General features: G+C 39.0%; 3 protein-coding genes across 6 annotated transcripts in view; 1 reads left to right on the top strand and 2 right to left on the bottom strand.

The window, feature by feature from the left end:
• Nucleotides 1-248, bottom strand: part of dab2 (DAB adaptor protein 2) — a 16,816-nt gene extending 16,568 nt beyond the window's left edge. The window contains exon 1 of one of the 4 annotated variants that reach the window (XM_017697995.2): nt 1-248. This exon is cut by the window's left edge and continues 104 nt beyond it. The gene's annotated coding sequence lies outside the window, so the exon portion shown is untranslated. The other 3 variants (XM_017698013.2, XM_017698022.2, XM_017698032.2) reach the window with 3 other exon arrangements.
• Nucleotides 249-12,982: 12,734 nt separating this feature from the next.
• c9 (complement component 9) lies at nt 12,983-26,568 on the top strand. Its single transcript, XM_017697980.2, has 11 exons — nt 12,983-13,140; nt 13,605-13,713; nt 13,971-14,121; nt 16,965-17,109; nt 18,718-18,856; nt 19,213-19,548; nt 20,045-20,285; nt 20,727-20,870; nt 21,523-21,701; nt 23,221-23,449; nt 26,329-26,568. The coding sequence occupies exons 1-11, from the start codon at nt 13,046-13,048 to the stop codon at nt 26,484-26,486; spliced, it is 1,926 nt and encodes a 641-aa protein (XP_017553469.1). The 5' UTR covers nt 12,983-13,045; the 3' UTR covers nt 26,487-26,568.
• Nucleotides 26,569-46,584: 20,016 nt separating this feature from the next.
• On the bottom strand, nt 46,585-49,210 carry gas1b (growth arrest-specific 1b). The gene has a single exon (XM_017697043.2). It carries the CDS (start codon nt 48,655-48,657, stop codon nt 47,749-47,751), a length of 909 nt encoding a protein of 302 aa, XP_017552532.1. The 5' UTR covers nt 48,658-49,210; the 3' UTR covers nt 46,585-47,748.
• Nucleotides 49,211-72,089: the final 22,879 nt, after the last annotated feature.

Here is a 72,089-nt window from a genome sequence, read left to right as displayed (position 1 = left end):
GGGTCAAACCCAAACTCAGGACCTTGTGCAGGTCAGGACGTCTTGCCTGGCTGCCCCACAGTGAGCGCCCCCCACACAGCACAGCTTTCAACACTCGGGCGCCTCCCACTGGTGCCGCGCGCAGCCCGTTGGGCTGTCCGCGTTTTTGCCTCTGAAGTGTCTTGTCCTTAACTTTAGCTTATAACGCGCGCACACACTCACTCATTCATTCACTCATTCACTCATTCAATCATTCACCCAATCACCCGGACACTTATTCTCTCTCCCTCACACACTCATTCACTCGGTCGTTTCCACACTGTCACTCACTCATTCACCCAACCACCCTGTCACTCACTCACTCTCTCTCTCTTTCTCGCTCATTCATTCACTCACTCACTCACTCACTCACTCACTCGCTCGCTCGCTCTCTCTCTCTCTCTCTCTCTCTCTCTCTCACTCTCTCTCTCTTTCTCGCTCATTCACTCACTCACTCGCTCGCTCGCTCTCTCTCTCTCTCTCTCTCTCTCTCTCTCTCTCTCTCTCTCTCACTCTCTCTCTCTTTCTCGCTCATTCATTCACTCACTCACTCACTCACTCACTCGCTCGCTCGCTCTCTCTCTCTCTCTCTCTCTCTCTCTCTCTCTCTCTCTCTCTTTCTCGCTCATTCATTCATTCACTCTCTCTCTCTCTCTCTCTCTCTCTCTCTCTCTCTCTCTCTCTCTCTCTCACTCATTTACTCACTCGCTCACTCATTCACTAGCTCATTCACTAAGTTGTTCACCTATTTGCTCACTTTGTCAATCACTCACTCCCTCACTAATACACTGACTTATTAATTTTTATTATTAATTATTATTAATATTAATTTTTCACCTGTATAATCATGCACTCACTCTCACTGACATTCACTGGCTTACTCACATTCTCACTCATTTATTCACCCATTCACTCAATCAATCACTCTATTAACACTCCCTCACTAGCTCAATCACATTTAGTTGCCTACATTTCACACACTTGTTAACTAGGCTACTACATGATTACTTTGCCTGGAATTTAATAAAAGTGTTGATACTTCAATTAAATAATGAACAACAATGGAAGCTCTTAGCAAATCCAGCATCTATCAGCATAACTAGTTATTCAGATGCTATTCTATCCTTTTTTGGTGGAAGAAACCGACATGTTAAAAATGTTTCTTTTAACCCTCTATGGTACCATGTTGCCTCCAGGCAACATAGACTTCTATACTATATTGAAAGAAAATCAGCAGAGGTGGATGAAGTACACAAATCATGTACTTGAGTTAAAGTAGAGATACCCAAGGTAAAATATTACTCCAGTAAAGGTAGAAGTCCTTACTCTAGACCTCAACTTGAGTAAAAGTATAAACGTATTTGCCTTCAAATGTACTTAAGTATCAAAAGTACTAAAAGATGAATTATGGCTCTGATGTCCTGTTACCATTTTTATAACAAGACTCGCTTCATGATCTCATTTTAGGTGAAAATCCTCCAGTGTCCCTTGGTAAACCAGTCTTTTAATAGAATGTCAATAATTAGTGATGCTGTTGTCTGTTAAAATGATCGTAAGCACAAAACACTGAAGGTAAACAGTTTTCATCAGGTAGAACCGAGTGGCTCTGAAATCACCTTTACAAACAAGCAAAGTTTCAGCTTAAGATTACTTTGTAAATTAGTTACAAGTTGAATAAAAACTTGCTTTAAACGCAAGTTCACAGATAAGTTTTCCTTTACTGTATTGATCTGTAGTTCTCTGTCCATAAACATAAACTAACCGAAACTAATTTACTATGAAATTAAAGTGTTTGTATGAATTCAGAAAAAAAGAAACATGCCAGTCACAACTGCATATACAGTGGGGAAAAAAAGTATTTAGTCAGCCGCTGATTGTGCAAGTTCTCCCACTTAAAAAGATGAGAGAGGCCTGTAATTAACATAATAGGTAGACCTCAACTATGAGAGACAAAATGAAGAAAAAAAATTCAGAAAATCACATTGTCTGATTTTTAAAGAATTTATTTGCAAATAATGGTAGAAAATAAATATTTGCTCACCTACAAACAAGCAAGATTTCTGGCTGTCACAGACCTGTAACTTCTTCTTTAAGAGGCTCCTCTGTCCTCCACTCATTACCTGTATTAATGGCACCTGTTTGACCTTGTTATCTGTATAAAAGACACCTGCCCACAACCTCACAGTCACACTCCAAACTTCACTATGGTGAAGGCCAAAGAGCTGTTGAAGGACACCAGAAGCAAGAGTGTAGATCTGCACCAGGAAAGGCTGAATCTGCAATAGGCAAGCAGCTTGGTGTGAAGAAATCTACTGTGGGAGCCACTGCTAATCTCCCTCAATCAGTGGCTCCACGCAAGATCTCAGCCCATGGGGTCACAATGATCACAAGAACATTGAGCAAAAATCCCAGAACCACACAGGGGGACTTAGTGAATGACCTGCAGAAAGCTGGGACCAATGTTACAAAGGCTACTGTCAGTAACACACTACGCCGCCAGGGACTCAGATCTTGCAGTACCAGACGTGTCCCCCTGCTTAAGCCAGTACATATCCGGGTGCATCTGAAGTTTGCTAGAGAGCATTTGGATGTTCCGGAAGAGTACTGGGAGAATGTCATATGGTCAGATGAAACCGAAGTAGAACTGTTTGGTACAAACACAGCTCATCGTGTTTGGAGGAGAGTGAATGCTGAGTTGCATCCAAAGAACACCATACCAACTGTGAAGCATGGGGGTGGCAACATCATGTTTTGGGGCTGCTTCTCTGCTAAGGGACCAGGACGACTGGTCCGTGTACATGAAAGAATGAATGGGGCCATGTATTGTGAGATTTTGAGTGCAAACCTCCTTCCATCAGCAAGGGCATTGAAGATGAAATGTGGCTGGGTCTTTCAGCATGACAATGATCCCAAGCACACTGCCAGGGCAACAAAGGAGTGGCTTCGAAAGAAGCATTTCAAGGTCCTGGAGTGGCCTAGCCAGTCTCCAGATCTCAGCACCATAGAACTCCTTTGGAGGGAGTTGAAATTCCGTGTTGCCCGCCGACAGCCCCAAAACATCACTGCTCTAGAGGACATCTGCATGGAGGAATGGGCCAACATACCAGCAACGGTGTGTGCCAACCTTGTAAAGACTTACAGAAAACGTTTGACCTGTCATTGCTAACAAAGGATATATAACAAAGTATTGAGATGAACTTTTGTTATTGACCAAATGTTTATTTTCCACCATTATTTGCAAATAAATTCTTTTAAAAATCAGTGATTTTTCTGAAATAGTTGAGGTCTACCTATGATGTACTTTTAAATACTTTTCCCCACTGTATGTACATATTTTTATATTGTGGTCTATTTACACAGTTAGGTTGGTTCCGTCATTTAGGTAGATGTATGTGCTCCCAAATTTTTATGCTGCTGCGCTGATGTTGAACCGTGTGCTGCACTGGGTCGGTATGATGCTTTGCGCTTCTTTTGTTTTGACATGTTACATTTATATACACACAAAAACCAAAAGGATTGACAGATTTCTCAAAATGTAGTGGAGTAAGAAGTAAGATATATGACTTTGAAATGTAGTGGAGTGAAAGTTAAGTACTCAAGTAAAGTACAGATACACAAAAAAACTACTTAAGTACAGTAATTACATTTACTTAGTTACTGTCCACCACTGAAAATCAGACATCCCTTAAACTTCTAATTCCACCTTAAGAGCTGGATGCCCCACTATTTAACCAATGAAAATGCAAAATTTTGGTCACATGCTCCACATGTGGCCATTTTGCTTCACATGGCACCATATTTTCAAGCACAAAAAGTTACTTTTTTACCAATATCTGTCCAGTTTGCCTTCAAGAAAAATCTGACTAACCCTCATTGGTAAGTAAAGATGCATTTTCAAGCATTTTACATTATATTTAATCATGTATATCTCAATAAATTGCAAAAAACTACCCTGATGCAACATTGTACCATAATGAAATCACATAAGGCCAGACCATGTATAATGGGTTAGGATGCAAGTACATTACATTTGTAAGGGATGGAGGTTGAATTATCCACATGTTTTCCAGGAATAAGATTTTCTATTGCATATATAAGAATATGTAATTCACATACTCTATATTAATGCAGGAGATGAATCCACAAGTATTCTATGGAAAGCCAAAAAGACAGGTGGCAGTGCCAGTTGATGGCAGTGAGGATGAGGTGTCATATAGTGATGAGGAAGATGAGGTCATAGTGGCAACTCTGCAGAGAGAGAGTGAAAGTGAGGATGATGAGGATGAAAATGGAGGTACTGCAGTACTAGGAAATGAACAGGAAGAAGCTGATGATGGTGAAGATGGAGGTATAGTAGCAGGCTTGATTACTGTAGGATGAAAGTGAAGTTAGTTAGAAAATAAAGAAATAAATATTTTCCATATTCTCACAATATATATTTTTCCAGCTCAATACATACGAACAAGAAATCTACAAAGGAGAACATGTAGGACCATCCTTCCAGTACCACAATGGAAAGGGAGACTATCAAAGGCAACTGATGTGAAACATCCTGCAGAACACTTCAGAAGCCTTCTCACAAACAGCTGCATCAAAAACATAGTGGAGCAGTCCAATCTCTATGCCATTCACTGTGATCCCAGCAAACCAGTTGAGGTCACCGCTGAGGAAATTGAGCAGTTCATTAGCATTTGTTTTTACATGTCAATTTTTGGGTTTCCAGGAACCAGAATGTACTGGCAGTCTGCAACAAGGGTTGACTGTGTTGCAGATACCATGGCCTTGTATCGTTGGGAGGCCATCAAGCGGAACCTTCACTTTTCTGACAACTCAAAACAAGCTGCTGTCGGAGACCCAGGTTATGACATGCTGTATAAGGTGCGTCCACTTCTGACATCGCTCTTGGAGAATTTTCAAACAATCCCAATGGATGAAAATCTCTGCGTGGATGAACAAATTGGCCCATTCAAGGGAAAAAAACAAATGAAGCAGTACAACCCCAAGAAACAGAAGCACTGGGGTTATAAAATCTTTGTTCTTTACAGTAGTGGCATAGTCTACAACTTTGAAGTGTATACTGGGAAAATCTCCCCCTGTAAGGGCCTACCTGACTTAGGAGCTAGTGGCAATATAGTGCTATCCCTGTCCCGCATCATCCCAGACAACATCTCTCATAAGATTTTCTTTGACAACTGGTTCACCAGTGTTGACCTCCAGATGCTTATGGAGAAAAGGAAAATCCACTGCGTGGGCACAGTCAAAATGAATCGTCTGACTGGATGCAGGTTTTCTGAAGATGCAGACATGAAAAAGAGAGGGAGAGGAACTTTTGAAGAAAAGGAAACACTGCTTAATGGGGTTCCTCTCAGGGCAGTGAAGTGGTATGACAACCGATCAGTAACTCTCCTTTCCACCTTTGCTTCAGCAAATCCAGCTGCCACTACAATGAGATGGGACAAGAAAAAGAAGACCACAGTCCAGGTGAAATGTCCAAGGATTGTCACCACATACAACAGAGGGATGGGAGGGGTTGATCTTCTTGACTCACTCATTGCCCTCTATCGAACAAAGATAAGATCCAAAAAGTGGTACCACAGGATTGTGTTCCACGTGCTGGATCTAACCGTGGTTGAACCCTTGCTTCTTTACTGGAGAGACTGTAGAGTCTGGGGTATCCCCAAAAAGGATGTGAGCAGCTTGGCAAAATTCAAAGCTGAGATTGCAAGCTGTCTCTGCATGGAGTAAAATGTCACCTTGAAGAGAAGGGGGAGACCATCACTGGACGAACAAGCTGAAAAGAGGCCAAAACCACCTGCAGAAGCACAACCAGCAGCACCGGTGCATTTTGATCAGACAGGCCACTGGTCTGTTTGGGTGGAACAAAAAGGAAGATGCAAATACCCAGATTGTTCAGGAATTGTAAAAGTGCTGTACTCAAAATGTGCTATCTACCTGTGTTTCTGTGTTGAAAGAAATTGCTTCCTCAAGTTTCACAAACAGTGAGGTACCAAACAGAGGAAAGAGAGGTGCTGTTTATATGGGTGATTGTGTGTCTGTGCAGATACTTTTGTGTGTGTGTATGGACATGCTTGTGAATGTGAGCAGGCAGTGGTGCTACTTACTGTTGTAAACAGTAAACAGCAGTCACTAAAATGATTTAATTATAGTAATATTTTATGAATTGATAATATGATCAACTTTTAAATATTTTTGTTCCTTAGCAGTACAGTGTTGCCTGAGAGCAATGGCTGAAGACAATATCTGATTTATTGTGCAATGTGTAATTTGTTATGCTTAAAAAATGAATAAATCTGTTTGTGTTTAGTTAAATAAACATATGTTTTGAAAAAATATGCTTAATTCTTTTGTATGAAAACATCAAATGTTTAATTTTGGCAGTTATGATACAATGTTGCTTTCAGGCAACAAACCTTTAAAAAATAAATAAATTTTAGAATAATGAAAATGTTTACTGATTTTGTTAAAATGTCCTATTTTGAGCAAGAAAAACAATAAAAAAAAATTTTACCACTTCTATCATAATATGTACCATACAATGTTGCATGATTTCCATTCTTTGTTAAACCACCAACTCTGATTAAGCAAATCACTCCACTTCAGGGTATGTGATTCACATGACATGCATACGCATAACTCAAGAAAAAAACACACATGCTCCCAGAAAGTGCCTTTTGAAGCTGGAATAAAATAGTGGGTGGAAAAACTCATTCCCATCTGTGTATCTATCCATCCTTCCTATCCATCCTTCCTGTCCTGTTTCTGCTGATTTGCTGATGTAGCTTCCATAGTCATCAGAGGATGGATCAGTTAGAATCAGCTTGGGAAAAAGAATGGAATGAAGAGAGATATGTAGACAGGATAAATCAAGATAATGATGGTTATGGGAGTATATTAAATATAATGTAAAACTACACACACACACACACACACACACACACACACACACACACACACACACACACATAAACCTTTTTTTTAAATCACCATTTAAAGAATGAGCCATTGAAGCAAACCAAATGTAGTTGTTGGCACTGTTCTAGTGAGACTGATTTTATTTTGTTTCTGTTTTATTCATTTTTTTCTATATTTTATTTGTAATTATAATTATAATAATTATTGTCTTAATTTGATCATTTTTTTTACTTTTCATATTCAGCTGTTGGTTGGTTTACATTTTTATTTGCTGTTTGTGATATTTAAATTCTAAAATACACTATGCATGTAAAGCTGAGCGACTCATTAAAAAAAGGCTGTGGAAAACGCCTTAATGTCGTATAAAAACATGCCCTCCCTCTTACAACACCATGGGTTGTGGACATGCAACTTCTCAGTGAGTCACTGCAGATCAGTTCCAGAGAACAAGATTTCCACACTCACTCTTGGCATATATATATATATATATATATATATATATATATATATATATATATATATATATAAACAGGATCTAGGAAGACTGCCTTCTCAAGAAGAGGATTCATCACACACAGTTCAAAGGCCAGCATTTATGATGGAATGTGGGTGCATTAGTGCAAATGGCATGGGTAAAATGCACATCTAGCTCCATAGAGCTCAAGTGTGAAACTGATGTGTCTGCCTTCCAGACCTCTCGCCCATTAAAAACATTTTATATCATGAAATGAAAAAATGACAGATGACACCCTGAACTGCTGAGCAGCTGGAATCATATCAAGCAAGAATAGGAAAACATTTCACTTTCAAAACTACAGCAGTCTGTCTCCTCAGTTCACAGACACTTACAGAGTGTTGTTAAAGGAAGAGGTGATGCAACACATTGGTAAACATGCCCCCATCCCAACTATTTTGGAACATGTTCTTGCCATCAAATTCAAAATGGTCCATCAACCAAGATATTCAGCCAAGTGTATAATGCGCACCAACAGAGTAGAAATGGTTAGTGAGTAGACACAGTATTTAAAAACTCAAACAGCACTGCTGTGTATAACTTACTTGTAGCAGTGCTAACACACACACTAACACACCATCACCATAACACACACGTCACTGTCACTGCAGTGCTGAGAATGATCCACTACCCAAATAATACCTGTTCTGTGGTGGTCCTGTGGGTGGTCCTGACTGTTAAAGAACAGGGAAAAGGGGGGCTAACAAAGTATACAGAGAAACAGATAGACTACAGTCTGTAATTGTAGAACTACAAAGTGCACCTATATAGTAAGTGAAGCAGATAAAATGGACAATGAATGAAGAAAGAAGAAGGAGGTTTTAATTAAATGGCCAGTCACAGTGTATGTGACCCCCATTTGGTACAATTTTATTAGTGCCACCCAGCTTATCATGTCAGTGTCACTTTTGACCCAGATAATAATAGATCAACATCAGTCCTTGTCAGAAACTGTCATTGATTCATTGAGTAGAGTGTGGTTTACAAATTGTGAATCACAGTAGATACAAATTTTGTCAAAACTACTATGTAAATCCATGGCATTAACTGAGATAGTAATAAGAAAAAATATAAACAAAATCATAATTTTAGGGCACTGTCTATTGGCTAGGGTCTGTCTGGAATGCTAACCCCTAAATGTAAACCTGTTGTAACGGAGAGCGAGGAGGCGGACGTATGTGTGGAGACAAGCGAGATTTATTAAGATTTTTAAGATTATTAAGATTTAGGGGTGCAGACATGACAGACAAACCAGAATCCAACAAAACAAGCAGAGCAGAACAAACGGAACATCCAAAGCAGCAGATAACAGTTCAGACAAAGACCAGCACTAGACTAATGAAAACACAGGGTTTAAATACAAGAGGGCTAATGAGGGTTTACAAGACACAGGTGGAAACACAGTTGAGAATAATCAGGGGAGGAGTCATCAAAACAATGGGCCGGACTAGGAAACCAAAACAAATGTACATGGAAGATCAAAACACAACATGCATACATGGACACGACTGGGAGGGGAGAATCGTGACATCTGTGAAAATAGTAAAATTTTTTTACTTTTTTCCGTGTTGTTTTTTAAAATCTATTTTTGGTGTATTTTATTGTGAGGCTAGAATGTTCCATTATAAATTTAAATTGGAAGGTTTACATTTATTTAAAAAAAAAATTTAAATACTGTCCCACGTTTTCATGTCACTGCTGAAACACAGTGTATTCCATAGGCACTTACTTTAGTCTCATATTAGCATTTTAGAGCATGGAATAAGACTGTATCCTTGTCCCTCGTGGCCACATGGTAAGCTGTTAGATCCCATTGTTTTGAAGTAAACATGCCCCAGGTGTCTGAAAATCAATGTGTAACCTTAAGAATTACCACTACTGCAATGCATATTTCCTGAAACATTTTTGTTTTAATGAAATTATTATTACTTGATGTGTGTACAGCTGTATGAAGCTGTGTTTTGCTAGTCAAGCATGGTATTGCATTTTTGAGTCATGCTCAAAATGAACTAAAACTGTGACTATCAAAATATCAAAACAGTCAGTACACAAACATTTGGTAAAAGTGTTAATATTGTATTGGTAATGACAAAATTGAATGATCATTAATTTTGATAAAATAAAAAAAGAGTAACGCAAAGGAGCATTGAAAGCAAAAAGATTTTAGTCTGAAGACCAAGACCTTAAACCAATTTGGTAGAATGATCCTTATATAGAATTGATTAAAGATTTATATGAATGCTTAAATGGTTCTATAAATGGTTGTTCTCCATGATCACTGATGAACTGTTGAGTCAAGAAACTTGGACATGAGTCAACTTTAGACTTGGAAAAAAGAGAAGTTGACTCAGACTTCTTCACTAATGACATGGTAATTGAATTGACAATCCTGTATACAATCTGTTAAAATGTATCTTTACTATGAAAACTCTTTGAGCTAAGCTCAGCTCTTACGTTATGGGGAAAGGTTAGACCGTTTTTAAAAAGTGAAATTTAAATGTCAAGAATTTGGACTTAATATTCGATTTGATGCAACTTTGGGACTCACTTGAGACTTGTGACCGTCTAAAAGAATTGACCTCATACAATAAATAAATTACTCTCTGACCTGTTATAGATGGTTATTTATAAACCCTTAAAAAAGCTCTATATTACACTAAAAAGTGTTTTGCTATTAAGTAATAGAACCATTTTTAGTAAAACATAATACCCTTTTCCAAGAGTTTAGAGAACAACCTGAAAAACAGGAAGTTTCTCTTAAGAAGAGAACCGGACCTCATGCCCCTTCACATTTCCTGAGAGGGCCAAAGGGAAGTAACTCAAAGCAGGGAGGAGTGGAGAAAAATGCTGAAAATTGGTGTCCTCAGCACATGGCATTGGTATAAATGACAGGATCTGTGTTCATATCCCTCAGCTAGAGCAGACCCGTCCTCTTCTCTGACCCCACTTACAGCCATTGTCACAGCTATGTTGTTCTGAGCCGTAGCTGACCTGTGCTTGAATGGGTGTGCTGACCTTGCCGAAAAGGAGTGCAGGGTTTTGCTAGTGAGGTCAGCATGTTTGAGAAGGAAAAGCTAGGCCAGGAGAAAAAGACAGAAGTTGGGAAATATGAGAGTCTATACTTTGCATATTTCACCATTACAGACACTTCCATAATTATTTGAGCCCTATGTAGATATCTATAAAAAAAAAGATGATTAAAAATGTTTTTGAGGTCAATAAGCACAATGAAAAGATGAGAATAATCTAATCTTTAATTGAAGTTAATTTAGTCTAAAAAAAACAAGAACCCAAGTCAATAAATACATTTCAAATAACCCTTAAGGTCAAATATGTTGGCATGATGAGTGTTGTAATACTCAAGTGGTCTTGTTCTTGTCTCAGGATCAATATAATTTGGACTCAAGTATCCCAAGTCCTGTCTCAGTCTTGGGGTAAATGTGGAAATTGTTCTTGAGACCATCCAAGTTCAGTGCCTCTGTTTTTAAATTCTATTGCTACTGAATATCAACTGTACATTGAGGCCAGATCAGAATGTTTTATTATTAATGTTATTATTATTGTTATTATTATTATTATTATTATTAGTAGTAGTAGTAGTAGTAGTAGTAGTAGTAGTAGTATAATCATAGTCACTTCTTAAAAGAGAAGAAGGGACAAAGAATAAACTTTATATATATATTAAAAAAATACTTTTTCTGGTGTTGTTCTTGAACTGTGACTTGGACTTGACACTTGGGTCTCAGACATGACAACTACAAATTGTTGCTCTCATATCACTTACACAAAGACAATTAAGCACATTGACATTCACAGTTGATATCATACATACATCTTTGCCTGCTTCTTGTTAGAAGACTGTGAGTTCCACAAGTGTCTGTTAGTCATGACATCAGAGTCCATTTCTCCCTTTCATGTTTGTACATACTGCTGAAATTATTTTCCTGTACTATTACCAAAAATGCTTTTTATAGCACCAAAAGGATATTACCACTTGTGAAAATGTATTATTTCTGTTTTTTTAGGTTCTTTAAACAACCACATATAATAGGTTCCTGATAGTGGAGAAGTACCATTTGAGCATTCCAATGTTTTCTTGAGTTGCTTTGATTCTATACATAGCCATTGCCTTCACTGCAGAACTCTTGTTGAACTCCTTTTAAAAAGGAGAAATCCACTCCGGCCATTTGTTTCAGCTGTAGATTACAGTGGAAACATTTAAACACTCTCTTGCAAAACCATTCATAACGCAAGACAAGACATCCAAGATGGATAATACAAGTCTTGCTGACTTCTGTTACCCATCTGTTCTTTTAAAAAAAAAACCTGTTCTTCTTTTGTGTCCAAAGCTTATTGTGTTTTTGCACTGTAGCTGTGAGGTCAAGCATCGGAAGTGTATAGCCACCTGTTAGCAACATTCGCATCCCATGCTCAAATCGCCACATACTTACCCCACAGCACATTGTATGACATACTTTTAACTCATTTGTAAACAGGGTCAAGGCACACATGTACAATGCTAATGGGTGGCTACAAGCATCCATTAATGGTTAGCTACATTACTTTTGCAGCTCCAGCGTAAACTCAACAAACTTTCAACATCAAACTTTGACAAAAGTTTGACTAAGGGGTAAGTTATGCAAATTTGTTTTTTATTCATTTCTTTATGAATTCTCAACTTCAAACCCTCAGCCTTCTTCACCTCTGTCTTCAACTGCCCAGTCTTCCTTCATAATGACTCTTGTATCTTTCATTCAATAGGCTCCTTGCATCTGCAACTAATGCAGTATCAGAGAGACACGTAATTTACTCAAACTGTGCTGACACCTCTTGCACAAGTGATGCATAACAAGTTTACTAGAAATTAATTCTGTAATCGAACTACTTCCTCCAAAATGTACTGTTGCAATAGCATAAACTTTGGGAACACACATAAACACACTTACACAACCACACGTATTGGGCAACCAAAAAGTTAAATGCCTTTTGGACTTTTGTCAGTTTGTTTGTAGTATTGCACCAAGGCAGAGCATTCAAACAAATGTAATGTTTGCATTTGTGTTTTCCCGAAAGTCCAGCAGGGAAACAGCTGGGAAATTCCAGACACTTCAAGAGACTTGATCCATTTTATTCTCTCTTGCAAACACTTTCTTTTAGCTCTCATCTTTATAATCAATTAATATTATTGACATGATCATATTTTATAATCATTTATGGGTAGCACATTCTGTGAACTTTTTTATTTCTTTTTTATTACAGTCTTTCCTAGTCTTTCCTAGCACATCGGGCCTCAAAGCCAAATTATTGGGCTAAATTACTGGATTTCTTAAACGACTTAAGCTTTTGAATGAACTGAGTACTGAGACTATTACTCCAAAATTCAGACATTAATCTAAATTGTGTTTCTTAGTTCTAAATTAGTCATATGTTGTTTATTAGTAGCCATGTAACTGCTTATCAGTAAGATTGCACACATTTGATGCAGTAACTCTGGTAAATTATTAACACAGAGTCCTGATACTAAAAGGCTCATACACACAAACGGACGCTAATCATCCAGTTGCAGTCCTGACCATCCAGATGAGTCTCAAAATGAAGACATTAGCCATTCTTTTTCTAGTTTGCTTCCTGCGTCAAGCTGTCGGAATGAGTGTGGGGGATTTCAGAGATTTCATGTATGTATGCTTTCTCTTATCTAATTTAATAAAAATAAATATAAACATTAAGGATGTAAATCTCAAATCTCAGAATGATTTGATTCAATTACTTAATTCAATTTAATGCATCCTAAAATGTCCAACATTTAGTTTCATATAGGCTATTTTAGTACAATTCAGAATTTTTTCTATATAAACTATATAACATAAAAATACATTCATATGTTAGTAGTGTAAAACAGACAACGAAAGCCAATACACCATTTTTTTTCATTTCCAGGTTTGAAAATAGCCAAGAATTTTAGCTTGGCTGAAAAAATGAGCACATAGTGAGCAATGAGTATTACGGTTGATTGACATTCCAAAGTCAGAATACAGAATGACAAATTGGGGAGGTTCTCTGCAGATCTACTTAGTCTGATAGGAGCTGTAAATAAAAATAATTGAAATCATTATATTAATGAAATTGGTCTCACTCTAAGGCAACAGTCCAGCAGGAAGATCCGAGAGGTCAGTGCTCCAGCACCCATCGACTGTAAAATGACTGCCTGGTCCCAGTGGGCACCCTGTGACCCTTGCACTAAAACCAAGGTAAAGTAGCCCCCCAACCAGTGTGATCATTTATTAAATGAAAATGAATGCGTAATATGGGTTATATGGGTTACAGTGTAATATTGTTTGTCACACATACTGTGAATTAGAATGTATTATTTATCAGAATTCATTATGTCATTAAGTCATTATTCTACAAGCTGCATTATAATAGTATAAAAACTTGAAATCATCAGCAGATGCATTAGGAAACACTAACACATTTGTGTATGTGTGTGTTTTTGTACACGGTGCAGTATCGTTCAAGGGGCATCGAGGTGTTTGGGCAGTTTGGAGGTCAAAGGTGTATTGAGTCTATTGGAGAAAAAATACCCTGTGTAACAACGACTGAATGTGTGGAGGATCCTCCACCTGTCTGCACAAGTTCTCAGTTCCAGTGTGAATCAGGTCATTGATGAAAAAACATTTCTCATTTTCTTGGATAATGTAATTGTAGATAACTATTATCATGGTCTCATCTGAATCCAGTCCCTCTGTTGTCAACTATCCAAACTCTAAAAGTCTTGGACACCAGAACAGCAACCTTACTGGACCCCCTGTGTACAGCCCCAGTGCTCTGGAAGTACTCAGGAGTCGGTGCATGACTCCAGAGTGCCACCCAGTGCGCTAGAAAGCATTGCTGATGCAGCATCTGACTCCACTACTGGCAGCCAAGGATGTGGCCACTTCTGCTGTCGTATACAGACTCATCAGTTTTCTCGAGAGCAATGAGTGTCACTGTGGAATTGAGTGCTGGTCCATTGGTGTCCTCTGGCACACTTAATGACATTTGTCTGGGTCTTCCATGGCACTGGGCAGTGCCTGAGCTCATCAATGGTCTCCTGAGTTTTAGGTGGCACTGTGGAGTCAGGTTTTGGCCCACCAGTGCTCTCTGAAGTACAGCTCTCTGAATGCAGGGATACCAGAAGGGCCACTGGCAAAGAGTCCAGAAAAGCTTCCTGTTACCCAAACTCGAATTCAATCCATTACTCAGAACTATAAATTACCACCAATGCTGGATAAACCTCCCACTGTCTCTCATTTTTATAGACAAAGAAATTGTTTATCATTTTTATATGTTATGTTCAAATTTCTATAAGAATAAACATTTTGCATTGCAATGTTTGCATGTTTACCTAATCAGCTCACTGAGGCCAGTTAGTTCAATACGATCAACCTGCTGAAGGCTACAGCATACTATTCCTCCTCTTCTGCTGTTACTAGCCATCCGAGTGGTGAGTCAAAGTGGCCCAGGGCATGCTAAAAAAAATGACGTTTTGGAGACATACAGTGTTAGAAACCAATAAGCAAGTCCATTTGAGGTTACTTACATAACTCTCAGTTATGTAAGTGAGGTATCCTAAGATATGAGCTTTGATTAATTGTTAGCTACATTAATCTTGCAGCTCCCGTGCAAAACTAAAGAAACACAGTGGACACCAAAGTTATCTTGGCCAATCAACTACATTTGGCATAAAATTGTTCGTTTTTCATTTTTCAAGTTATTTATTTACAACCCCAATTCCAATGAAGTTGGGACGTTGTGTAAAACAGAAATAAAAACAGAATACGGTGATTTGCAAATCCTTTTCAACCTATATTCAATTGAATACTCTACAAAGACATGATATTTAATGTTCAAATGGATAAACTTTACTGTTTTTTTGCAAATATTCATTTTGAATTTTATGCCTGCAACACATTCCAAAGAAGTTGGGACAGGAGCATGTTTACCACTGTGTTACATCACCTTTCCTTTTAACAACACTCAATAAGCGTTTGGGAACTAAGGAAACTAATTGTTGAAGCTTTGTTGGTTGAATTCTTTCCCATTCTTGATTGATGTACAGCTTCTGTTGCTCAACAGTCTGGACTCTCCATTGTTGTATTTTGTGCTTCATAATGTGCCACACATTTTCAATGGGAGACAGGTCTGGACTGCAGGCAGGCCAGTCTAGTACCCGCACTCTTTTACTATGAAGCTACGCTGTTGTAACACATGCAGAATGTGGCTTGGCATTGTCTTGCTGAAATAAGCAGGACGTCCCTGAAAAAGACGTTGCTTGGATGGCAGCATATGTTGCTCCAAAACCTGTATGTACCTTTCAGCATTAATGGTGCCTTCACAGATGTGCAAGTTACCCATGCCATGGGCACTAACACACCCCCATACCATCAGAGATGCTTTTGAACTTTGCGCTGATAACAATCCAGACAGTTCTTTTCTTCTTTGGCCCGGAGGACACGACGTCCATGATTTCCAAAAACAATTTGAAATGTGGACTCGTCAGACCACAGGACACTTCTCCACTTTGCGTCAGTCCATCTCAGATAAGCTCGGGCCCAGAGAAGCCGGTGGTGTTTCTGGGTATTGTTCATATATGGCTTTCGCTTTGCTTGGCAGTGTTTTAACCTGCACTTGTAGATGGAGTGACAAACTGTGTTCAGTGACAATGATTTTCTGAAGTGTTCCTGAGCCCATGTGATAATATCCATTACAGAATGATGTTGGTTTTTAATGCAGCGCCACCTGAGGGATCGAAGGTCATGGGCTTTCAATGTTGGTTTTCTGCCTTGCCGCTTACTTGCAGAGATTTCTCCAGATTCTCTGAATCTTTTGATGATATTATGGACTCTAGATGATGAAATCCCTAAATTCCTTGCAATTGCACATTCAGAAACATTGTTCTTAAACTGCTGGACTGTTTGCTCACGCAGTTGTTCACAAAGTGATGAACCTCACCCCATCCTTGCTTGTGAAGGACTGAGCCTTTCAGGGATGCTCCCTTTATACCCAATCATGACATTCACCTGTTTCCAGTTAACCTGTTCACCTGTGGAATGTTCCAAACGGGTGTTTTTGAGCATTCCTCAACTTTCCCAATCTTTTGTTGCCCCTGTCCCAACTTCTTTGGAACAAGCATCAAATTCGAAATGAGTGAATATTTGCAAAAAACAATGAAGTTTATCTGTTTGAACATTAAATATCTTGTCTTTGTAGTGTATTGAATATTTGAATATAGGTTGAAAAGGATTTGCAAATCATCGTATTCTGTTTTTATTTGTGTTTTACACAACGTCCCAACTTCATTGGAATTTGGGTTGTAATTATAGAACTAAGTTCATAGTTCATGTTACTGTATTGTATTTTGAATTGCATCTCATTTCAATTTCATGTAAAGTTTTCCAGCAAGGACCACTGCTCTGATACAGAATTTGACTGCTTTGCTCCTCTCTCTGTCTACCTATAGGTCTGTGTATTCCCATACGTCTGGTATGCAATTTGGACAACGACTGTGGTGACTTTTCTGATGAAGAAGAATGTGATAAGACCCGGCCACCATGTGGTGACATCATTGTGAGGGAGTCCGACATTGGCCGGGACGCTGGATATGGGTCAGCAGCTCAAACTAAATTTATAAAAGAATGTAAAAATGGGAAAGAACACTGTATTTAAAGAATAAAGAATACAACACAAGACAATGAAGAAACAACAATTAAAAATAGGAGCAAATTCCATTAACATACACTGTTAGAAAAAAAGGTACACTGCAGGTACATTTCTTGTCTATCAAGATACAAACAATGTAAATGCACCCTAAAAGGTACAACTTTGGCTTTAAGGTCCAACTGTGTGCCTTAAATAAGTTGTTCAAAGGTGAAAAGTACATATTTGTACATTCTCACAGCCTAAAGTATTTAACAAGAACCAAAAAATAAGAAGCCTGGAGATGAGACTACACTACTTAGAAAATATAATTTCTATAGATTATAGTACAATCATGTTCCCTGACTAAAGATACTGAGGTGTACTCTTGAGGTACCACCCCAGTGACAAGTGGGGTACTGTCCCAGTGACAGTTTCATATCTTTTTTCTGAGAGTGTAGCTGTAAAAGAGTGGAGCTATACATGGATGGATGTACTTTTATTAAGATAATCACAGTATAATTGCACAGTATATACAAGCATGTCCATAAGCAAAGTTAGTTAACGAAACCAGGCAGAAAAGAACAAAATCACAAGAAAGTCACTAGGAAACCAGACAGCCACAAGAAAGAGGAAGGAACACAAGTCTTCCAGAACAGTAAAACCAAGTACATTTTTAGCAGGTGCATCTTATAGAAGAAAGACTGTAGTCCATCTTTTGCTGCACAATTCATCAGCCTACCGCTACCCTGTGCATCAATGGAAATGGACCTCCATAGGACAACTGCTGCCCAGAGTATTGTTTGGGTGGTGGACTGTGCTCAGCTCAACACTGACATGGTAGTGCCATAGCAGTGTATCCTGTGCTCTTATAAGTGTGAGTGGTAACAGGTTCAGAAGCATCACTGGGGTTTTTAAACACTGTTTAAACACTACTTATCTTGTTGGAACATCTTACTGGTGCACTGTTAGATAGTTCATCTTTTTCATCCTCTAGCCTTTAATTAGTGGTCAATGTTTGACCACAGGGCCACTGTTTGCTAGATATTTTTGGCTGCTTCTCAACCCAGCGGTGACACTGAGGTATGTAAAAATCCCAGCAGCTCTTTTGTGCCTGATTCTCTCATACCAGCCTCACAAGCACTATCATGTCAGTATCACTGTTGTGCTGAGAATGGACAACCACCCAATTAATATCTAGTAAGCAGCAGTCCTGCCATGGTCTCCTACTATTGATGGATGGTGTAATGGGCAGCTTATAATTGTGCAGCAGTATTCAGCAGCTGTAAACAAAGCAGGAGTATAGCCAGCCTACTAAAAAGGATGGGTCTTATTTCACCAAAAAGTGGACAACTTAATTGCTACTATTACATTATATCCTACAGAAATTATGGGGGCCCTTACCTTCGTCCATCACTTCCACTATCCACTACATAGTTTACACCATCAGTGCTATAAATAAGTAATATTACTTTGAAAGAGAAGCTAAAAGAAGTGATTTGTAACCCAGTGACAATATTAGTTAGGGAGTGCCACTGGACTACATTTACATTTGCATGTCTGCTTTCTATCAACAGCATCAACATTCTGGGATCTGGCCCTCGCATGAACCCATTTAATAACAAAGTCTACAATGGAATATGTGACCGTGTCAAGAACCCAGCCACACTGCAGTATGACAGAGTACCCTGGAATGTTGCTGTCCTTCACTTTGAGGTAATATTTTTCGGCATGTGGATGGTACAACATAGCAATGATTTAATTTAGTTATCTTTGAAAAGAGCAGTAAATAGATCAATAGGTCATGCTGTGTCAGCTCACCTGAAGCACAGAAACAAATAATTCACAGGTTTATTAAAATATAACAATTTACAAAAGTATTTGGAAAACAGTTTGATATACTGTGTGGTTGCATGAATTAAACAAATGAAGGTTTTGCTGGATTTTTCTTTCATGGATATCTATCACTTGACCTGCCAGCCTGAATCATTCAAGATGAAAGCCCTGCATGTCAAACGTAACTCACCTCTGTAACTGCATTTCAAAGCTGACCCTGATTCTTACACTTTCAGACTAAAGTAGAGGAGTCCAGTTCTAAAGAGATCTATCAAGACACTCACTCTCTGATTAGAGAGCTGAGCAAAGATACTACCTACCAATTATCTTTTGGACTGTCCTTCAAGTTCACACCCACTGAGTCTCAGTCTGAGTCAGCCACTGGGTCTCAGTCTGCGTCAGCCACTGGGTCTCAGTCTGCGTCAGCCACTGGGTGTCAGTCTGAGTCAGCCACTGGGTGTCAGTCTGGGCCAGCCAAGAAGAAGATAAGCGTGGGGGGCTCATTTGGAATAGACACTGAGTCTGAAAAGGGGAACATGGTCAAAACCATCACTGAGTACAGCAACACCAAGGTAAGACAGATAATAGTGGTGTCTTTTCTCTTTTGGAGTACCTCCAACTGGCACCTACTGGCTTTCAATAGGCCTGGTGCAAAAAATCAACTAAAATTCAGTGTGTAAACAGAGAGCATTGTAACAAGGAAACATTGTCATTGATGCAAAGTGCTGCTCTTATGAAGCACCAAAAGCTACTGGAGTGCTAAAAGCTACCCCTGGAGAATATTCAGCTTCCTAAATGTGAGTGAACGAGCGAGGTAGTGAGTGAGTTAGTTAGGTAGGTTCATTATTATTTTCTAAATAATCTAAATAAAGTGTCATTAGTTAAAGGACTGTTTCAATACAAACTAAACTTGTAGCTTTTATTTTAAAGAAATATTAAAAGTACGTATGCATAAATCAATTTACTGCCATGTAGCTCTTTCCATGCATTTTGATGCATTTTGTTTTTAATTTGAGACTGAAAACTTTGTTTATAATGTAGCATGATACAATCTGCGTCCTTTTGCAGGGTAAGACCTTCTTCAGAGTAAAAGGCAAAGTACAACTAGGCACATACAGGCTAAGGTCACGAAGCCTGGAGGTATCCGAGACTTTCCTGGACAGTGTGGATGCCCTGCCCATTGAATATGAAAAGGCCCAGTATTATGGTTTCTTGGAGGACTATGGAACCCATTACACCAGAAATGGAAGAGTTGGAGGAGAATATGACCTTGTTTATGTGCTCAATGATGATGTAGTTACTCAAAAGAGTAAGTATAAATCCCTGGCTCCACATGCTTCCAGAGGGTATCATCATTTGTCTTTATTTGTACATCTTATCAGATACAGTATCCTTATTCTGTCATCATTTTGGCTACTATTCTTTACCATTGCTACAGCCATTTGACCTTCATATTCTTTCACATTTTGACCATCATTTGCCTTCCTTATTTAATAATCAGTTAAATCATAATTATGACTACTATTTGAATTCATTATTTCATATTATTCTGACTACCACTTGGGTTGCTTATTTCTTAAGTGCAAAGAAAGGAACAGACAATCCTAAGCACAATTTCAAAGAATGGTGTGCTTCTTGTACTTTTATGAGGAAGAAGTTACACAGAAAACCTCTACACATAAAAATGGCATACAATAAAAATAAAAATGCACCTGAGTACTACTAACAACTCTTCTTTTTGGGCTTCTAGAGGTGACAGAAACCATGCTGAAGGACTGTTTTAAAATTGGTATTAATGCCAAGCTTGATATTGACACATCTGTGGGAAAGTTTGAACCAGAAATAAAAAATCCACCATCAGGCGAGTGTATAACACTCACAGACAAGATGACAGGTATGTAAATCTGTAAGGTTTTTTCTCTATCTATCTATCTATCTATCTATCTATCTATCTATCTATCTATCTATCTATCTATCTATCTATCTATCTAGGGGTGAACAATTTTTAGTTTGGCACAGTTTGGTGATGTACCTGTTATCTGTTAATTGCCAAGTTAAATGGGTGTATTTGAGCACCGGAACCTCCAAACTGTGCTGGATACTGGCCCCTGCTGTAGACTGTAATTCCTTTCTCTGCATACTTTGTTAACCCCCATTGACCCTGTTCTTCAAGGGTCACAACTCCCACAGGACCACTGCAGAGCAAGTATTACTTGAGCAGTGGCTTTTAGCACTGCAGTGACACTGACGTGGTGGCGGCGTGTTACTGTGTGCTGGTATGAGTGGATCAGACACAGCAGTGCTGCTGGAGTTTTTAAACATCCCAGTGTCATTACAGGGCTGACAATAGTCCACCAACCAATAATATCCAGGCAACAGTGTCCTATGGCCACTGATGAAGAACCACGGGATAACACACACACCACACTGCTTAACACTCATTCTGAGAAAACAAAGCAGAGTGATTTAGTGATTGTTATTCTGTAAACAAGGACAAAGAGTTTAAGCCCAAGTCACAAATGCGAATCTTCCTTCTGTGCCAACAGAAGGTGGTGGTGAAAATAAATCAATGATTGATAAGGTGATAAGCGCCGTGAAGGGAGGCTCCCCGCAGTCAGCCGCAGCCATGAAGTCCCAGCTCGGTAAAGATGGTGTGCTGGACGGGCAGCACTATGTGGAGTGGGCGAGGACACTTGGAGAACTGCCTGCTCTCATCTACAGTGAGGTAAACAAACATCCCATGACCATAGAAAGACTGACTGTGCAAAGGTGTATAGGGGTTCCGTCACTGCTAAAGATCTACATCCTCTTGTATTGAAAGAATGATACTAATCTCCAAATGAGCAGTATTGCTTTTGCAGTTCTGGTTAGAGCCATGGCTCTCAGCTCTGGTCTTGAGGTCCCAATGGCCTGCACATTTTAATATGTTTCCTGCTGCACCAAACTCAACTTATAAATTAATTAAAGTTCCACTGATTTTCCCAATTTCAGCATAATTTGTCTGTTAAGAATTGAATAAAATGGTGCATATGAGAGAAGTGTAATAATTTCCCTTTCATGGCAGGATAATGATAGGAACCTGGGATCACAATATCTAACAATAACACTAAACTGGTGGTAAATCCATTAAAATAGGTTTCTCTTGAGTATAATTTTTACTTATAACCCCCTACATTTCCCACTTTTCCCTAACATAACAAGGTATATAGCAGGTAGCCAACAAGGATATCAATAATGTTAGCCATTAGCTTCTTGCTGTGTTAGGCCTAGGCAGCGAAATAGCTAGCTATGTTTATTTGCCTTGATTCCACTTTCCACATAGGGTTATGCCATGATTTGACAGTGTCACTTGTCCCCTGTTACAAATATTTGAATTTCCTGACTGGATCATTAGGCTTTAACCTTTATCTTACTATCAGGCTGCAGAGAGATCATGTTATGTATGTATTGTTTCAAAATGACTTATTTTGACTCAGGACTTATCCTGATAAAAGGAATTACCAGGGTCAGTTGTCTACCTTTTCTATTGAAAGCTCAATTTGACATGCCAAGGCTCAAAAGCTTGTCAGGCTTAGCAACATGGCAGGCCATAAAAAAGTTCAGCTAATTTGCAGCAGAGTTATTGGAGTGCTTATTCAAAGACATATTTGGAGCATTATTTGCTAATTGAACCATGCATCAGAGACCTCACAGAGCTCAAACTATTAGGTGTTGCTTAATTATACACATAATTATTCTATTTATGTAGTGTTGAAAGTTTACGAATGCATGTGTTACCATTAATATGTTTATGAGCGAAGCACTGGCTTTTGTGTGGTGTTGACTATTGATTGTGACATTGTAAATGTGCAAAGGGTGGCACAGCTGTGTTTCATCTAAATGGCATGCACCACCTCTTGATGGAACTTACCATTTAATTATTAGATTGATTATAAATCATGTTTTAGAGGAACTGGATTTGGAAACTGTTTTGTCAAGCTCATTATGTACAAGTTACCTAAGTTACCTTAGCCACTAAGTTCACTTAGCCATTCATCTACTTCTGTTTTTCTCTCCTCATACCACTCACCTAAATTGACCCTTAAAACTGTGCATACTGTGATTTTACTTTAGCTGTATATTTAAATGTACATGATTACACACTTAAGTTTGCACGATTAAGTTTGTGTGAGCTATGAATGAAGGCTAATATGTATATAAACATTGTTGCAATGTTAGACTAATGATTCTGGCTGTGTTGACAGCCAGAACCCATCTACAATGCGATTCCACTGAGTTTCCAGGACGCCCAAACCAAAAGACTGAACCTGCAGAGGGCACTGAATCAGTATATGGCCGAGTACAGTGTGTGTAAGTGCCAACCATGCCACAATGGAGGCACCGTGGCCCAGATAGATGGAGAGTGCAAGTGCCTGTGTCCAGTGCATTTTGAAGGCATTGCCTGTCAAATCCTTCGTCACGACTTAATGAAAGGTATGTGTGTAGCAGACCTGTCGGTGTCCTCATGTCTGTTATAAAACATTAAGCCATTTGCTCCATTCATGGTCTCATGTGTGCTCTGTGACAAAGCAATAACAAACAACAGCTATTATACAGGGTGATTCAAAAAGATTAATTTGATTTCAAAATTATTTCTTTCTCTTGTAAATCATTACAGAACAATGCAGTAAATTGTAAATGGTTTAAATGAGCATAAAGTTTATTATGTCATTTTACAAGTGCTCAATATGTACGGACAACATCAACACAATGGTCAAATTCATCCCATGCTTGATTGAGCATGTCGGGTGTCACAGTACGTACTCACAGCTCTTTCAATGCGATTTCCGAGATCATCCAGTGTTGTGGAACAAATAACAAATGCTATGAGCTGTTGGAGGTTCACTTCCAACATAAAATCACGTTGCACAGTTATGACTGATTCATTCTTCTTAAAGTGGAGAATGCAAAGCACTTTCTGCTTAGGGGTCGCATCTCCTTGCAGACTGAAGGGAAACTCTATGACCCCCCCCCTTTCAGTTGGTATGTGATTGGTTCCTAGGTGCCTTAGGTTGTAAAAACATTGAAAGCAGATTAATCTTTTTGAATCACCCAGTATTTTAGAACTCAAAATGTTAAATACTTTTCACAATTTCAGTATATCTGACATAGAATGACCCCTCACATTTGCAGTTATTGCCAGTCAAAAGTTTGGGAACAGTAATATTAATGACTTGCCAAGTTTATTCCTTGTTGTGATGTCAGCACACAACCTTTTAGGTGTTGGGGCAAATGTGTCTCAAAATGTGCTTTTAACAATAACCTGAAAAAGAAAATGATCAGATAATTATTTAGATATAATAACAGATAAAATGTTTCGACTAAGTGTTGCAAAATATAATGAAAGTGTCACAATCCTGCTCTTTTGGGAACACAATAAACATGTAGAATGTATGCCCAATTAATAACTTTACAATGTTGTAAATGTTCTATATAAATTGATGTGAAATTCCCTTTGATGATAATTAGGTAAACATATCAGACCTTGTTTACATCAGTTTCCATGGTGCATACAAGGCTGAGCCACCTCCTCAGCACTGGGGGTCTACCTCAGCTGCCTGGATGAAATGTCTGTCAATTCCAGCATGCAAACCGCTGGTCAGGTGTGCAAATCCAGTGTGACATGGAAGAACCTGGTCTAAAGGGGGCCATCTCAGGACTTCAGGACTGTTTTGAGAACACAGACTAGAACATTTTCAGGGAGGCTGCTAAATTTAATAATTCAACAGATTTCGATGAATATACAGTATTATTGACTGGCTACATTAACAAATGCATACATGATGTTACCTCCTTTAATACCATCAGCACATGTACTAATCAGAAGCCCTGGTTGACTGCAGGGGTGTGTACGCTGCTTAAAACCAAGTCTACCAACAAGGCAGCTCTCAGCACAGCAAGAACCAACCTGTTCCAGCCTATCAGAGAGGCAAAGCACACTCATGCACAGACACTTTCTAGACACCAGATTGACACAACATATGTGGCATTAAAGCTTTCACTACGACTACAAAGAGACATCACATGCTTGTGATACTGAAGACAGATGCACTAAATAAATTCTTTGCATGATTTAAAGCACAAGACATCCAGTCAGCAAGGTCGACCACTTCTCCTCCCACTGGAACACTGAACACCGTGGCTCCATATGGCTATGTGTTCAATCCCCTGCTAGTCATACTCATGACTCATGACTGTGCTGCAATACATAGATTAAATCACATCCTCAAGATTGCTGATAACACTAGATTGTTTGGTCTTATTAGCAACAAAGACGAGTCAGCATGCACAAAGAAGGTGGAGCAGCTTGAAGACTGGTGCAGAAACAATAATCTATCTCTTAATGTTAATGAAAAAGATGATTATTGATTGACTTCAGGAGGACTTGTGGCGATCACCATAAATGGTTTTCTTGTGGAAAGAGTCGAAAGCTCCAAGTTCTTTGGTGTGTACATCAGCAACGATCTCACTTGGACCCTCAACACCACAAATGAGAAAAAGAGAGCAAACCCCCATCCACTCTCAATATGTTGTGCATGGGGCAATAGAGAGTGTCCTAACCATTTGTCTTACTGTCTGGTATGAAAAATGTACCATGACAGACCCTACAACAGACAGGAAAGACAGCAGAGAAGATCATTGGGGTGTCTTTACCCACAATCAACACATTCTATATTGCATCCACAAGGCCACCAGCATTGTGGATAACACCTCCTGCTGCTCTCATGGACTCTTTACTCGTTTACCATCTGGTAGAAGGTACTGGAGTATCTGTTCCACCAACCTCCAGACACACAACAGCTTTTTCCTCAAGGCGGTCAGAAGACTGAACACATTGATACCCAACAACCACCTGGACCAATCTAGACCCTTTTGAACATCCACCACAGACTGATCACACACTCCTTTACCACCACTGCACACCTGCACTTTAAAATTCTTTTCCTATTTGGAAGCTGCTGTGAGATCTCAGTGTTTGTGTACAGTTTACAGTTGAAAATGTTTGCTAGTTCCATCATCACTCATGTGCTGCTTGATCCCAATCCATGTGTATGTTTGTATGAGTGTATGTACATTTATATGATACCCATTAATATGTATTGTTTTGTTACTTGTGTATTTACGTCTTGTGTCTTGATGGTTCTGTATACGTAATATCTGGTCTGTTTATTGCACTGTGTGTTCTTGACCAGCATTGTACATAATTTTGGTCCAGCTACTGGCACTGTCTAATCTGATCGATCAGTCAGTCAACCAATCAGTCAAACATTTGCTCATGCCTTTATTCATTAATTCGCCTGTGTCTTTTCTAGATAAGAGCAAACCTGTTGAACAGCAGGGCAACTGGGCCTGCTGGTCAGCCTGGTCCAGCTGCAGTGGTGGACGCCAAACCCGTACACGCACCTGCAACACAGGTGGCATTGCAGGAGCCACCTGTAAAGGAATCACAGTCAGCGAGGACAGTTGCTAAATTAGCTGTCTAATACACACCAACACATCGCATACCCTCTGGTCCTCTTCTTTTCTTAATAAAACAACAGTCCAGAATAAAATCAGTCTGTTTCTTTTTTTACTAAATTTATTTAGTGTTCCATCACTTTCATATCAAAACCTTGTAACTCAATTTTTTCTGTTCCTTATTTTTTTTAGCACTATTTGAAAATTCCTGAAACTGGTTCTTGGAACATGGAACGTTACCTCTCTGGCAGGAAAAGAGCCCGAGTTAGTGTATGAGGCTGAGAGATACCAACTACATATAGTTGGGCTCACCTCAACACATGGCGGGGGCTCTGAAACAGACTCTCTCGAGAAGGGTTGGACCTTATTCCATTCTGGGGTTGTCCAGGGTGAGAGGCGTCGGGCAGGAGTGGGCTTACTCATAGCTCCCCGGCTCAGCGCCTGTACGTTGGGGTTTTCTCTGGTGGACGAGAGGGTTATTTCCCTGCCCCTTCGGGTCGTGGAACGGCTCTGACTGTTGTCTGTGCTTATGCACCGAACGGCAGTTCTGAGTATCCGGCCTTCTTGGAGACCCTGGAGGGGGTCCTGGAAAGTGCCACCTGCAGGGACTCCATTGTCTTGCTGGGTGACTTCAACGCTCACGTGGGCAATGACAGTGAGACCTGGAAGGGCGTGATTCTGAGGAACGGCCTCCCTGATCTGAACCCAAGTGGTGTCTTGTTATTGGAGTTCTGTGCTCACCACAGTCTGTCCATAACAAACACCATGTTCAAACACAAAGGTGTGCATAAGTGCACATGGCATAAGTTTGTTGATCAACTTCATAGTTGTGTCATCGGATTTGCAACAATGTGTTTTGGACACCCGGGTGAAGAGAGGAGCGGAGCTGTCAACCGATCACCACCTAGTGGTGAGTTGGATCAGACGGGCAGGGAAAATACCAGAGAGACCTGGCAGACCCAAACGAGTTGTGAGGGTTTGTTGGGAACATCTGGCAGAGGAACCTACCAGAAAGATCTTCAACTCCCACATCGACCAAAGCTTCGACCGCATACCGAGGGAGGCCGGTGACATCGAGTCCGAGTGGGCCCTGTTCCATGCCTCCATTGTTGATGCAGCCAATCAGAGCTGTGGCCGCAAGGTTGTAGGTGCCTGTCGTGGCGGCAATCCCCGAACCCATTGGTGGACACCTAGGGTAAAGGAAGCTGTCAAGCTGAAGATAGAGTCCTATCAGGCCTGGTTGGTTTGTGGGACTCTGGAGGCAAAAGATGGGTACTGAAGGGCCAAGCGGATCGTGGCTTCGGTGGTTTCTGAGGCAAAAACTCGGGTGTGGGAGGAGTTTGGTGAGGCCATGGAGAAAGACTATCGACAGGCGCCGAGAAGGTTCTGGCAAACTGTCAGGCGCCTCAGGAGAGGAAAGCATTTCCTGACCAACACTGTATACAGCGGGGCTGGGGGGCTGCTGACTTCGAATGGGGATGTCGTTGGATGGCGGAAGGAATACTTCAAGGACCTTCTCAATCCCACCAATGATCCTTCCCAAGAGGAGGCAGAGCTTGGAGATCCGATCAAAGGTCCACCCATCACTCGGGCTTAGGTAACCAAGATGGTTGGATAACTCCTTGGTGGCAGAGCACTAGGGGTGGATGAGATCTGCCCAGAATTCCTGAGGGCTCTGGATGTTGTAGGGCTGTCTTGGCTGACACGCCTCTGCAACATCGCATGGACATCTGGGGCGGTCCCCCTGGAATGGCAGGGGGGGACCTTTTTAAGAAAGGGGACCGGAGGGTGTGTTCCAACTATCGGGGATCACACTTCTCAGCCTTCCCGGTAAGGTCTATGCAGGGGTACTGGAGAAGAGAGTCCGACCGATAGTTTAATCTCAGATACAAGAGAAACAATACGGATTTCGCCCAGGTCATGGAACACTGGACCAGCTTTTTACCCTCACCAGGGTCCTGGAGGGTGCGTGGGAGTTTGCCCAACCAGTCTACATGTGTTTCGTGGATTTGGAGAAGGCATTCGACCGCATCCCTTGGGGGATTCTGTGGGGAGTGCTCCGGGAGTACGGGGTGAGGGGCTCATTGTTACAGGCGATTCAGTCCCTGTACAAACAGAGCAGGAGCTTGGTTCGTATAGCTGGCAGTAAGTCAGACTGGTTTCCAGTCAGGGTTGGACTCCTCCAGGGCTGTCCGTTGTCACTGATTCTGTTCACAACTTTTATGGACAGAATTTCTCGGAACAGCCAAATGGCGGAGGGCGTCCAGTATGGTGGCCTCAGGATTTCACGTCTGCTTTTCGCAGATTATGTAGTTCTGTTGCTGCCATCAGGCTGGGACCTCCAGCTCTCTCTGGATCAGTTTGCAGCCGAGGGTGAAGTGGCTGGGATGAAAATCAGCACCTCTAAATCTGAGACCATGGTCCTCAGTTGGAAAAGAGTGGAATGCTCTGTCCAGGTAGGGAGTGAATTCTTGCCCCAAGTGGAGGAGTTTAAATATTTTGGGATTTTGTTCACGAGTGAAGGAAGGATGGAGTGAGAGGTTGACAGGTGGATTGGCGCGGCGTCTGCAGTAATGCGGACCCTAAACCAGTCAGTCAAGGTGAAGAGAGAGCTGAGCCAGAAAGCGAAGCTGTCAATTTACTGGTCAATCTATGTTCCGACTCTCACCTATGGTCACGAGCTTTGGGTAGTGACCGAAAGAATGAGATTGCGGATACAAGCAGCCGAAATGAGCTTTCTCCGCAGGGTCGCCGGGCTCTCCCTTAGAGATAGGGTGAGAAGCTCAGCGATTCGGGAGAGGCTCGGAGTAGAGCCGCTGCTCCTCCACGTTGAGAGAAGCCAGTTGAGGTGGTTCAGGCATCTGGTAAGGACTGAAAGGCCTGGGCCTCTTTGCTTAGGCTGCTGCCACCGCGACCTGGATTTGGATAAGTGGTGGAGGATGGATGGTTGGATGGACTATTTGAAAAATCCGCTTGCCCTTATTATGTGAACACTTCATGACTAGTGGACCAATAGAAAGGTTCCCACATGGTTATTAGGAATGAAATCTTTGGAGAAAGAAACGCTTTGGTGAAGTAATATATATGATTCACTAACATGCAATAAAACACATTTTGGCCAGGCAGCGAGACATATTACAAACAAATATTTTTTGTTGTTAGGTTCTCTCATCAGATATGATCTATATTGAGATCTCATTCAACAGAACTCTTGTCTTGCAGAATATAAAGAATCCCTGCCACCATGGTAAAGCATGAATTCACTCACAACCCAATGATATAATGCTCATCAACTTTAGGCTAGCATTAGGACATAAACAGTGTCAATTCAGGCAGTTTCATTAAGAATCTTAATACAGAACTTGAAGATTTACAATCTGAAATAAATGGTTTCATACGCTCTAGACAGAGATGGATGGAGGAAGGAAAAAGAATAGTAGATACTTCTTTGGCCTTAAGAAAACAAAGGTGCAAAATAGTTTGATAAGAAGGCTGAAGATAAATGAAACAATTTGTGCTGACATAAATTAAGTATCTGGCTTTGTTGCTATTTTTTATAGAAATCTTTATAAAGCATTAACTCACTCTAATAGTTTACAATTATTTAATTCACTTAGTGACACCATAATTGCTGATGAGGAATTCAAAACAATTTGGTAATGGAAAATAACTTTTAAGAAGTTTTTTAAAAAGTTTTTTTAGCTTGAAGAATAATAAGTCACCTCCTAATTCTTTTATTCTTTTATTTCTCCTAAGTCTTTATTCTTGCAGTTTATGAAGAAATCTTTTATTAAGGAAGAGTTATCTCCTAGTTTGAAACAAGGGATTAGGACTCTAATTACAAAACCTAATAAAGACTCTCTGTTAATTGATCACTGGCATCCTATTACTCTGCATAATAATGATTACAAAATCATTGCATCTGCTCTGCCAACATGCCTTAAATCAGGCTTAGACACCATTATTAGTCAAAAATCAATCAGGATTTATAAAAAGTTGCCATATTTCAAACAATATCCATTTGATACGGGACCTCATTGATAACCGTGAAGTCTTAAAAGGTAACCCTTTTAATTTTTTCTTGATTTTCACAAGGTATTTGACATGATCAGCCACAAATTTATTTTTGATACTTTGCTCTTTTTTTTTTATCTGGGCCAGATCTTTTGTTAAAACCTATTTAGGATAAAGTTGAAATTTCTAAAGCCCTTCATGTAGTTCAGTCATTTTCAAACTTCTCAGATTTAAATCTTAATGTTAAAAAATGTGAGCTCCTTCCTTTAAACAAATGTGACTTTAACTTCATATGTAGTTTCTAGTCAAAAATGTTGTCTCTTACCTCAGTATTAAAATCACTAAAGATCTTTAAAATATGAATTATTTAAATTATATTCGCATAATTAACATTATACAGAAGAGATTTAATAATTGGCTGACCAGAGGGTTATCCATTCAAGGTCATGTTTTATTGAACAAAGCTGAGGGGAGGTCTCCACAGCTGCTTATGTGTTTTCTGCCTTAGAAGCACCAAAATGTGCTATTATGCAATTAGACAAAAAATGGTTCAGTTTCGTTTGGAGAAATAAATCTCACAAAGTAAGAACGGATGTTTTAAAAATAGAATTGCAGATGGTGAACTTTTCTGGTGTAATGTTATGGACTTCAGCACACTCAACCAAACTATTAAAATTTGCTGGATTAGAGGACTCCTCAAAAATCCTGCGAGCACGTGGAATTGTATACCTAACTTTCTCTTCAGAAAAGTTGGTGTATTAAAATTTGAAGCTTAGGCGCCCTTAAACTATCAAAAAACTACCCATAAAGCTAACAGCCTTTCACAGACAAGCTTTGCTAAAGTGGTTATTAATTTACAAGCATATTTTTTCACTTTATCAGTCTTTAATTTGGAACAATGAACACATTATCTATAATGGAAGGTCACTGTTCTTACATCTGTGGCTTAATAACATTTTGTTGATTAATGAATTACTTGATGATAATCATAATTTTATTTCCTACTCTGACTGTGATAAATTTGGTATTATTCAAATACAGAATTTAAGAGAATATGTGACTATCCCTGATGGTCTTCTCTCTTTAAGTAAAAGTAATCACAAGGTTATAGAAGATTTTTCTTTACAGTACTATGTCATTTCTATAAGCACGGTTGATATAATAGATAAAAAGCATAACAATAATTTTATAAAGCAGCTTTTATCATGTAAATCTATTCCATTAGCAGCATTACAGTGGTCAACTCAACAAAAGCAGAACAGCCATTCAATTTGGACACTCCCCTATAAACATGTTCTTAATAACAAAAGAGTGTACCATTTATAAAATATTGCATAGATGCTACCCTGTCAATGGTATGTTGAGCAAATTTTTTAAATGAGTGACCCATGTACTTTATGTAAAGAGGCCAAAGCATTCATTGAACACTTATTTTTTATTGTGTATTTTCTTACTTGTTCTAGCTTAATCTCTCTTTAGACCTGAAGAGAAAGACTGGTAAAGAAATCCCCTCAAAAGCTACTATGTTTTATATCTATTTGATGGCTTTCAGTTTAACCTCAATGAACGTTTTATAATAAACCTGATCATAATAATAGCTGCATTTTATGTACATAAGATGAAATTGGCCAGAAAAATACCTTTATGCATCATGTTTGCACATCTGTGTAATCACATTTCTACATTGTGAATTGGCACCAGCAGCAAAGTAAGAAATATTGTAAATCCATTGTGTTAAAGCTTTTAAACTTTATTAGTATTCTTTTGTGCTTTTATTTTTCTTTTTTCTATTTTGTTTACTCTGGAATGTAAATATTTTGCATCCTTTGTGTCACGATTGGCCCCTCCCAGTCTCCTCATGTGCTTTTGTTTACCTTTCAGTCCTGTCATGTGTTTTTGTTTTGATTTCTTCACAGTCCGGCCCCCTTGTTTTCTGAGTCCGTCCTGATTGTTACCACCTATTTCCCACTTGTCCCTCGTCTTCCCTTGTTAGCCCTGTTTGTATTTAAGCCCTGTGTTTGCAATTTGTTTTTGCTGGTCTTTTTATGTGCTGTATGTATGCTTGTTTGACATGCTTTGCTTGTTCGTTTGTAGTGTAGTATCTATATTTTGTGTTCTATCCGTGTTGGCCATCTGACCTTGGACTATTCCGACTATGACCCTGGATTTGCCCAAAATAAATCTTGCTATACTCAGCACGTGTGTCTGCCTCATTGCTCCACGTCACACTTTGTTGTACGCTTTAAATAAAAAATAAATCATGCCGCTTTCTGTTGCTGTAAATGTCCAGCTCTCATTGAAAATGAATGACCTCTGGTTGCCAGTGTGAATGCAGGTTGCATTGCGATGTGACGATGTGGCGATTACCAATACTATAAATTAAATGGAGAAGCATTCAAAAATAGACACTGGAGTTTATTTTGCTGTTCTGTGTTGAGAAAGCAAGTGAATGCATAAAAAGGATTTACAAATTACAAAAATTCCATGGGAATCTATTTTCACTCTTTACACACTCTAATGTATAACCAGCATTATCATGTGGCAGTTCTGCTCACTACAAACTATCAACCACAAAAAAACAAAAACAAAAACCCCAAATCATCATACAAAACTGGATAATGAACCTAGTCTTATTTTTACAACAGCTCTTTAGACAGGGCAGATCTCAGTCAAGCCAGTACAATTTCAAAATTTAAGTTCTCTCTTGACTCTTTTATAGCTATTGTATGCAAATGAACTATTACAAACCAAATAAAGAACTCATTTTTACTCATTATGTGTTTTGAGAGCTTTCTAGAAAAATACTGAGTAGTGAGGCCGTGAAAAATTGAATTGGCTTAGGTTCTGTCTGTCAGTGCTCTTAAGAAGGATAAAGCTGCAGGGTTTAAATACACAAAGACAAGCAAAGCCACTAAGCAAACATGTTTGAAAAGGGGAATTATAAGCCTTTCATCATTGTGTGTGCACTGAAATTTAAAGAGTCATTTAACCTCCTTAGTGTGTGATTATTGCTTAACACACAATTAGCACAAGACTGTTATACATACACTCCAGGGTGTGCGCATGTGCTTGTGTGTGTCTAATAGTTAACATTATCAGGCCAAGGGGGCAAACTTAATAGATTGCTATATTGATCTTCAAGTGCTATGTAGTATAGACAATTAGGAAAAACATATAACAATTAAGATTACTGTACAATTACTATAATTATCGCATTGATGTTCAGCATTTCACAGCCAAAACAACCTCATGTTCTCCTCGCACACTCATCCTCACTGGACAAAAGCAGAGAAAAGGAATGCAAAAAGCATAGGTGAGATGTAGAGGTGGACTTCATCCCTTCTTGGGCCCCTAGGGGTTGAGTTAATAGAGTAGTACTCACAACTTCCCATTGAAATCCTGAGAAGCTCCTTTCAGCTTCAGCTGGCCTCCAGCTTTGGAGCATCAACTTATGGTAATAGGTTCAGACTGACACCCAGATCCTGAAAACCCCATGGTCCATTCATACAATAACAGACAATGCCATGGATGGATGAGCATCACAGTCAGTATTTCATTCGATAATGCAATGAATATAAAAAGTATGAAAAGGTAATACAAATGTTAACATTTGAATATGCTAGAATGTATTAGCCATATTTATATAACACAACATTATATAATACTGAAATAATCATAATTCAAATATTGTATATTACTGGTGTCATTTTGTTTAAATCAGCCAGCCATCTTTTACATTATGTGAACATTTTATGACAAACACACCAGCCCAAATCCACAAAAAATTACAGCTATTTTATATGTACATTAACATGCATTATATAATGCCATTTCCAAAAAAGTTGTGATGCTGTGCAAAATGGACATAAACACAGAATGCAATGATGTTCAAATAATTTAAAACTTATACTTAATTGAAAATAGTACAAAGACAACATATCAAATGTTGAAACAGACATTTTCATTTTTTTTAAACATATAACTATTTAAATAGCGACAACACAATTCAAAATAGTTAGGACAAAGGCAGATTTACCACTGTCAGGTATCACAAAAATAATAACACTCTGTAAGCATTTGGGAACTGAAGAGACCAAATGCTGCAGTTTTGAAGGTTAAATGTTTTCCCATACTTGCGAGATAGAGGATTTCAGCTGCTCAACATATTTTTGTTTTACAATGTGCCACCATGAGACAGTTTAGTACCCAGGCTCTTTTAATGGGGAGCAATGCTATTGTAACTTTGGCATCGTCTTGCTGAAATAAGCAAGGCATTCCCTGAAAAAAGATGTCATATAGATGGCAGCACTAATGCACCCGCATATCATCACAGATGCTGGCTTTTGAACAGTAGCTAAAACTGAGCCGGATGGTCCCTCTCCATCTACAGAATGTGGCGTTCATTGTGTATTAAAAGAATTTCAAATGTTGATTTGTCAGATCACAGGACACTTTTCCACTTCACCCCAGTCCATCTTAAATAAGCCCAGGCCCAGAGAAAGTGGCAGCATTTCTATATCCTGTTTATATACGGTTTCTTTGCACTGTTTCTTTGGTGGAGTTTTGTCTTGCATTTATGGATGCAGAGACAAACTATGTTCATAGACAGCCAGAAAGCATAGGTACTGAGAAGTGGTCTGTGGTCCCCACCTGCAGAACCACTCCTTTATTGAGTGTGTCTTGCTAATTGCCAATAATTTCCACCTGTTGTCTATTCCATTTGCACAACAGCAGGTAAAATTGATTGTCAACCAGTGTTGCTTCCTAAGTGGACAGTTTGATTTCACAGAAGTTTGATTTACTTGGAGTTATATTGTGTTTTTTAAGTGTTCGCTTTGTTTTTTTGAGCAGTGTGTATATATATATATATATATATATATATATATATATATATACAGCCCAACACTGTGCAGGAGGCTTGGCATTTGCCAGAGAACACCAGGATTGGCAAATTCGCCACTGGCGCCCTGTGCTCTTCACAGTTGAAAGCAGGTTCACACTGAGCACAAGTGACAGACGTGACAGAGTCTGGAGACACCGTGGAGAGCGATCTGCTGCCTGCAACATCATTCACCATGACCGGTTTGGCAGTGGGTCAGTAATGGTGTGGGGTGGCATTTCTTTGGAGGGCCGCACAGCCCTCCATGTGCTCGCCAGAGGTAGCCTGACTGCCATTAGGTACCGAGATGAGATCCGTAGACCCCTTGTGAGACCATATGCTGGTACAGTTGGCCCTGGGTTCCTCCTAATGCAGGACAATGCTAGACCTCATGTGGCTGGAGTGTATCAGCAGTTCCTGCAAGATGAAGGCATTGAAGCTATGGACTGGCCCGTCCGTTCCCCAGACCTGAATCCGACTGAGCACATCTGGGACATCATGTCTCGCTCCATCCACCAACGCCACGTTGCACCACAGACTGTCCAGGAGTTGGCGGATGCTTTAGTCCAGGTCTGGGAGGAGATCCCTCAGGAGACCATCCGCCACCTCATCAGGAGCATGCCCAGGCATTGTAGGGAGGTCATACAGGCACGTGGAGGCCACACACAATACTGCGCCTCATTTTGACTTGTTTTAAGGACATTACATCAAAGTTGGATCAGCCTGTAGTGTGTTTTTCCACTTTAATTTTGTGTGTGACTCCAAATCCAGGCCTCCATTGGTTAATAAATTTGATTTCCATTGATGGTTTTTGTGTGATTTTGTTGTCAGCACATTCAATTTTGTACAGAACAAAGTATTCAATGAGAATATTTCATTCATTCAGATCTAGGATGTGTTATTTGAGTGTTCCCTTTATTTTTTTGAGCAGTGTATATATAGGGTTTGAATGACTGTACATCATTGCACATTTATAAACACACACACACACAAATACACACACAGTATTTATATAAAAATGGACAGTATATATATAAAATATATATATATATATATATATATATATATATATTTTTTTTTTTTTTTTTTTTTTTTTTTTATTTGATGCAAAACATTCCAAAGAAGTTGGAACAGGGGCATGTTTACCACTGTGTTACATCATCTCTCCTTTTAGCAACACTCAATAAGCATTTGGGAACTGAGGACACTAACTGTTGAAGCTTTGTAGATGGAATTCTTTCCCATTCTTGATTGATGTACAGCTTCTGTTGCTCAACAGTCTGGACTCTCCGTTGTTGTATTTTGCACTTCATAATGCGCCACACATTCTCAATGGGAGACAGGTCTGGACTGCAGGCAGGCCAGTCTAGTACCCGCACTCTTTTACTATGAAGCCACACTGTTGTAACACGTGCAGAATGTGGCTTGGCATTGTCTTGCTGAAATAAGCAGGGACATTCCTGAAAAAGACGTTGTTTGGATGGCAGCATATGTTGCTCCAACACCTGTATGTACCTTTCAGCATTAATGGTGCCTTCACAGATGTGGCAGTTACCCTTGTCATGGGTACTAACACACCCCCACACCATCAGAGATGCTGGCTTTTGAACTTTGCGCTGATAACAATCTGGACAGACCTTTTCCTCTTTGGCCCGGAGGACACAACACCCATGATTTCCAAAAACAATTTGAAATATGGGTTCCTTAGACCACAGGACACTTTTCCACTTTGCATCAGTTCATCTCAGATGTGCTTGGGCCCAGAGAAGCCGGCGGCATTTCTGGGTGTTGTTATATGGCTTTCGCTTTCCATGGCAGATTTAATTTGCACTTGTAGATGGAGCGACGAACTGTGTGCTGTGTGGTTTTCTGAAGTGTTCCTGAGCTCATGTGGTAATATCCATTACAGAATGATGTTGGATTTTAATGCAGTGCCACCAGAGGGATTGAAGGTCACGGGCATTCAATGTTGGTTTTCTGCCTTGCCCCTTACTTGCAGAGATTTCTCCAGATTCTCTGAATCTTTTGATGATATTATGGACAGTAGATGATGAAATCCCTAAATTCCTTGCAATTGCACATTCAGAAACGTTGTTCTTAAATTGCTGGACTATTTGCTCACGCAGTTGTTCACAAAGTGGTGAACCTCGCCCCATCCTTGCTTGTTGCCTTTCAGGCATGCTCCCTTTATACCCAATCATGACAGTTACCTGTTTCCAATTAGCCTGTTCACCTGTGGAATGTTCCAAACAGGTGTTTTTTGAGCATTCCTCAACTTTCCCAGTGTTTTGTTGCCCCTGTCCCAACTTCTTTGGAACATGTTGCAGGCATCAAATTCAAAATGAGTGAATATTCGCAAAAAACAATCAAGTTTAACCATTTGAACATTAAATATCTTGTCTTTGTAGTGTATACAATTGAATATAAGTTGAAAAATCAAAAATCATTGTATTCTGTTTTTATTTACTTTTTACACAACTTCCCAACTTCATTGGAATTGGTGTTGTATATACATACACATATACATATATACACATACATTTTGCACAGCATAGCATCTTTTTTTGTAAACAGGTTTGTATGTTCAAAAGTATCCAGACACTCCTTCTAATTATTGAATTGAGTAACTCTAAGGTGCACCCATTGCTGACGCAGGAGCTCAATTACAAACAAAAAGTTCCATACAATTTCTTTGCTAATAAAAAGACACTCTGGAGCAGCCGCACATGAACCTAAGGTCACCAGGTTTACACAAAGGGTATAAAGTCCCCCAGCATTGGGCTATGGAGCAGTGGAACTGTTTTCTTTGGACTGATGCAGTGCAATTGAATGTCTTTGGGATAAACTGTGTGAGCATTTGTGATGCAGCATCAGTACTAGCATAGCGGTGGGCTGAATGCCATCAAATTCTCATTGCAATATTGCAACATCTAGTTTAAAGCCGGAAGAGTTGAGTCTGTTCATACCCTTCAGAAGAAATACTGTCTACAAACCTTTGGACATCTACTGTACATTTGGATTTATAGAATTTTATGCCATTATCCTATTTTAGACTTATGAGATCCTGTTGCAAAAGTAGTGATTTAGTAAACAGATTTTATTAAGCTAAAACAACTGGTTAACAGTTTTTTGCAACAACTGGTTAATTCAGTAAAAGGCCTTTCATAATTTTAACTGATTTATTGCAATCATCACTTTCCATATGCTGTTAGAAATCAAGGTTCGGTGCAGGTAAATTTTTCGTCCATTGAGGTACAAACAATGTAAATGTACCCTCAACAGTGGTTTTAATGTCCAGTTGTGCACCTTAAAACGTTTTTCTGAGGTGAAAAGTACATATTTGTATCTTTTCATAAACTAATGTTAAATGTTAAAACAGAACAATAAAATAAAAAGCCAGGACAACAAGACAGGCTGTGTGGAGTCATTACAACTTGCAAAATATAATTTCAATGGATTATGGTACAGACATGTAGCTTAAGGGTTTAAGAGTACCGCCCCAGTGCCAAAAGGGGTGCTGCCCCAGTGACAATTTCATACCTTTGTTTCTGAGAGTGTATGAATCACATTGTAGAGAGAAAGTTGTCTTCTTTCATTGTGATGATACTAGATAGAGGGTTGGGAGGCGGTGAATGTTGCAATACCCAAATGCATCAAACAGGACAGGCCAGAACCCCCTCGTATTCAAAAAAAGAAAGGAAAAAGGGAGAAAAAAGAAAAGGGGAGGTGTCATCTATACATCCCAGCTCAGTCAGATCCTAACCTCTCTGAGGTCATGGCACAGCCATTGAAGTCTCCAAGAGCTGTCACGCCACATTACCTTTCCCATCTGCCTCAGCAGCGTGAAAATTAAGTTATGCCCCATGTCAGTTAGTTTTGTCTCTCTTCCCTCCTCCACTCTCCTGGCTTCTCTCCATGTTTTCAACTCACCTTGTCTTCAACCTGATAATAGAGAAAACAGACGCATTGGCCACTACAGTTCCTGGAACTGGTAGTGGTTGTGTTTCATTTCTTAGGCACAACCATCTTCTGCCTCTAACATTTGAGTTCTTTGCTATTTTTTATTACTTTGTAATTATTTTGTGTAATTACCTCTTTGCTAATTACACAAAAAAAACCCCACCAAAGTTATTATTTGACCATAAGGTCTGTAATTGTATTTATTTACCTAGATCAAGCTATAAAAGGACTTATCAATTTAGTCACTTTAACAAATTCCTCTTTTTGTAGTTTGTCTTCAACTGTTTACACTTTTTGTCCTAAATAAAAGTATCTGCTAAATGAATAAATGTAAAGCCGTTAAGCACAGGAAATCCTTCTGTTGTTCTGCGCATTGGGTCAATCAGAGATGTTCTTCTACATTCCAAATTGAAATTAAAAGGATTCTTTGTAGAGATGGCACAGAAGAACCACTTTTCATTATGTAGAAACTTTCAATGGATGGTTCTTTAAAATATTTCAATAAATGTGGGAATACCCTTTTTTAAAGGATAAAAACTTTTCCCTTACATATTAATGTCATAAGGCTAAAGTTACCAATAAAAGGGAACTTTAATGATTTTTCAAAACTTCCACATAATTCAATCATTAAAATATAAATATACTCATTTAGAGTGGTTTAAAGTTAAATGTGCTGGAATCGGAATGGATACATTGCTTTACATTGATTTTCAGATAAGATCTCAGCCTAAAACATATATTTTTAAATGTATTTGTAGTGAGATATAAATGTGAGGTGTGGTATGGATTTACCATTATTTCACCATCATCAACATTACAACCTTCTGGATAGCAAATAGAATTACTATTTTAATTACCCCTAACACTTAGCCCTACCCCTCCGTTTTGCGAGTTTACGTCTAGGGGTAGGGTTGTCCTGATTGTTGTTGAGATAGAGAGGTAGGGTCAAGTGTTAGGGCTATTTGGCCCTTCAGAGGCCCTTCTGGGGGGGGCAGTTGTGGGCTGGAAGTTAGGGAACCAGCCCTGTGACTGGAAGGTTGCTGGTTCGATCCCCTTGGCTGACAGTCCATGACTGAAGTGCCCTTGAGCAAGGCACCTAACCCCCAATTGCTCCCCAGGCACCGTGGATAGGGCTGCTCACTGCTCCCTAGTGTGTGTGTGTTCACTAGTGTGCATGTATGTGGGTGTTTCACTGCACGGATGGGTTAAATGCAGAGGTCTAATTTCACAGTGTGCAAACACAGTGACAAATGGTTGTGAATTCTTTCTTTCTTCTTCAGAGATGTTTCAGAGGTGCACTACAAACAGAGTGTTATGAGAAAATTCCCAGAATGCCCTGAGAATCATCGGTAAGATGGCTGCACAAGTGGCCAAACAGACACATAAATGTAAGTATTTCTCTGTTAAAAATCCGTTGTATTGTAAGAGAACCATTGCAATAGCGTTTTATGGTAATTTCCTTCATAACACGCATTAAAATCACTAGTAATCCACTGATGTCATTACCTAGAGAAATTTCCTGTTCCACCTTAAATGGTGCAGCAGTTGCGTTCTGGTACCTGAGGTTGCTGCACCATTTAAGGTGGAATGAGAAATCAATCATGAAGCTGGAGATTAGAAAGCTAAGCTCAGCTTCATATCACCGAAGAATTCTTGGTGGCGGTAATAAATAATTGCCCCCTCTTTGAAGGCATATGATGCCCTAAATGTATTTAAGCAGTGAGGAGCTGAACTTTCCCCTCTGCTGTCACTGCAGGCTGGCAGGGTCGCCTACAGAGCAGCGCTAGTAGCTGTTAATGAAGTGATGTAGTTTTTTTGTTTGCACTCTTTTTTATTCAGTGATTTGTTTGATTGATTGATGCGTAAAACTGAAGTTGTGAATGAATCGCGAGCGCCGTGCTTTTCAGTCTCCTTCGGATCAATGGCAAATGTCAGTGTGATATACCATTATTGCTTTAGTATGGAGACACAGCAGCCTATTTTAAATATGATTCCCCTGTCCTATCATGTGACACGCAAGTGAGATCACCACAGCTGGAAGCGGCATATTGTTTACGTGAAAGTCACTGATGACAACTGACGACGTATCCAGTTCTTGAAGGGTTGTCCCATTTCATAGGGGGGAAGATTTCAACCACTACCCCTAGTAACTCAGTTTCAAGGTGGAGGGTTACCCTCGAAAACAAGGGGTAGGGGTAAAAATAAGAAATGGGATTGGGCCTTACAAAAAACAATTACACCAAATCTCTCTGAATGACCTTGTATCTCAGCAACTAATTTATGCAGTACATTTGAAAAAATCCCCACAAAACTTAATTAAAATGTAAAGTTTTTTTTCCATAACCATATGCTGAAGTCAAGAACTATTTAGGAATTATACGTTTTGAGTGCACTGACCTTCTGAAAGGTTCTTTTAATGACCCTCCTCCCTCCAGGTATAACTCTGGAGCCTGCTGACCAAACCTCTTTCCTCAACATTGTGCTTAACTCCAAACTAAACCCTTTTACATGACCATTACATCAACACTCCCCTTCCAATGCCCTCCCTTCTCTCTAGCTGTTTACATGCAGGGCTAGTTTGTGGCCCAGTCTGTTTATCCTCTGGCCTCTGGCTGAATGGTGCCTTGGAGGAGGTGTTAAACCACATGGCACTGTGCCTACTCTTGTGGTATGTTGTTTATAGGTTTCCCACAGAGATACGACACTCTTGCTCAACAGGAGGCTAGGATGCCCGGAAAAACATCAGCGCAAAAGCAGACGGTGTTAAGTTGTGAAATTATTTTGTGAGAACTTTTATGGCATGGAGTTTTTAAACTCACACAGGGGTTACGTTACTGGCTCTGACAGTTTCCATTGACATTTGGTGTAAATATTAGACGTTTGTAGCTCCCTTTCGCCTTGAACCCCCTGCTTAAGCTCCCCTAAAACTGGACCATCTACAGTCAGATTTGTCATAAATTTAGAATTCTGAGAAGTTCTGTTCAAAAGAACTAATCTTACATTTTCTGTCTTCAGCCGCTGCTGTCTGTCAGTCCCTCCAGTCACTCAGAAACGAGGCTTGAACTGGATTAGCAGCCACATTCCTTATTTCAAAGGGCCTCATTCTTAAAGAAAGCCACAAGTGATGGATTCAACATGGCAGTCCAAATCTGGGAAACTGCATTTGTGAAATATCCCTACGCAAAGGCAGAGAAGACTGTACTGATTTCAGGTCAACAATAACTATAACAACAATAAAAATAATAAAAAAGACAAGCACAAAGGTTCACTCAGAGTCAGTCAAGGTTGTGTTATGAGGATTAAAAAACAACTGCTCTTTTCTCCATTGGTTACTAAGACCATAGGATATTCTCAGCAATCTCCAGAAGAAAGCCATTTCTGAACTTGCTGTTTTTCATAATTATTATGAACACAAATGATGTTATTTCTATGTCATTTGCTGCTTTTAAACAAAAGGGTCTTTGTACAGACATACTGAAAACCACATTAAGATTTTTTTCTTTTTTTTCTCAACCATTACATGGTTTATGTGAGTGGGGGTGATTAGTTAGATAGCTACAATCCTATTTCCAAAATAGATGGGACAATGTGCAAAAAATAAACAAAATGCAATGATGTGCAAACCATTTAAACCTAATATTTCATTTAAAATAGTACAAGACAACATAAATGTTGAAACTGATTGTTTTATGAAAAATATATTTTCAATTTGATGCCAAAAACACACTCCAAAAAAGTTGTGATGGAGGCAAAAAGAAGCTGGTTATGTAATGGTAAAAAAACAGCTGGTGGTTAACTGGCAACAGGTCAGTAACATTATTGGGTATATTGGGTCTATAAGAAGTAAAGATAGGGAAGGATTTACCACAAGATTGTAGGAGCCAATAGTGTAACAATTCAAGAATATTTTGTCAACATAAAACAACAAAGAACTTTTGCTTTTCATCATATACAGAACATAATATCATTAAAAGATTTTTAAAATTTGGGGAAATCTCTGTATGAAAGGAACAAAAAACAGTAAATTTGCTGGCCGTGATCTTTGGGCCCTCAGGTGGCACTGTACTAAAAACAGACATGATTGTGTAGCGGAAATCACTGCATAGTCTCAGAAAAACTTCTGAAAACCACTGTCTGTGAAAACTGTTCACAAATGCAAGTTAAAACTCCACCATGCAAAGAAGCCATATGTAAACAGGATATAGAAATGCTGCCCAGTGTTCTTTGGTCCGCCAAATCCAAATTTGAAATCCTTTTTGGAAATCATGTACACTGCATCCTCCAGGCTAAAGACCACTCAGCCTGTAATCAGTGCACAGTTCAAAAGCCAGTATTTATGATGGTATTGCAGTGCATTAGTGCACATGGCATGGGTGATGTGCACATCTGTGAAGGCACCATTAATGCTATACATGTCAACATATGCTGCCATTCAGATGTCTTTTTCAGCAAGACAATGTCAAACCACATTCTGCATGTATTACAACAGCAATGCTCCGTACGAAATGAGTCCAGGTCCTGAACGGGCCTGCCTGCAATCCAGACCAGTCACCACTGATAACATTTGGCACATTATGAAATAAAAAATATGACAGGTAAGACCTCGAACTGATGAGCAGCTGAAATTCTATATCAAATAAGAACAGGAAAACATTTCACTTTCAAAACTACAGCAGTCCAACTCATCAGTTCCCAAAAGCCTCCAGTGTTATTAAAGAGGTGTTTTTTTCAGCATTACACAACTTTAGCAGCCCCCCCCCCATCCCAACTTTTTTGGAACATGTTGTTGGCATCAAATTCAAAATGAGCTTATAGTTTACAAAAAACCATAAAACTTTCCTTCAAAAATATGGTTTACATGATTTGCATATCATTGCATTCTATTTTTATTTACATTCTGCACAGCATCCCAACTTTTATGGAAAAGTTGTATTTCAAGAACAAACTCACGCTATTTTACAATCTATTTATATTTCGTGAATCACTTTTAAAAATCCTATTGCTAAATGATATAAGATAAATGATCACAATGCCCTATCATCAACTCTTTCAACAACTTTCCTTGCTGTCTTTGTGGAGGAGCCATCAGCCTGAATGAAGTGCCTAGTCATTGTGCCGTGCTGCCATTGTGTGTTTATCATTAGCATAACACAAGTGCCACTCGACTTCTCCTTTATTCATTAAACCCAAGGGCTCTTGTCCCACCCCCCCCACCTCTCTCTCTCTCTCTCTCTCTCTCTCTCTCTCTCAAAGGGACCAGAACCTCATGGCTGCCATTCTGGATCTCTGCTCAACTCTTATGACATGAGAAATGCACACGGTCTGAAACGGCGGAACTTACCTCGAGGCCTGACTTTCTTATCCATTCAAAAGAAGAAATGCCTACATTTGGTTCTGGCTATATTTAAAAAAAATGGGAAAGTGTGAAGTGATACATTTTTAACATCTAGGCATTCATTACTGTCAACAATTTAAACTATCATTTTACATAAATAACATTTTAAACAGACCTAAAAGTGTTTTTTAACCCTTTAAACTGACAAGTGTCTATACTTCTTCACTATCATAACTTATGTTGTCTTTTTTGTCTCAATGAGGTACTGAATTGTTTATAGCAGTTGGCCTACTGTATATAAAGAATTAAAAGCCTACAGTTTAACAGTTAAATTAATAACTTCTGCTAAATTATGTTTGTTTGTACTTAAAAATAGGTTGCTAAATGATTTTTGCTTCAAGACGTTTCTAGAAAAAAAACTTTAATTAGTAATTTCATTTTTAAATCTCATTTATTAAATCTAGCCAAAACATCTAATATTTCTCATTTTAAATTGTTCAAAGAATATTACAAAATGTGTTTGTTTCAATCTACAGTTCTTGAAACAAGCAAAGTCAAATAAGCTAAATTGTTTGCCAATGGAATAAGACATTCACTGGATTACTTAAAAAGTAAAAATGTCTAGAAATAAGTTGAAAAATCTTACAATACTCTTACAACTATCTTAAAATGAGAAGTATTAGATGTTTACAAATATTCAATTAAATATCATATTAAATATGAGATGTCTGTGTATGTTTCACCCCTGCTAGCACTCATTTTCAGCAATGGAAAGCAATACATGTGCACAAACACAGTAGCCAAAAAAGATTGCATCTGCGACAACCACTTGAGGCTTCATTCATCCTAACAGATTTTCCCCCTGTCCATTTGAGCGAAGACTCTAAATAAACACTTTGGCTCAGGATAAATAAACTGGCTCAGACCCTGCTCTGCTACTGCCACTCACTGATCCCCTTCAAATAAACCCCTCCACCCGACTCCCACATGCACAACAGGAACTAACACTTAACTGCTTCTGCAAACAGTTGTGTTTACAAGGTCAAGCACGTCAGTACGCAAAAACAGAGCCTTTTTTCCCTTTTAAGTCTGAGGAATTCAACACAATTTAATCTGATGATATGAACATCAAAACTTTGAACTTCTTGTTCTTGGTTATCGAGATGGCAGATACACTTGCCACTATAAATATGCTTTTACTTTTAAAACATTTTGGATGTAAATAAAAACATTCTAGTATATCACTATACCACATCATATTGTTAACTGTTTGATACTACAGCTGTATGTCAAAACTGCTTTCACTACAGATGTTACGTCTACAGCTTTTAAACATTAGAAAATCAATGAAAAAGTACCATTTCGTCAGGTAACGACAAACATTTTTGGGGACAAAATAGAAGTGCCAATTGCCTCAACATGCTCAGAGGAGGACACGTCTGTTGGTTGTGGTTTTTTGTTTGGTTTTTAGTAACTACATGTTTATCCCCTTATCCCTGTCAAATCTCATTTTTTTTCCTGAGTCTGGAAAAGATATGGTGCAAAGACTATATGCTTAAAATGTGTGCACTTAAAAGTCACTCAACGATTGCATGATCACATTTGTTTCAACTTATGACCTACGATGTAAGGCGAGGTACTTTAACAATTCACCTACACAAAGCCAGTAATCCAGCCTCAAAAAGGGTCACAAACTGTAGGAACTATTCCAAGCTCCATCATTCACAATAATAATGGCTAATGTGCTTCTGGTAGTGTTTTGCAAACTTGTTACACTGAATTTTTAAAGAGAATTGTAATGGCTAGTAATAGGTGCTACATACACTATTATTACATAGCCATAATAGTCCATATAGCCTATTTCATATTAAATACCAAAAAAACAACATATTCAGAAAGAGAAAACATTTCCAGATTTCATTCTTTAAAATTTTGTTTCATTTGTTTATATAGCATAGGAATATCACAAAACTACAAATGCAATTCTTGTGTACACATCTGCTTATGTGGCATACAAAAATAGAATTCCCTTTCCATTTCATCTTATATGAGAGTACATAAGCTTATTTAAAGTAATAGTTCTCTCAATCATAATAATTTAATATCTGGTGGTTCATCTAGGTCTCTACATCAGGGGTTCTCAAATCTGTCTCTGGAGTAGCCTTATCCAGCACAAATATCTTACTTTTACTGTGAATAGTATGCCAAAAAAGTATTCGCAGAATGATTTGGTGTTTCAGAAGCCGTCTCATTCATCAGACAGCAGACAGTACCCAGCAGATATATTGCTTCTGCATGTATAAGAAACTGCTGTGCTGAATTTGGATAACTTGCTGAGGTGAAATTTAAGCTTGCAGTTTGCAGGAAATGAACTCAGCACAGCAATTCTTAATTTTCGTCATCAAGAGTTCAAGCTGAAAACTGTAAGGTTGACGTGTGTCCAAAACTTTTCACATTTAATGAAGCGCTACACAGGCTATGCCAAGAATTATGATCTAACAGTTCATGAAGTGCACAGCATCACACTTAACACATTTAAAAGGCTTTTCCTGGGCTGATCCAGGTGTGTTGCAGCAGGGAAAAGTCCACTAAATGATGCAGGGTAGAGAAACTCCAGGACCAGGACTGAAAACCGCTGCTATACGTCAAAAGGCACATTGTCTGGGGGTGTATGTTCCTAAGTTGTGGTGTTACACTTTTAAAATTAAAGGCGTCAAAAAATGTTATTCTGAGCAATGTCATCGAGGAACCACTTCTGATTCCATAAAGACTCTTTCTATGACTTGTTCTTTTTAAAAGCCCAATAGAAACCACTCGATTGAAAGGTTATTGGGGGAACCAAAAGTGATTCTTCTATGGCATCACCCCAGCACCCTTTTGGGCACCATTTGTATTCAGAGTTTATTAATATGGTCCTGCGTTTCTTAAGGTTGTCAGCTTTTTCACAGTGAGTTACAATGTGTGCTCTAACAAGCCAGCAACGTCTTCAGACCAACAGAGATGAAGAGTAGAGAGTTTAGCCAAACTGAGCACAAAACAAATAACTAATCCAAGCTCCATCTCCCACAGCTAGAATTTGGCACAGATTCAGTGAAGGTGCGTTAGAACTGATATAGTGGCCGCAGCCACCAAAACAAAGTTCCCGCCACCAATGTTTGCCTCGTTCTCCTCCTCTGCCTCGTAGTCCTCCTCCCCCTCGTCACCCTCGAGATCGTCTTCGTCGTCCGAGAAGAAGCCGCTGCCCGCGTACAAAGCGTCACTCGAGCCGAAGCACAGCGTCTTCATGCTCGCCTTTATGTACTCGCAGATGGTCCTCTCGGCGCCGTCGCACACGCACGTGTCCAGCGGGCGCGCTTTGGGCATGGCGCGCATGCGCGCTATCACTCGCCGGCAGCCGTCCGTGCACGCCCCCTCGCGGCCACTTCCCGTGTACCCGAGGAGCCCACGACACTGGTGCAGGTAGTCCCGCACCGCTGCGGCGCATTGTGCGTCGCGTTCGCACTCACGGCGCGCCTCTGTGCACCCTCCGGCGCCCGCGCCGCTCGTCCTCGGCAAGCACGGCTCGATGGCACGTTTGGCGCCGCTGCACGTCGCGTCGCGCGCGCACTCGCAGCGCTCGAGCGCCGGCCCGCCCGCCGTCATATTTAGCTGCACGAGCGAAGAAACGCAGTGGCTCGGGCACGAGCGCCGGCGCCCGCGCAGCACGGAGCTACACGCCTGCGCGTACTGAGCGTAAGCGTAGCGGCATTCGGGCTCAGCCTGACACTGCAGCACGGCCTGCCAGCACAGCAGAGGATGCCCAGAGTTAGGAGAGGCAGCAGCAACCGTGAAAGTGACGTTGCACACCAGCATCGAGGCCACGGTCCAAGTCAGCAGCCAGTCAGTCACCAGGCACGAGCGCCGTACGGTTTGGCGGAAAACAATATTAACGTCTGCCATGAATGGAGGCTTCACACAGGGGCGAGGCGGGAACCCCCGAGAAAAGCCTACACACATAATAAGCTAATATTATTTAAAAGCAGCATCTAGGCTGTAATCTTTGGCATGTTCAGGGGTCTAACTCCAATCACTGAGAGATTCCTCAGCTTCACTGTGCCTCAGGCTTCAGAGCAAAGCCAGACCGCATCTCAAACTGTTCGGTTTTCCCGTTTCTCTTTCCTCTGTCAACTTACATCCATGTTGCAGTGAACGTCCTGCTGCTCCTTCCCACTTTTGTTCCCCCACCCCAGTTTTCTACCGAGGGTTCAACTTTTCACCCTATACGAAGTCGTTCGTCCTCCTCGTCCTTTTCTCCAGAGAAGTTAGCTGCTGAAGTTTTTGTTGTGGTTTGTGTTTTTGTCTTCTTTCTCCCACCGTTCGTCCCTCCGATTCTCTCGATGGAAAATATGCACCCCTTTCCGCTGCTGGGAGAGTAAGTTCCATCAGGTTTAAGTATCCAGTGTCCTCATGCAACTCGTGTGTAGAAACTGTCCAATTAGAAAAGCCTGTCACTCTTCACCGCAGTACGACGTGTTTGTGTCTCTATAAGTTTAGTCTTGTTTCACCAAAGCCTTTAAGTGAGAGTGATGTTTGCTATTGGTCCGCTGCGTTGTTGTGATTCCCTACGTCACGCGGTGGGCAGGGAGGGGAACGTGAGAAACGGGGTTTGGGATCTGGATGAGGGGAGGAATAGAGTCAAAAGGAGCAAAGCGGGGCTGGGCTGGAACACGTAAGGGTACAGTGGCTTCAGATACCCACTGATCGCTCTTTTATCCACAATTATTTTTGCCATTCTTATTTGGTCTATTAGTGATTCATGTACATGCATTTAGTCTGCACAGCATTTACTATTAGCAAAAGAGAAGACAGGTAAGAAACTCACATGTAAAACTCCATACATCAGTTGCTGCACAGGTGATGCATAGAGTTATTTCACACATTTAGTCATAGCCTAGTTGTTAAAACAAGCGCAAAGTGCATCAAAAGAATTTAAAAACTATATTGTTTATCCTTTGTTAATTGAAATTGTATAACTTCTTCTGATACGTACAGAGGTCAAATGGTGTGATGCATCACATAATATATATTAATTTGATGAGGATGATAGTTGGGTGCAATCTCATTTCTTATTTTTACCCCTACCCCTTGTTTTCGAGTGTAACCCTCCCCCTTGAAACTGAGTTACAAGGGGTAGTGGTTGAAATCTTCCCCCCTATGAAATGGGACGACCCTTCAAGAACCGGATACATCATCAGTTGTTGTCAGCAACTTTTGTGTAAACAGACGAGACAAGGTTTTCTGGCCATTTCCAGTATGCCGCTTCCAGCTGTGGTGATCTCACTTGTGTGTCACATGACAGGACAGGTGAATCATATTTAAAATAGCCTGGAAAAAAAACAGGACGTGTTTTCCTGCTGTGTCTCCATACTATAGCAATAGTGGTATATCACACTGACATTTGCCATCTGAAGTAGACTGGAAAGCAGGGCGCTCGCGATTCATTCACCAACTTCAGTTTTATGCATCAATCAATCAAACGAGTCACTGAATAACAAAGAACACAAAAAAAAAAACTAGATTACTTCATTAACAGCTATTGGCGCTGCTCTGTAGGCGACCCTGCCAGTCTGCAGTGACAGCAGAGGAGGAGAAGGTTCAGCATCTCACTGCTTAAATACATTTAGGGCATCATATGCCTTCAAAGAGGGGGCAATTATTTATTATCGCCACCAAGAATTCTTCGGTGATATGAAGTTGAACTTCGCCAGCTTCATGATCACTTTCCCATTCCACCTTAAATGGAGGTTGAACAGGAAGGTGGAACAGGAAAATTCACTAGGTAGTGACATCAGCATATTACTAGTGCTTTTTATGTGTGTTATGCAGGAAATGACCATAAAACTTACAATACAGCAGCTTTTTAACAGAGAAATACATTTATGTGTCTCTTTGGCTGTCTTGCTGATGATTCACATAGCATTCTGGGAATTTTCTCATAACACTCCGTTTGTAGTGCCTGTGAAAGGGGAGGGGTAGGGCTAAGTGTTAGGGGCAAGGGGTGAAATGGGATTGGGCCTTGCTGTTTGACACAATCTCTTTTCTCTAATCGATTCATTTTGAGGCATATCTTTGAATGTATTTAGATTATTGAGATCATTTAGTTAAAACAGCACAGATTTGTTTTAAATGGTTTGTTTGCAGCAACTTACAAGACTTTTATAGCGAATGTTACAGTTAAACCTATGAGGTATGTTCTAAACTTTGCACATGTACCACTTTCAGTTGAACTGTTTTGTAGACTGTAGATGTTTAAAATTATTTACTTAAAAAAAAAAAGTATTAATCTTGTCCACATTTTTAAAACATTACTAACAAAACCAAAATGTGGTGTGTGTGTCCCACTCTCTCCTGCACAAGAAATTTTAAATATAAATCATTAAAATCTAGTTAAATGCAGAGACTCTTTAGAACACATTTTTGAAGTCTTTTCTCCCAGCAAGATGTTGATTCTGCAAACTTTCCTCTCCATCACATTTGGTCTCCAGTGAATGACAAGGCAGCACAAGGAGCTTCTTTGAACCTCTGGTTGGTTCGACTCCCTTTGGAGCAAATCGGCAGCTGTTGCAACACATGTGGCTTCCCTCTTCCCTTCTCTTCTCACCCAGAAACGGCCCCATCCACACATTGCCTTCTGCACACACCATAAGGCATTATTTACACAGGCTTGAAGGAGCCCTGCCATGTATGACATTGCTTGTGGAGTCTACAAATGCACTCAAATCCATATGCCCAGAGACCTATATAAAGACATGACAGCTCTTAAGGTGGTAAAAACCATTGTATGAGGTACCAACATACATACCATATCAAAAATGCAGTTTAAAATTAAAATAGGGGATTAAGACAGATAAAAGAAGAAAGAGTACTTGTGCCTGGATTTACCAAAGAGGATGTGGCTTCTAAGCTCAGAACCATGAACAGCAAGCAGCAAATTTCATATATATATATATATATATATATATATATGAGTATTAATATTATTGTATTAACTGTGTAGTAAGAAGTAGCTGATTTGAAGAAGTCAGCCCTTTATGCCATTGTTACCTCTTAAATCATTGTACAGAACTTTTTTTAGCTTTCTGAAATATGACCACTGTTTTTTCTGGTGAATGATGACTGTTCAAACTTCAGAAAATAGTGAAAAATATGATGCAATTTTATGTTTCAATTTACTTTTGGCAATAATTGTGTGGACATATATTATTCTTGTAGAATTGATGCACATTAGAGTCAATTTAATGTATCACTTTTTTAAGTGAAAGTAAATTTTGTGATGTATATTGTGAAAATGCTCTCAAGTATCATGGTACTATATTTTTGTTACTCACCCGTGTCTGCACTGTATATAGGGTTGTCAGAGAAAGAGAAAAGGGAAAAGAGACATTTCATCGTTCTGCGATGAACGATCTTTTTTATTCAACAAAATGAGCCAGTTTCAGAACCAAACTATTCTACCACTCAGCTGCCTGTGTTACTTTGTCAGATTGGTGCACCTCAATTGCAAAAACTCTGGCAGACAGCCAAAAACTGCCCCCCACATTCCAATTAGGGAGATTAGAGGACCCATTTTGGGGGGTGGGGGGGTGGGGAGGGAGCAAGCTTTTCCCTCACAAACTGGCCCAAGCATATTCATGGTTGACATTCCGCAGGCAATCAGAGAGAGTGGTGCATTTACAATGTTGCTAAGGTCAGTCTGTCTAAATCTAAAGCTGATGAAACAGAGCTGTCCTGTTTCATGTTGGATGACAGTGGCACTTATATTCTTAAATTTTTTTTAAATTCTGCAGTCTAACCTCAGGAATGCACGTTGTCTCCACCCAAGGATCACTCTATTTTTAATCTAAAAATGACAAGACAGGAATTTAGAGTAAAGCCCAAAAGGGAATACATAGTGATTTTCCCCACAGGGTTTGACAATGTGCATATATTGAGCAGGATTGCATTTAATCAAATGGCCAAGCAGTGAAGTCTTTATTGTGTTTGTTGACTTTGTTGTAAATGTACACTTTGTATAACACTGAGTGTTATAACTGCGTAGTACTATAGCTGGTATAGTGTAATGGGTCTAAGGCAGATGTAAGGCAAGCACACCATGCTATACTAATAAGAGTCCTTGGGCAAGACTCCAAACACTACATTCACCAACCTCTGTAACATCATTAAAAAGTCACTAGATAAGACCACCCAACACATGCCATAAATGTAAATGTACTACTGTAAAATACTTAATGCAGGAGAAAATCTGGTAAAAGCCACAATCTTATTAGTTGTGAAAATATAGTATGATCAGTATATAGAAAATGTAGATTAAAATGAAATCAGAGCATACATTTATTATTACACTGACTTTTTGTAAGGAGTCCCACATTAGTGTGTAACTGAGGCTAATTAAGTATAAAAACACTTCTGCATTTAGGTTGTTTTTACAATACTGGTGCTCAATGTAAATAGAAAAAGATAAATGGCTGAACTGTTTTTGACACTGACGAGCTGCCATCATCTCTTCCTCCTTCCCCTTTCTATTATATATTTGTTATGTCAAGTATATCAGCTCCATTGTTTCACATGTGGCAGAATGGACTGTTCTACCATTCTACATTGCCAATAAATAAATAATTTCTTATAGTTATGGTAGTAGACATCTCCACCAATAGAAAATCTGTGCTACACACAAAGGAGAAAAACGTTCAGTCTGTTTCTGCTAGCCCTGCAAGATATTGGCGTTTTGGAAAAAAAATCCCTTCAGCTGTTACCCCTTGCTAGCATGGCTGACCTATTTAGTATGGATTTGTTGTAAAGTCATTTGGGCCTACAAATTCAACTCAGTGGAAAATACAACAGAGCATTATGGAATAGGGATTTGTCTTGAAAAGCTCTGGAAAATGTGAAACAACAAAGGAGAATGAGGGTTGGTAAGAGATTTTGAGAAAGATTAGGCCCTGCATGCTCATTAATAGGTTTCATTTTGAAACAAGAGAGCTGAGATTGCAGCTGAGATTCTGTCCCAATAGCGTCAGTGTTGGCCACCGGCCAGAGCAGCATTGGGCCCAAAACTCTCCCCCTTTGCAAATAGAGTCTGAACGCTTGGCCAGACAGCTGCTTTCCATCTTAATTTGCCGTAGATTGCACTAAAACAGAGAGCTAAGTGTCAGTCAGGGCTTCTCACTAACTCACACGTGAATGGTCCCCCTCTCACCCTCATAACTTAAAATTCTTGTGTTGTGCTTAAAGATATATATATATATATATACATATATATATATATATATATATATATATTTATATTTAGTAAGAAGTATAAAATAGTTTATCCCTTAGCGTTACACTGTGCTGAATATTTTTACATGGACTGGTTCTAGATGAGGGCTTACACGCTGAGACACTTGATAAATCTAAGGCACAATATTCTAACCAGTTCAGGGAAGTAGCAGAAAAAAGATTCCTCGACAACCTAACACAGTTTGAAGCAAGTTTTCAATAAACAATGAGAGAAATCCACTCGTTAGCTGCATATTTTAGTGCAAAACAAAGAAGCAAATTACAGACACCAGATATATTTTTGCTATTTGGGGAATTCTTTTTGTTGAACTGTCAACTCAAAGCATATGCTAAATGCTTAGCACAGCTGCTTACATGATATAGGTTGCCAGTTCAGGGAACATCCAATGAATAGTTTAAAGTGAAAATAAACCCTGTAGTTCTGTTTGGGATGGGAATGGTTTGTTTCATTTTTTCCTTTTTAAAAAATTTTTTTTAATAAAAAGCAATTCCAGAAGGGAAAGCTGAAAAGCATTAGTTGGCCCATGCCCTTTCAGGCAGGCTGCGAGTCTCCAGCTTTGTCACAACTGATTACCCACACTGGGCCATCACTACCAAAAAAGTGGATTCACAGAACTATCCTTCATTCAAAAGGCTCCTGAACAGCACAGAGGCAGGAACATAGATATTAGGATGTTGCCAAAACTCCCTGGCTCAGCCATCCCATCCCTTTCTCTTTGCTTTAATGGAAACAGCTGTTGACCATCTCTCATTTCCCCCAAGCTCTGTTCTCTTCTTTCGCTCTGTACAGTGTTTGTTTAACTGTCTGCTTTCCTTTTCATATCTTAAGCAAATGTTTCTAAATGAGTTGTTGCGGCTGGCCTAGGTCTGCACAGAGAGGGCCCGCTTTAAGCTCTGAATATAAAAACCATATGTTGAATCATACAGAGAGGATGTTTGGAATTCTTCCTGCTTAAAACCAGAGCTCACAAGCCAGCCTAACCTGTCAGTTAGTCTGTGTGTGGGTCTGAAGTCATGCTCACTCATAGCTTAGTTTCATAGTATATTGAGTTGTATTGCTAATCAAATGGACAAGAAAGTTCCAACTAGTTTGCATTTGTAGTCAGTCAGGGCCCATTTTGTGTTTTTTACTAAGGATCTTTTTTAAACTTGAGTAACATTAATACTTTTTAGAAGCAACATACAATATTTAGAAATGCATCTGAAAATGTAACCATTGATTCTAGTACACAGTTAATCTAGAAGTAGAGTGAGTGCAAGCGTTACAGCTTAGCTCGCAGACTGGTGTTAACAGACTCAGGGGCTAGTTGTAGCAGTCGCTAAAAGGTCTGCAAACAGAATTAGTTACAACCCACATGAGCTTTCCAACCAAAATACTTAAAAAATATATAAATATGATTAGTGATAAGAGGTTGTATCAAACGTGGCATTTATTAGCTTATTTATGACTATGAAATACAATAACAAATATCAGCACCATAAAACTGAAATACACATATTAAGCAGAAATGTCTGTGTTCTGATTGCTGTCAAAATTCACAATTGATGTATGAATATATATGAATAGGAGAAAATGACCAAAATTACACTCTACTTGAACATGTTTAATGACATAAAATATCCATGTTGTATTTCACCATTTAATAATCACTGCACCCCTGCTCTTTAAATTTAAATCTTAATCTTTGAATGCTGCTATGAAACACAAGTTTGCATGTTTTTTACTGTCCTGAATAGTTCTCATTATGAATAGATATTGTTCTATGCATTTATTGTATGTTTCTTGTTCTGTATATTCAGTCTAGTGTATTGTATACACTACATTTATCTGCATGTTGTCCTGTGTAGCTGCTGTTGTGTGTTGCACTATGAGGCCTCAAGAACAACATTCATTCCAATGCATACAAGTTATATTGAGGAATGACAATAATGTAAATTGACATCTGACATCAGTTTACAATTAACTATTGTTTGGTTTTTGGTCATATTATGAATTAAAGATTAGTTGGCTAGCATCAATCAGTGCACAAACCAAGAAAGACTACTGCAGAAAAGTAAGTAAAGTTAAGTACACCTGCCATTGCTGTCTATGCCAAGATGTGAGCATAGATGTGAGAGAGATCTGCTTAGCCATTTGGTTTCTTGAAGGCATCCAAATGTTTGTGATACTCTACTTGTGATATGCTACCTCATGAAGAAAGCAGCTGCTGTCGGGGAACAACTAGAGATTATTCCTCTATACTTTATATACTCAATTAATCCACTGACTGTTATTAAATTCATCTCGACAAGCAAATTCTTCAGCAAAACAATAGACAATAAAAGCTGTGTCAATGTCAATTGAAATGTTTAAAAATGATTGTTTTTAAGTAAACAACTCATTGATGCTTCTGATTTTTTTCTATAATCACCTCCAAGTTAAGAAGTGTGCGAAAAAGGGAGAAAGAGTAACAGAGAAATTCTATATGTGTCTTCACAGTATGGAAGATACTTGTGTCTTGGCAGTCGGCTGATGTTTCTCAGTAATCATTCATGGAAAGCCCACAAAAATCATGTTGCCCCATATTCCCTCTGGTTAAACATTAGCCAGAACCCCACCATAGCATTTTCATATTTAGATTATATAATTCACTAAAGCCCAGACCCTGAAACCGTAGCTTGTGTGAAACAAATATTTCAGTTTGTGGTTTTCCCATTTGCTTTTCTTCTCGTCTCTCGCACACTGAGATGGATGTACACATGCACACCTGGCATGGATAGACAGGGAGAGGAGGGCCTTCAGACAGAGCCACTTTTGTTCCTACAGAGAGGCTGTAAGAATAATCTGGCAGGAAAATCCCCTGTATATCCATCTAGAAAAAAGAGAGGGAGGGGAACCCAAGCATGTTCCACAACACACATGAAATGAGAGAGATGGGCGCTAATATTTACCAAAAGTCATAGTTCTGTCAAAAATTCTATTTATATAATTTGCCCCAAACCACAAATGTAATCAGCCAAGATATGTTTGGTGTCTTAAGTTTGCTATGATAGTTTTGGACTAGAGCTATGAAGCTCCTGTAGCTAACAAGTAATGTGAGCTAAGCTTATGACCCTCACATATAATGACATATTGCACATATACAAACTTACAATATTTTATAGTTTCTTAAAAGGCATTTGAGCAAAAATAATTTCTAAAAACACTCTATAACATTAGAATAAATACTAGCAGTGTTTCTAGAGATTGATAAGATGAATAAGAGGACTAAGCCTTTACTAAGGGGGTCTAGGGGTGCACTCCCCAGGAGGATATTTTCAATGGCCCTGTTCATCATGAGCTTGTAGAGTAGCAATTACTCTACAAATGACTCTACAAAGTAGAAAATGACTATTTGGTCAAGTTGGCACACAGAAGATCTGTTTCTTCATAGTGTGTTATGAACAGACCTAAATACTATATCTTCCCAGCTACTTAGATCACAAAGTCAAGCAGTGCCATTTCTTTTCTCTTAGATCAGATACAGCTCCTAAATATGTTATTCAAATGTACAGATTACAGATTGGCACACTCTCAGTTTGTGCAACCAGATGGAGTGTGATTTTGTTGTGTAGTTAAGCATAAATATTTAATAGTGTAGGTGAAATGCTCATAATGACATTTGGCAGCACCAAAATTGCAGCTTTTTGTCTTACACATTTTTATACAGTGTCACAAAGAAGGATGTATTAAGGGAGTTAATTGTCTACAAATTCAGTATAAATTGTACCTGAAAGCTTAAACAACACTCACTCACTTTCTTCTTGATCACCAATCCTTAACAGACCTGGTTCTTCAGCTCTGTCAGTCTCATTTGGCTTCTTTTTCTCCCTCCTTGTCTGTATTTAGAAACATGCTATTTTAATTAAACTCAGATTTATATGAACCCTTCTACAGAGCTGCCACCTCTTTATTGACAAAAAATAGTTTGTTTTTAATTAAAAGACATCAGCCCATTGAAAAGAACGAACAATCAGGTACAATTATCATATCATATATCATATCATATCATATCATATCATATCATATATCATATATCATATATCATATCATATCATATCATATCATATCATATCATATCATATCATCTCTCCAAAAAGCCTGAATTTTGATGTATGTTTTGGCAACAGTACGGTCCAGTGCTCATAAGTCATATACTAAATCTTGCCCAGGTGATTACAGCACATGATTTATTAGAAACTTCCATTTGAAGCTCTTGTACTCCTTTCTAAGGAAGAAAGACTGATGGCCTATGTAGTCCAAGTGGAGACAGGGGTGGATGGAGAAAGCATATGAAGGAAAGGATAAATGGACAGCTTGGCAGACAGAGAGAGACAGAGGGAAGCAACATTAGCCTGGAAAGCTGCAGGAAGAGATCATTTTTGCTGACTTTGAGGGATGGAAGGAGAATGTGAGATCAGACGCACAGCCGCTACATTTATTAAGCTCAGCTCCAACATTTGGACGTTTTGCCTTCCATATCAACCACTGCTAAAATCAACCCTGGATTCACCTTTTGGAACACAAAAAACAATTCTTATAAATGAGTCCAAATGTTACTGACTTATGATGAAGAAATTTAATACGCAATATAAATGTTAAATACACATTACTTGATTGCAGTAAGTATATCTGTTAGTATGCCAAACACAATGAAATCATTCCAACAGCACTTCATGCTGTTTATGTAATCTTTATACAGTCAGCACATATGTACACATGGTTTATCTCTACAATCTTACACTCAAGCGATGGAGGTCACAAAAAACAAGCCATTATGCCAAGACTTGCTGCCTAACTGAGGCCCAAAGTGAGAACAGACTTATAGCGAAGTGAACATTAATACATACATCAATTGTTAATTCACCAGAAGGAAAGCCAACACTAATATTAGTGCCTATTTTGTGTTGTTGGGCCTCTACTATAAAACTCTGCTGTTCTGTCATAAACCCAGAAGAGGAATGCAGTGGCTATAATAATTGAACTGTCAGCTTTTTGAAGACAACTACTTCTGAATACTGTCCTCTCAAGGATAAAATGCAGAGACATGGACTAAAACCCAACCAGCACATCATTTGGGCAATAGAACTGACCAATAATACAGTTTCACTGATTTACCACCATCGACAGCAATCCCAGTAAAGCACCCATCATATCTGGAAATGGAAATATTGCATTTATTCACAGCATCAACACATTCAGTTTTTGTGAGAGCAAATGTGTTTCTTTTGTCTGAGAGTTCAACATTGTGAGAGGTCATTGTTTTAAAGTTATAAGGTTAATGGTAAGTGGCTTGTTTTATAATGACTATTTAGACATTTAGACATGACATTATTTTGTGAGTTTCTCCTGTTTAGTTTTGGAAATGTAAAAACTGAAAACTGATAAATGTATCAACTGGCAGCCAAATCAGTAATTAAAGTACTATTTGCCTAAACTTGCAATTGAAGGTGCTAAAAAGTTTCTTACAGTGATGCCATAGAAGAAAACCTTTGGCGCCTTTAGGAACCATTCAAGTAGGGTTGCAACCATTCCAGGCTTTTGTTGGATTGTCCTGGTTGTCTGTGCAGAAAAAGTGGATTTCATTTCTGCACACCAAATGTCCCAGAATCAAAGCATTTTCAAATGTTAGCATTAGGTACTACATTTAAACTGCTTCATTGTATCCAATCACTCCAAATTATGCACAAAGAATGTTTTGATTTTGGTTCAGATTATCCTGAATGTAAAGACAGTTGTTTCAGGAAGGTGAACTGTTGGTTTAGGCAATAGGCAATAGTGCTGCACGATAACCGAGAAGATTAGGTTCTATAGCTGAATGCACAACTATCGACATTTGACTGCACTGTGAGCACAGCGTCTCATCCACTAAATTAGTAAAAATAAATAAGTAAAAAAAATCCAGCCTCTGATCAAGTGTCTGAGAATTTTGTGGTGTAAAAGTATCACTTGTTTCAGGAGCAATCCATTGAAAAATTATTTAGGGAACCAAAATTAGTTTCTCTTTGGCATCTCTGCAAAGAACCTTTAGCACCTTGATTTTAATAGTTTAAACAACATTCATATAATGTAAATGGTTCTTTACCAACTAAAAGATTTTCCTAGAACCATATATTCAAGGCAAGAACCATCTGTTTTTTAGAACTTAAGAAAAACAATTTACAGTTACAGTAGTTGCTTATCTCTTAAACTTCAGCATTATTGTTTCATTTAGTATTTAAGTGTGTTTAATGTCTGACCACATAAATATTTGCCAACATTATCGGTTCTTAGAGTTTTAAGTCTCTTAAAATCACTACTGCTACTGTCTTGGTGAAAAAGTGTTCACATCAATTGGCCCTAACATGGATTGAGATGTACATTATTAGGGAAACAACCTGTTCTGCTTTCTCTACTAGCTGCTCATTCTCCTGTTGTGTGTGATAGGGGAGCATTCATGGTGGTCCAGACAAATGCCCACCCCACCCCCCTTTTCTCGAGGCCAAAATACTCAAGGCGTCTCTAAGGAGTCCGTAACCCCTATGTAACCCAGGGATAGACGTGTTTATGCACACACACACACATAGTTAAGATGCTTCATTCCAGTGTAATTTCATCTGATGAAAAACCCACCTACACTCTTAGGAGGATCTTAAAGGTTCTTAAATTGCTCTTGGTTGGCACCTTTATTTTAAAGAGTTGGCTGTGCATTAATTCTTCAGTGTTACATGTCATAAAAGTGGTCCTTTATGCCGATCTGAGATGAGTTTCCATAGTCTAATTCTCAATTTTGGCACTTTAACAGAACTGCAAAACTGGTCTCTGGTCAGTGCAGATACAGTGCTGTGAAAAAGTATTTACCTAATTTCTTTTATATTTGCTAATTTTTCACATTTAAATGTTTTAATAAGATAAAGACAACAAGAATAAACCAAAAAAAATGCAGGTTTTAAAGGATCATTCCAGTTTTTGAAGACCATTTTACCCATGTGAAAAAGTAATTGAAGCCTAAACCTTATGCTTGTTTGTATATTGTTGCAGAGGAGTTTTGGCCACTCCTTTTTTGAGACCTGTTTTAATTTAGCTAGACACTTAAAACAGATGGTTCCTAAAGGGTTCTTTAGTAAAGAAAATGGTTCTATATAGAACCACGAACACTCAGCTCTTTGCATGATTGCATCATGAAAGTGTTCTTCAGATTGATGGAGGATGTGCAGAAGAAAAGGATTACGATGTCAAGATTGCATAAAATAGCAGAACCCTTTTTGATGCTGCATAGAATCATATATAACATCTTGATTTCAGTAGACAGTCTTCATAGGCTACAACAAGTAATAATCTAGGTGGAGTGCATAAGACATTACTAAAGCGTCCAACTCAGCAGGTGCCAAAGACAGCTCCTCCCTGGGACTCAGAAGAGTCACTTGTCACATTAAACAAAAGTTTTATACGTGATTTTCTCCACTGTGAACACAAAGTCTAAAAGTACTAAGCAAGTAGACTATATAACACCATAAAGTCAACTAAAACCGAACTTCTTTACTATGTTATTTCATGGCCCTTGTCATAATAAAGGGTCCATCATGGAAAACCACAATTATCTCACTTTTTCTGAAATACACAGCTTCAAAACATGCCAAACATTTCTCACAAAATTAGTCCAAACCACTGAATTTCCAAATGTGCTTGGTTGATGCCTCAATCTTAATTATTTTAGAGGTATATCAGATATGTAGGGCCCTCCATCCAGTTACTGAAGTCCTCATCAATATGTGAGTCAGCTTGACTAAAGTGTTCAACATTTTGTACCTTACGTTTCCAACTAAGACTTAACAATGAAATAAGGGTATTACTGTAATAGCTGCAGAGTCTAAATACAAATATAAACCATATATTTTTAATTCCCAGAAATTAGGCCTTTACTAAAATTAGCGTTTTTGTACTTGAGTCTGGTCTCAGTCTGAAGAACTTAAATTAGCGGGCACAGTCTTTGCTGATCTTGACATTATTTGGACTGAGTGTACCTCAGGGTACCGACCAGCTAGGTGCAATATCTCCATTTTTATCATTACTGAATATCTGCAATGCCTTAATAAATAGATTTTCTCTATATGTTTAGATAAAATATGTTGTGGATCTAATCGATCCTCTCCATGATGGCTTAACTGGGCAGTATTTGTTTGTTGATGTTCATGGGTTCCCGAAATCAAACACTCTGAGGGCAGATCCAAATGTTTGTTACTAAGCTTTCTTTTAATTATAAAAACAGATTTATGTTGTCTGGTTAATATTCAGTTACATTTAGGTGGTGATTATGAATAGGTTTTAGAGAAGAAGGGACAGAGAACAACCACCATTTGCTTCCAAAAGTTACAATGCTACAAAAATAATGTTGAGCTACATATTATTTCCTAGATTATTTCATATTATATTTAATAAACGATATAAAAAATAATATAATTCAATAATTCTTCAGTGGTCAGGACCACCACAGAGCAGGTACTATTTGGGCGGTGGATCATTCTCAGCACTGCAGTGACACTGATGTGCTGGTGGTTTCCACTCACTGTCCACTTTATTAAACACTCCTACCTTGTTGGTCCACCTTGTAGATGTAAAGTCAGAGACAGTAGCTCATCTGTTTCTGCACAATTTGTGTTGGTCATCTTGTAGTCCTTCATCAGCAGGCACAGGTGGTTCTCAGTCCAGCAGTGACGCTGAGGTTTTTAAAACACCAGCAGCACCTCTGTGTCTGATCCACTCAGACGGGCACAATACACACTAACATGCCACCACAGAAATAATGCCTGCTCTGTGGTGGTCCTGTGGGTGTCCTGACTATTGAAGAACAGGGTAACAAAGTATGCAGAGAAACAGATGGACTGCAGTCTTTAATTGTAGAACTCCAAAGTGCTCCTAAATGGTCAGTGGAGCTCATAAAATGGACAGCAACTGTAGAAACAAGGAGGTGGACTTAATGAAGGAGCTGGTCAGTGTTTATTTACTTTTAAACAGAAGATATTCTTCTATAGTATAGAAAAGAAAGTGTATAGAGTTGCGAGATATAATAGAGACTGTAATAACCATTATCTGTATTTTAATTTTAGTTCATTTAAAACTGGCTTTTGCATTTCAACTCAATGTAGTACAATATAGATGCCTTGTAATATGAATCTTCCACTGAATCTTCATATCTTGACTACATCTCTTCTCTGAAGCCTTTTGCTGAGCTTAATGTTTCTTGTGCCAGGGACATGAATTAGAAGGTGTAATAATTCTCTGATTGTGCATAAACAGCACTAACATGACCAAAAAAACAAAATAGATGCTAACAACTGGGAAAAAAGTGCGTGTACCACCGACATCATAGAGCAAGAGAATGAAATGGTCTGGGAAAGCACCAGCAAAATATACCGAAGATGAATATGGTAAGTAAACGAGTGAAGTTTGTGTTACAAACAATTCACCTTGTTGCAAGTGTGCCGTTCTTTCTAAGCTAGTATATTAGCCTAGTCAGCTAGCTTAGTTTGAAGCGGTAAACTCTCCAGCTAGTTAGCTAGTTAACTTTGGACACGATCTAACGTTCTATCCACCGCTGAATAACGTTACCACTGCTAATGTCTGTGTGTCTTTGGTGTGTTATTGCTTTGGCTTTATAGCCTTAACTGACCTCTAGTCAAGATTATTTAGCATGATATCCATGATACAGACAGTAGCATCCCAACTTCTTTTAGTCAATTTTTTTCTTGCCTCTTCTCACCACAGAGGTAGCTAACTTACGTTACCAGCCCCCAAACATGTTCGGAGAGAAGTTTCAAAACCAGGTAGTTAGTTAGGTTAGTTAACTAAGATTTGCACAATACCAACCTGTTAGCATTTCTGTAGCGCTGACAACTTATAGATTTTATGGATTTTTTTGAGTGAGCTTCCTGTGGATTGGGCGGTGGGGGAAATTTTACAGTAACATTATATGTAGTATTTTTAAAGTAATATTTTAGTATTTCTGGAAAGGTTGTCAGTTGTGCTATTTGTAAAGCCGACCTTAGCTAGTGGAGCACACCCTCCATGTCGAACGGTCCACTGGATGAAGAAGATTCTCAATGAGATACGCTGTGGCCCAAAATGCATACTAGCTCACTAAATAGTGTGTGAAAATAGTGCATTTACCATTAGAAGTGCACTCTTTAGCGTAGTATGTGAAGTACAGATGTGTGTGGTTCGGGACGCGGCGATAGGTGTGCTAGCGAGCTAGTTAGCGAATGCTAATGCTAAATTCTGTTCTACTTCATGTGATGAGCTGTAACGTTGCATTTTCTCTGGTATTGTTAATGGAGTTGGGACAGAGAAGCAAGTAACTCAAAATCATTCAAATTTAACTGTTCATAGAGTACAAGTTTGCCAAAACTGTTCTCTCTCACAGGAGCACAGAGAGATACCTTCCTCTGTTTCATTAAAGATTTGTTATTGTAGAGTTCAGCTTCAGCAGAGTGTAGATAGACAGCAGAATGCACAGATCATAAAATTTAGATTGATTTGTTTATTTACTTGATTGTAAGGAAACTGATTTAGTTTTGTTGTATTTTATTGCTGCTACTTTGCACAACCTTAGTTTTAAATTTTGACAGGAATAAAGTTTTATTTTATTTTATGTTGAAATAAGTTATTCAGGTGCCTGATAAGATACTCGAATGTCAAAATGAGTCAGAATGCACACCCTCAGAACTGTTCAAAACAGATATAAACTAATCAGAGGATGCCTTTACCAGTGCTGAGGCGTTCATGACGTGATGTGCTGTATCTGGTGTGTTGTAGTGAGCTAGCTCACACATCAGTGTTCACATTAACCACAGTGGTCAACCATAAATGCTAAACAGACTACAAAATAAAGACCATTTTAATCGACGTGCACATTAGATTCATAAATTCGTGTTTTTAAGTTACTGATACGCAGCAAAACAAGAGGAATTAGCAGCTTCTCTATCTGCTGTTGAATTGGATGTGATACGGAGGTTAATCACTAAGGCTGTCCTTTACTGAGATATTCTTAGGCCTAAAACCATGGATTGTATATAAGAGTGGACAGTACAGCTGCATTCAAAATGGCATACTTCCATACTACATAGTTTGTAAGAGCAGTTTGTGAGATTATTTAGCTATTTATATTTAATTTCACTGTTAATGAACTAGCTACAGTTTATAGTGACTCCTCAGTTACATTTTTAAAGGCCTCATATCCTACATTTGTGTTATTATTGTAGTGTACTGCAATTTAGGGCTGGGTAATATGATAATATATATCCTTATAGTGACAAATTGTGTTGCAGTACAGTACAAAATGAACATATTGGGTATAATGTCAGTGCTTTACAGAGCAAGTACTATTGAGCGAGATGAATCATTCTCAAAACTGCAGTAACACTGATGTGGTAGTGGTGTGTTAGTGTGTCTTGCGCTGGTCTGCATGGATCAGACACAGCAGTGCTGCTGCTCAGTGTCACTGCTGGACTGAGAATAGTCCACCAACCAAAAATATCCAGTCAACAGCGTCCCGTGACCACTAATGAAAGACTAGAGGATGACCAACACAAACTGTGCAGAAGCAGACGAGCTGTCATCTCTGACTTTACATCTACAAGGTGGACTAACAAGGTAGGAGTGTTTAAGTGAGTGGACGCGGTGTTTAAAAACTCCAGCAGCACTGTTGTGTCTGATCCACTCATTCCAGCACAACACACACTAACACAGGATGAGGATGAGCTAAAAGAAAACATTACAACATGTTATTGCAGAAAATAAATGATTAATCATTTTTTTAAAATAATGTAGAGAGTATCTGTTACCAAATGTACAGCTACTTTAATTATATGTTTGAACCGAGATTCCAAATTCATTCCACTGCAGGTTTCTGAGATTGCATTCCTGAGGTATTTCCTGAGTTTGTTTGAGTTGTATGTGAACAAAGGAATATATCTCCTAAGCACAGACCTGGATTTCCAGTGTAGATGGTCGGTTTGGTAAAATCCTAATGTTGTTTAATTGCTTTCTATCATAGCTCTTAAACTGAAGCTAGATGATTTGCATCAACTTCAGTCATCTGCAGCACCTCAGCTATCAACCCTTCAGATGTCTGTAGCACCTCAGCATATTTCAACCTCTACAGACTCATCAGAGTCTTCTGATTCAGAGCTATAACCAGAGGCGGGTAGTTTAGAAAGATTCAGAAAAAAGATTTTGTTCTAATCACTTGGACTGCTGAGTAGCCCAGCAGGTAGAAATCAGTTTTGAAATATGAAAAATATCATAACTTCCACAAGATTTCATCTACACACCTCTGGCTATAAAAATTTACATTGCAAATGAGGCACAGAGACACTGTTTTCTGGGACAACATGCATACCTATACCTATAATCCATATACTGATGGATTCTGAAACTTTTTTTCTGAAATTTGTGCTGTATTTGTTGTATTGCTTAAAACATTGATTAAATAAACAGTACATTATGTGTGTGTGTGTGTGTTGGATATGTTTATGTATCCAAATATATCCTACTTTGAATAACAGAATAACTCAAGTGTTAATTAACAGAATGAGTTAACAAGATATTGATAGTTAACATTTACCTTTATTAATGGCTATTTATGTATGACTCGGTTAGTCATTAATGTATATGCTTCATTATTTCCTGATACATTGAGCATTAGTTTGTACATTAATTTACAACGATTAACTAATTTGTTATGTATTAATATATGTTTATTTGTACACCAGTATTGTGTTACCGTTGAAATTGCTACTAAGAAAAAAATAATATTTTAGCAGTCAAGACTAAACACCCATCCATCCATCCATCCATCCATTATCTAAGCCGCTTCTCCATCAGGGTCGCGTCAGCCTATCCCAGCAGTCTTCGGGCGGAAGGCAGACTAAACACCACATCAAATAATTCCTTTAAGGCTGGGGCCAGATTGGGACTTGTTTCAGACCAGGATACAGACCGGCTCACCCCAAAACTTACACACCCACGATACCCAAAACACGATACACACCCACACACACACAGAGCATTAACATCCTGTAATGTCATCACGTAGTGTAGTCATAACCCAACATATTTCAATACTTCATCCCTGAACATGTGTTACTGCCATAAGAGGCAGACCCAATAGACACAACCTGAAAGTTGACAGCTGACATGTGAAGATGATGAAAAACAACACAGCAATCTTAGAAACCTAAACCTAATCATCATACTGCCACAGCAGGCATGAAATATGTTTATGGTCCATTTATGTCCGATCTGTGATGACTTGATTTACTAAAGTAATGTTAGATGTTTGCTTTGTCATTTTCACAATGTCCATGCTGGCTTTTGTAGTAAAAGAGGATGCAATAGGTACCAAATTCACGTCAGACGACAACAATTTTCTTTTCAGTTTTGGCTTTGGATGGGTAGAAAATGACATACTTTTAGGAACAGGTATACTTTAGATATTCTTTTTAAATAAATTGGATAACATAGCAGCCAGATTCACACTCATCTCTCAAGTTAGCTTCTTATTCAAATTTCCATGTTCAATCTAGCATCTGAACATAACTGCTACATCATTTAAGATGGAATGGAAAACGAAGCTACTGTATGAATCTTAATCCACGTTCACATTACAAACATCATTGCTTAAACCTGATTTTTGGTTCAAATCAGATCTCTCTGATGCGATGGTTCACGTTCATTTAGGTAAGTGATTCAAACCTGTCATTGTTGTGATCGAATGGGCATCCTGAAATTTCCCGCATGCACACACATTCAACTCTGTAATATCACGTGAGCGCATCTTCAGTAAACAAACTAATGAGCCTTCGCTGTGAAGATGATTAACTCTGATCAGCTCTCAGCTTCATTATTAGAGCGAGAAGGCAAAAATGGTGAGTTCTGCTGCTTTTTTATTGTTCACAGACTTTAACTTCTACTTTGTACTTCGTTATTTACCACCTCTGGGTGTTATAGCTATCCAAACCTACATTAGCCTATATTAGACCCACATACAGCCTATGAAAACAAAAAAGCAGAAATACTGGTTCTGGTTGGAACAAACCAATCTATTTTTATTCCATTTCTGAGCCCTGGCAGCTGTAGTACTTGTTGCCTACAGTAGCCTTGTAGTTTGACTAGATTTGGGCTAAAATCTACACTAAATCGGGAATCTTTAATTAAAGTTCAATAAGGTCCGGTTAAAGAACATTTCCTCAAGCAAAGGTCCGGAACATCATAAGGTCTAAATTGCATTATGATTCAGTGCCATATACTGTATACTGAAGTAGCCTAGTAGGTATATCAACATCTTATGTAGTCGTCCCGCCCATGTGCGTCAATCAGTCCAGTCTCAGTTCTCATCATAATGCATAGCTCTGATTGGCTGAGTAGCGTTATGTGTGATATTTACAACACATGCAGTCTGTGAGTTTCCCATTCACTAAACTGGCACTGTAATGACTAGAAATCACACACTGATTGAAATAGGACAACCCCAATAATTATCTGTAGTTTATTGGTTGTAGGTCCAGGTCCACACAGGACAGCGACTGGGTCCGGACTCGGGCCGTGGTCCACCTATTAGTGAGCTCTGCACTAAAAGATTAAAAACGTCGTGGACACCTGATCATCACAACTCAGTGGTGGACGAAGTACACAAATCATGTACTTGAGTTAAAGCAGAGATACCCAAGGTAAAATATTACTTCAGTAAAAGTAGAAGTCCTTACTCTAGACCTCAACTTGAGTAAAAGTACAAAAGTATTTGTCTTCAAATGTACTTAAGTATCGAATGTAAAAGTACTAAAAGATTAATTATGGCTCTGATGTCCTGTTACCATTTTTGTAACAAGACTCGCTTCATGAACTCAGTTTAGGTGAAAATACTCCAGTGTCTCTCTTGGTAAACCAGTCTTTTAATAGAATGTCATTAATTAGTCTGACACTGACTGCTATTAAAATTATGTGATTGTGAGACACAAAACACTGAAGGCAAACAGTTTCCATCAGGTAGAACCGAGTGGCTCTGAAATCACTTCTTAAAAACAAACAAAGTTTCAGTTTAAGATTACTTTGTAAATTAGTTACAAGTTGAATAAAAAATTTGCTTTCAACACAGGTTCACAAAGAAGTTTTCCTTTACTGTACTGATCTGTAGGTCTCTGTTCATAAACATAAACTAACCGAAACTAATTTACTATAAAATGAAAGTGTTTGTATGAATTCAGAAAAAAAGAAACATGCTGGTCACGACTGCATATGTGTACATATTACTATATTATGGTCTATTTACACAAAGTTAGGTTAGTTCCATCATTTAGGTAGACGTATGTATTTTTATGCTGCTGCACTGACGTTGAACCATGTGCTTGCATTGGACCTACAGTGGAGTGAAAATAAAATAACACCCAAAATGGAAATACTTAAGTACAGCAACAGGTGTTGTCACAAAGCAGCTTTACAAAACAATCAGTATTACAGAGAGAAGAGAAAAGAGAAGAAAAGAAAATCCGGGTCCGAGCCCCCATGAGCAAGCCAGTGCCGACGGTGGCAAGGAAAAACTCCCTACAAGAGGAAGAAACCTTGAGAGGAACCAAGACTCAGAAGGGGAACCCATCCTCCTATGGTTGACACCGGATTTATTAGTATGAGGTTTTATAGTAAAGTGGGAAAAGAAAAGATCTGAGAGTGAGGACTGCACAGCATTGTAAAGCAAGAAGCTCAGTGGTGGTCAAACCGGTCCAGAAGGCTGGTGAGCAGCGGCCCCAATCAAGGCAAAAGAGGCAACAGCATCAGACGCACAGGATGGGCAGCTGATCAGCTTGGCAGAGAAAGGAAAGAAAAACACAGAGTCAGTTCTGTAAAGAGTGGCTGACCACAGATTACAGTAAAACAGAGCAGCAGAGACTCCAGCAGGTCTAGACCTGACAGGAAAGACTAATCACCAAATGCTTGACTGTACAAGTAAGTTTTTAGCCTAGACTTAAAGACTGAGGCTGTGTCTGATTCCCGTATATTAACAGGTAACCAGTTATTTAACTGGTAATCAGTAATGAATTACATTTACTTAGTTACTGTCCACAACTGTCAAAACTATATGAGCTTGAAATACACACCATTCTAAACCCATGGACATAAATATGGAATTTACTCCCCCTTCGTGGCTATAAGAACCTCCACTCTTCAGGGAAAGCTTTACTTTTTGGAATGTGTCTGTGGGAATTTGTGCCCATTCAGTCAAAAGAGCATTTGTGATGTCAGACACTGATGTTGGATGAGAAGGCCTGGCCCACAATCAGTGTTCTAGTTCATCCCAAAGGTGTTTAGTGGGGTTGAGGTCAGGGCTTTGTGCAGGCCACTGATGTTCCTCCAAACCAAACTCACCAAATATTTTCTTTCAGGACTTTGGCAGAGTCGTGCTGGAACAGTAAAGGGCCTTCACCAAACTTTTACCACAAAGTTAGAAGCATGTAATTGTCCAAAATGTCTTTGTGTGCTACATTACTAACATGAGCCCTCAGTGGAATCAAGGGGAGAAATTTCACAAACTGATGTGACTGTGGCATCCTATGACAGTGCCACATTTAAAGTTGCTGAACTCTTAATTACAACCCTTTCTGCTGCCACTGCATGTCAATGGAGATTTCATAGCTATTTGCTTGATTTTAGAAACTTATTAGCAGTGGTGGGTCTGAACATTATGAGTTTCCTTTCCTACATATCTGAGAAAATTCTTTCATGACATCAGCCGGTAAAAAACACATACTAGAATGGAAAGAATAGCTCAGCTAAAGAGCTACCCACAATATCTAAATATTGACTCTGTGACTTGTAATCATGTTTGGTTTGTGGACAGGGTGAAAATAAACACCACTGAATGTGTAGTGTGTGTGTGTGTGTGTGTGTGTGTGTGTGTGTGTGTGTGTGTGTGTGTGTGTGTGTGTGTGAAAGAGAAACATCCTATTCTGTAAAAGATGTAAAATGGCCCATTTAGAAGCACTTAACAAGGATAAAGATGTGCCCTTTCAACAATTTTTAAGCTCTTTACCAATGATTAACCCATAAGTATATGCATATCTTTGTTGCCTTTCCAGCTCTTTCCATATTTCAGTCTGTTCCATCTGCTGCATCTGGACTTTATGAGTTTCCTTGAGTTAGTGAGTGTGTGTCAAAATGCTGGCATAAATCTGGTTATGTGTGTGGTCCAAGCATAAAAAACTGCTTTCACTTTTTAACAAAACACAGCTTCATCTGTTTTCCAAAGGACATACTAATTTTAGCATTCCCTCTGGATGAGGACTGAGTGTTGATCTAAAGCTACACATTCTAACTTACAAACATCACATTGATTACAAAGGAGTAAGCTGTGATGAACCCCACAGGTATATGTATTACGAGCAGAGATAAACCACTTGCATAAGGAAGAGGAAAGTCAAAGGAAAGATGGAACAATATTCAAGACTTGTTTGACCATCAGATAAACAGTAACAAACAGAGACAGGAGTAAACAGATCCGCTCTTAGATCAGATCTGAAAAAATCCACAGGTGCCTTTGTCCATCCTTCCACTGTGAGAAATCAATTCCACACAATGAGCCTGAAAAGATGTGTAGCTGTCAAGAAGCCACAACTAAGGAAAGGAAATAGACAAAAAAATAAATATCAATAATCATAAGAAATAGAAAGAGGAACTAACTTCTAAGACTGAATGTTGGAAGGATTGAAAAATATCCCTGCAGATTTATTTGAAAAACTGTAAGAAAGTCTTCCAAAATGAGCAGAAGCTATAATGAAGGCAAAAGCTGGAAACCATAAATACTGAAAAAATGATCCCAAGTTTTTGAACAGTGCACAATAAATTAATAAAGTCGGAGTCATAGAACCATGAAAACTCAAAGAACCATCTGAATGCTTAGATGGTTCTTTTCTGTGAAGAGAAAACCTGTTGTATATGTTTTTTTTTTTTTAAAGAACTTTAAAATGGTTCGATAAATGGTAATGGTAAGTCACTTTTAGCCTTTGTCAGAATGGATTAAGGTACAAAGAAGTACAAACATGGTCCACGTATTAAGACATTCAGC

The sequence above is a fragment of the Pygocentrus nattereri genome, chromosome 23, assembly GCF_015220715.1.
Source record: "Pygocentrus nattereri isolate fPygNat1 chromosome 23, fPygNat1.pri, whole genome shotgun sequence".
Classification (NCBI taxonomy): Eukaryota; Metazoa; Chordata; class Actinopteri; order Characiformes; family Serrasalmidae; genus Pygocentrus; species Pygocentrus nattereri.
The sequence above is the reverse complement of the archived record's forward strand: the minus strand, read 5'-3'. Positions and strand labels throughout refer to the sequence as shown.

What these genes read in the sequence shown, in the direction of transcription:
- c9 (XM_017697980.2), top strand. Translation starts at nt 13,046, where the DNA reads ATGAGTCTCAAAATGAAGACATTAGCCATTCTTTTTCTAGTTTGCTTC. An exon ending in ACCCTTGCACTAAAACCAAG is followed by an intron (nt 13,714 to 13,970) that starts GTAAAGTAGCCC and finishes TACACGGTGCAG; the next exon opens with TATCGTTCAAGGGGCATCGA. An exon ending in TCGTCACGACTTAATGAAAG is followed by an intron (nt 23,450 to 26,328) that starts GTATGTGTGTAG and finishes TGTCTTTTCTAG; the next exon opens with ATAAGAGCAAACCTGTTGAA.
- gas1b (XM_017697043.2), bottom strand. Translation starts at nt 48,657, where the DNA reads ATGTGTGTAGGCTTTTCTCGGGGGTTCCCGCCTCGCCCCTGTGTGAAG.